Raw genomic sequence first — 72,089 nt, forward strand, 5'->3', positions numbered from 1 at the left:
GAACATCAAGCTCTTGGTACCTTGTCTGTCAGCCACAGTTACCTCTCTTGTCTCATCGGCTCACATGGCTATTTCTGGATAGCCCTTCCCTGAACTCTTCTTTCTGATGATACTGCTCCATTGGTAGTCACACTTCTGTCCTCCCAAAGCCCCTCAAATGGACAAATTCTGTTTGTGCCCAATTTCTTCTTTGAGCTCGAATGCCATCTCACTAGTCAAATGAAAGGAATATTTCCTCACGCGTGTTTCTGTCTGGGTATGGCTGTATCTACACTTGTATCTCTATGTGCGTGTCTATGTGTATGTATGTGTGTGTGTATCTGTGTGTTGTTGCTGATTTACTTTCCTAAAAAGGACAGTTAAAAAAAAAATAAGCATCTATCCACCCTATGGGAAGAAAAGGAGTCCTTGGATATGTGAAGTCCTGAGTGTGTGTGCACTGTTGACAGGACACAGACCTGGGAAAACCTTGCTCCAGCTGAGTGCCAATGTTGATACTGTGTGCTGGAAATGCCACTGTTCTTTCCTCAGCCCCCTCAAGCTGGCAGATATTTAGTGCCTGAAGACAGTACAGAGGATGCTTTCATTGAGATTAGCGAAACCTCCCTCCTTGATCCAGCTGTATACTATAAACCCTGCCTCCTTCCTTAGATTTTTGCAATAACCCCACCTCCCTGGTCAACGGTATATAATACACATGCTGAGTTTCTGGGGTTTTGTGGCTTCTCCATTAGAGAACCCAGTCCACCTGATCCCAGCTTTCCTATGTCCATGTTTCTGAGTATCTGTACTTTCTTTATTCTCTCACTGCCTCTAGTCAGGGTTCCAGGACCCTTGTAGCCATGCAAGGCTATGGCATCACATCAACTAGAGAAGGAACCGGAAGATCAAAGAATTCCATCGAGTTCAGCCTGGCAAATAAAGAGCCTCCTGGGCTCCTCACAGAAACACGGGGTGACTCCCAAGCAGCGGCACTGCTGACGGGTCCCAAATTCAGCCAGATTTTACTCTCTTACGCACTCCCACATTCCTAAGATTATGCTTAACTGGGCAGGACAGGTTGGTAACTAGAATCTCCAGGTGATGGACTGAGTCGTCCTTCTCTCTATCCACAAGGGAATGCCGATAGTGTCGTTTCCATTGTCATGTAGAGGGCTACCTGTTATACATTGCTTATTTTGTTGTCATAACTGCAGACTGCCATTTCCCATAAGTCATTACAACATGGAAATGGCAACACAATATTGAGGCTAGAGAAAACACACACTAAAATAAAGTGTATATGTGTGTGTACACCTTAAGGATGCATGTGTACTTGTGGTGTTCATGTGTGCATGTATGCGTTGTTTGTGCATGTGTATGTGCACTTGCCTGCATGTCTGTGTGTATGCATACGACTCCATTTCCATTTCTTGGAAGTATATATTTTATATTTGATCACAGGTTTGCCCTTTTAGTTTTTCTAGTTCCACGCATAACATCTGTTACTACTAGAAAGCTGGGGGAGGTATGAAGCAATTCCACATGCACGCATTCACTGTTCTGCACTGTCCTGACCTGATGATCCTGGTGTACACTCTCAGGTGCTGCCAGGAAAGTCTATCTGGATTCCAGGAGAGTTGTTTCCGCTAATAGATAATGCAGGGAGAGGAGAAGTGGAGAAACGCACAGATTGCAGATCTATTTTCAATACTGAAACAGAAGGATTTACTAATAGATCAGATCTGGGCAGTGATGAAAAACAAAGCGTTTTGTAGCTAGATCTGGAGTCATGGCATTTACTTAGAGTCTACGCAGAAGCAGGTAAATTCTGCTGCTACTGGTGATGGTTTCTTTTGTTTGGCCGAGAGAAGTAATCAATAATTCCCTTGGAAATAGATTGTGAGATGACCATCTGGACACTCAGATAAAGTGGCAAGAGGCATCTGAACACACAAACTTGAATCACAGGACTGAGTTCGGCATAAAAGTAGGGGTTATTATTCAGCATGTCAAAAAACTTTGTATCATGAATGGTGATGTCTTCATTATGCTCACAGTTCTGTGAATTAGTACTGGATGAAGATACGTGATGATCTCCGATTCCTGATATCTGATAATGCACCTAGAAAGTAACTTGAACGGCTAAGGCAGGGACACCTGGGCCTAGAGGATCCACTTTCAATCCGTCTTCCCATTCCAGGTCTTGTTACTGCAACAAAAGATGAACTGAGCTTGGTAAGCTGACGAGAATACATGTGACCACAACATTTACAACGGTCTCATCTCGTGGGTAGTTGTCTACCCCATTATCACTAATTGCTCCAGGAGTGTTTGAGGTCAAGTGTGATCATGACCTTTGATACAGCCTTCAAAGTCACAGTGTGTCACCATCACTTCTGCTGGATACTATAAACCAGCAAAGTTCAAAGGAGTAGGCATTGATCTGCTTCATATTGACAGAGAAGCAAATAATTGAGGATCATGTTTAAAACTGTCACCTCTCATTCATCTCTCTTTCTCTCTCTCTCTCTCTCTCTCTCTCTCTCTCTCTCTCTCTCTCTCTCACACACACACACACACACACACGTGATGGAGGAAGGTCATTGGCTAATAAAGAAACTGCCTTGGCCCATCTGATAGGGCAGAATTTAGATAGGCGGAGTAAACAGAACAGAATGCTGGGAGGAAGAGGAAGTGAGTTCAGAAATCATGCAGCTCCTCTCAGAGCCAGACGCAATGCAGCCAGCCGCCAGGTCAGACATGCTGAATCTTTCCCGGTAAGCACACCTAGTGGTGCTATGCAGATTATTAGAAATGGGCTAAATTATTATGTGAGAATTAGCCTAGAAGAGGCTAGATATAATGGGCCAGGCAGTGTTTAAAAGAATACAATTTGTGTGTTGTTATTTCGGGGCATAAGCTAGCCAGGTGACCAGGAGCTGTGTGGCAGGAACGCAGCCAGCAGCTTCCACAACACACACAAAAGTAAGTTCTATGAAATCAGATTTTTGTCTCTCTTGTCCACCACATCTCTGTTCATTAGACGCTGTTTTCCAGATAAATAGAACACATTTTCTTTTAATTATTTTTATTTTGTGTGCATTGGTGTTTTTGTCTGCATGTACATCTGTGTGACGGTGTCAGATCTTGAAGATAAAGACAGTTAGTTATGAGGTGCCATGTGGATGCTGGGAATTGAACCCAGGTCCTTTGGAAGAACAGTCAGTGCTCTTAACCAGTGAGCCATCTCTCCAGCCCTAACAGGAGGGTTTAATATTGAAATTGATCCATGTAATATTAGAGATCAAAAGTCTTAGAATGCCCCATGTGCAAGCTGAAGACCAAGAAAGCCATTGGGATAATTCAGTCCAGATCTTAAGGCTGAGAACATGGGGCTTTGGTGTAAATACCACATGTGTACAGTGAGAAGGCCTGAGGACAGTGGGGGTGGGGATGACCATGGCTCCAAGAGCTTAAGAATTTGGGTATCTTAGCTCAAGAAGAGAGCTTTTTGCCCTTCCTTCCCCCTTTTCCTTTTAGAGCTTTCAGTATATTAAATGAGCAGCATTAGTGAGGATAAATGGGTACAGGGATGCTTTTTTGTTTGTTTGTTTTGAATCATTTGATCCATCGCTTCACTGATAAGACATTCCCAGAAACATTCTAATAGACATACCTAAAAAAAAATGTTTTGCCAGGTATCTGGTGTCCCTTAATCTTGTCAAGTTGATATATGAAATTATCTATCATAGGCTGGTACCAGGATAGATGTGTATTTATTAAATGAGGCCCATACAAGGGCTATAAAACCATGAAAAATTATTAGGCGTAAAGTAAGAGAATAAGGTTACAGGGCTCAATTATAAGCTTGCTGGACTCTCTATCATTTAGGGGAGTGGCTCTCAAACTGTGGGTTGTGATCCCTTTAGAGGTCACATATCATTTTTATGTTACAAATCATAACACTAGTGAAATTACAGTTATAAAGTAGCATAGAAATAATTTTATGGTTGGGGGTCACGCAACATAAGGAGCTGTATTAATGGGCCACAACATTAGAAAGGTTGTGAACCACTGATTTAGGGTAGCAAAGGAGAAGGTAACATTATTTTCCTCAGGGTGCCCCTGAGCCCCTTAATCAGGGGAACATGATCACCTAGAACCTACACTTCAACCTCTTAAAGGTGTAGTATGTAAAGCCAGCTTTTTTTGGTCCCAATGGCATCAAGTTCCCTTCCTCCTATGCACAGACCACACCTCAGGGATGTTCTCACACCAGTCCTGAAGACAATTCTTGGGTACTGGGAGACAGTGGATCAATTCGAATAAATGGGTAGTGAAAAGCATGCATAAGTAAAGAAATACCTTTAAAACCAGGTGTGGAGACAGAAAGGCTATAAACTCACCACACGGGCCCAGTATCCCTTAACCACATTTCCCAGGTGCAGAGCACTGTGGGGCCAGGTATTTGAAACCTGGACCTGGCTTCTAGGCTGTTCCAGAGAATTATCAAAGTAGAATTATAGGGCATCATTTTGCTCTGCAGTTTTATTAACTTGACTAAGACAGCAGAACATATCTGATAGAGTAGTTTGTAAGCTTCAATTTGGAACTCATAATATTTACACATATAGTATACAGATAGGCATTTGTATGACTGTCCTGAGCACTCTAACTGTGAGGTACGGCTAAACAGAGTCTGTGCTGGAAGGCACAGAGCATTGCATTCAAAAACCAGAGTATCTGAGACTCATCTCCAATGCTCATAAACCCTTGCTGCAATGGCAATTAAAATTTGCTAAAATTAGATTATGTTGCCATCAGGGGAACTGTGTGAATGCCCTAATGAAGACATGATCTAAACTTCCAGGCTTCTCCTAAATATGAATAACAAAGATCAAGAATTTAGAATGCCTGTCTATTTAATTAGGAATTTTATGAACTGGGAGCCCTCATTTAAGCAGCTGAGCATAAGTATCAGTCCATACGTTTAGGAAGATATATGATTTAAGCTTTAAAATTCAGGAGCAGGAAAATTGAGTCTATGTCGCACAGTGCCACAGTGGAGTTGACCACAGAGGCCTTTTGTTCAAACGAGAGTATAAAACAGCCAGGTTCCCTTCAGTCTAAGTGTTTAGAGAGGGTCCTATTAGAATCACAAATTAAGTGGGTTAAGTCACTTCCACCTAGGAACTGCATTTTATGTATTAGCTCTGAGGTTCTACGCCTACCTCAGTTTTAAATAATTTTTAGAATGGAAATTTCCAAACACACAATGATAGATTTTACAGTGAAGCCCATGTCCTCTTCCGGAAGTTCAGCCTATTATAAACCTTTGCTTCCATTTGCTTTGTTTGGTGGGAACACATAAGGCTTAAATAGAATCTTCCTCTGCACTAGAAGCAATAAGTTTGTATTATGTTTCCACATCCTTTGTCTTGCTACTTGAAGGAGACCCACGGTTCTCTCATCCTAAACGATGGAAATGTGCTCTCTTGATGGATATCTCTAGACAAAAAGCATTCACCCCAGTTATAGGTTTCACAATTCATGTGGGTCTCCTCTGGTCCACCGATGACTGCACAAATGTTTCCACTGTTAACCAGAAAGGAAAGTGCTTGGGGAAGAAATGACGATGGGAATGGTGACATCAATTTAACATACACTTTGGCAGTTAGCACAAAATGGCAGATCAGCAGGAAATGGTCAAATAGCGTTCCCTAACGAGAGACTTCAATTGATTCTGACAGCTTGTTCACAGTCAGGCATGTTGACAAGATAACCTCTAATAATGACCAATGAGAACTGTGTCCTGCCAGCACACAGCAAGATGTCTGCCTAATCAGGCACCAAGGCAGGAGACTGAAAGACTACCTGTCCCTCAGGTAAATGGAAATCTTATGTCAAAACCCAGAACCTAACCAATTCTATTTATTTAGGTTGTAGGAAGCCACTTGGTAGGGATCTGGTGACATTATACCCTACACCCTAATTTCTACCACTGTACCCACAGGGCCACCAAAGGCTTTACCACCACCACCCTTCCAGTCTTCTACCTCTAGAGAAGCCACTTGGCTTTCAGCTAGGTACTAATGCTTTTCTACACTTTCCCTCCTCCTCAGTCTTTGCTGAGGTGTAAGGTGAGGCTCAAGCAGGATGTGGCATCACCTGGCCAACTCAAGAAATAGAGGGAGGTCAGAGGTGGCTTAAATCACCGAGGCAAGAAGGAAAAGTAATAATAGAAGATGTGGGGACACAAAAGGACCTCTGGCTTCCTGAGTAAGGCTGACTTCACTCAGCCTGGGGCAGAGTGTGTGCAGGCAGGAAGGATATTTCTCGGATCTTTTGGCCTCAGGGTTTGTTGGAGGCTGTCAGGGGCAAGACCTGACTCTTCCTGTTGAATGTTGAAGCTCACGTACTTTTTCAGCCTCAACACGTCTTCAGGGCAGTGTTGTTGGAACTTGTCCGAAATTACCTTATTCCTTGCCTCATTTCTTGCCCCTGAATGGGTCAAAGGCCTGACCTGCACTTTAGGCTCCTTTTGGAAGCCCCGAAGGTGAAAAACACCAAGCAAGTCCTGAATAGGTCATTCATAGATCTCTAAGCAAAAGGCTTGGCAAATTCACAAAAAAATCTTACAGGATCTGGGTGCCTGGACAAGAAGACCTAATAGAGCCACTTCTGCTAACCTTCAGAGCAGGGCACTATGCCATACCCCTACCTCCTTGCCCCTAAAAGAGGCCGAGCCTTTTCTTTCATGCTTCCAAGGGCGTCTCAGCTTGGAGGAAACTGTATGCCATGCCATTTGACCTCTTCCCCACTTCCACTTTTCTGCTCCTTTTCACTTTTTCTGATCTACACTTTGCATTAGTATCCTAGAGATATACCTACTCATTTTTTGGAATCTTGCTGAATCAGGGGCCAAAGAAAGTTGCTTCTATGGATGACTTGAATACATGCAACCAGTCATCGTTTCTCTGGAAAAGTGGCATTTCTTTTGAGCTCTGCAGAACAGCTTAGTCCATCTGTACTGTTCCTGGGTATCCTGCCTCAAAAATGAAACATTAAAGAACGAAGAGAAAACTCACTACAAGTGATTGAACAAACAAATCAATCACCCTTAAGCAGCTTTCTTGTACATCTAATTAATTTGCATATTGGAATATTAGCATACCCATTAGAACCTGGTGTAGGGGGGCACACCTTTAATCCTAGCACTCAGGAGGCAGAGGCAGACTGGTCTACATAGTGAGTTCCAGGACAGTAAGAGTTACATAGTGAGATCCTGCCTTCAAATAATAAATAAATAAATAAATAAATAAATAAATAAATAAATAAATAAATAAATAAATAAATAAAACAAGTAGTATCTATGAGAGTAGATGTAGCTTCCTCTGCTTGACTAGACTTTTTTGAGGCATTGTCTTTATAGGGAGACATTTTCTTCCTGTATAGAAAACAAGGGGGAAAAGGAGATAGGAGTTTTAACATTCTACAACTAGGAAGAAGTTCAACCTGGAAGGTGTTCACCTCAGCCCCAGATTTTGTCACCGGTGAATAACGTTTAGAAGTCACTGGCTATGTGGTTCTCATTCACACCAAATGCTATTACCAACCTAAATAACACCTACACCTATGGACTTCTAACCAAGAACAACAGCACTAATTAAACACGAACAAACTTTAACTGTATTATCATTGTTACATTCTGGTGTTGAATATGACCCTAGACCCCTAACCACTGAGCATTCTATGTTGGACACTGTGGGTCAGGTATGAGTGCAAGAAGCCCTAGATAAGTAGCAATCCAAGGCTTCTTGGCAACTAGAGTCCCTAATATTTCTCTTCCCACGCCAACCTTTTATCCACTCCCTCTTAAGGCACCGATTGGGTGGTCTGTTAGACTGAAGTACAATGTCTTTCCAATTCTGACTCTCGAAGCCAGAACTCAGTGTGTCTCTGTCATCCTGCACCTGGATGAAGACCAGGGACCATCTACGGTCTTCAGGAAACAATGCTGTAAATAAAAATGGACAGAAACACAAACACCTATTTGTCTTCACAATGCCTTGCTTTGCTAGGGTCTGGCTTCTTGAATAAGACTGAACGGTGAGGTCAACAGGGCCGCACTTGAAAATGAAGCGGTGACTAGAAAAAACTAATACCTCTAAAGTGTGCATCAACTCCAGGGAAAACAGGGATCTGACTGTGGAAAACTTCACCTGGAGGGCAAGGACCGAGAAGAGTCTCTTCTTAGCCATGTAGAGGAAAACATGCCACACTGGGATTTGGGGAACTGATGCCATGAGTGTGGGGGAAACGTCACCTTTCCCCTCTCAGTTCTTCATGATTACTGAAAATTTTAGTGCTAATAATGTCTGTGTAAGTAATTCTGTGTGGCTATTAGTTCTGGGACCAGAAGGACTATCAAATCCATTGATAGGCTTATGACCTAGGTCAAATGCTGTGTCTCGGTGACTATCCCCATGGCCCAACAGTCAGCCTGTTCTTAATTCACAACCCTGGTCTCTTCTCTCTGAGGTATTCCTCAGTAAGGGGTAAGGTGCTTAATTCCCCACATGCATCTGAATGGCCATGTGACCAGCTCTGACCAGTGGAATGCTGGCTGATGAAGGACAGGTTGTGAGCCACGTTTTGAAATATCAGGCATACTCTTGTTATTGTGTCTCATTTTCTTGTGCCACGAGAATGAGCCCAGTGGACTGCAAGAGGATGAGAAAGAAAGCAGAACTACCTCAGCACGCGCAGGCCCCTCTCAGCTTGCCAGGAGCTTTGGAATTCTGACTACTCCTCTCCGTACCCCATAAATCAAAAACCCTTTCCACCAACTAATGCAAATCTCTGTAGAATGAATTCCTTAGAGGAATCTTCTACCAAAGAGCAGAGAATCTAACCTCAAGGCACAAAAGGGGGAGAGGGATTTACTTTCAGATCTTAGTGCCCCTGGGAAAGAGGTCCTGGCACTGGCTGAGGGCCAGAGGGGATGTAGAAGGATAGAGGCACTCCCAGGCAAGGCAGAGGTGATTGCCAACAACTGTGGGGCCAGGCTGGAAGCACCAGTACCACTAGGACACCAGGGTTTACCTAAAATGTAACCCAGCATTCAAACATTCCCCATACAATTCACATCACTCAGAGTACAGGTCACACTTGCTGCCAACAACCGCTTTGATGCTAAAACTAGTTTTAATCATAAAATATTTGCAGGAGGTACATCCTAAATCACCTAAGACCACCATACAATAAGAAGTTATTTTTAACATTGAAATTAATCGATTTTTTTAAAAAAAAAAACCCTCAAAATGATGGACTTCTGTTGGAAAAATGTCTGAAGAATCCTTTATTGTATCCTCCTCCAGTTTTTACAGCCATCTGAAAAATCCTGCAGTGAAGGCATCTGATGTGCCAGAAACATCCACACCATAATAAATCATTTCTGTATCTCATTAACATGATGAAATTAAAGCTCTTATTAGAAATCTAATTAAAGTATGACAATTGCTCAACAATAAAGGCCTTTGTAGCCTTACAAACTAGATGGCTATTGAGTGTGAGGACGTAAAAGAACAGCACCAAGGCCTTCTCCCCGTCTCCATGGACAGCTTGCTACAGGAATGTGTAAGTTGAAAGTACATATGCTCAGGTGAGGAAGGTTTATAGTTTACTTGGTGACTCCATCTCTGTTCCGCTTAGCATTTATAGGTGCATTTTCTGTTCACCAAGCATTGTCACAAGTGTTTCGGAATATTAATTGTTGTCACCTAACTCTTCTAGAAAGGCATTTTCACCGCTTTCCTGCAGAGACGGGAGGCTCAGAGGTAGAGCAACTTGCTTCAGGTCCCACACAGACTGAACCAAGGTTTAAAAGTAGCTGGCAGGCCAGTCCAGGCTGAGCCATTAGCCAGTACACCGTGTCTACATTTTATTTTAGCTTATTCTTTAAGGAAAGCAAGGGGAGACTCTTGAAGGGTTTCTATAACACAACTACTTAGGTCAGACAAAACTCCCTAAGAATCAAGAGAAAGGCGAGAGGTTTCGCCATCTTTGCTAAGACCCTTTAAGATGGAGTATTTCAAAACTCAACCATACCCTGGGGATCTCCCCTCTCCAACTCTATAATCTGCATCCTTTTAAGCAGTTCTGAGCTGCATTAGTCTCCCAACCCAACGTTCTCTCGGCCTCCAGCCTGATCCAACCTATCCTGCACAGAGCTCAGTGCTTAAAGCACAAATTTGTCTTGCCTGTTATGAAATCCCTTACGTGTCACTGCCTTGTGCTTAAAAAACAGATAAATGAGCATGATACATGGAATACTTGCTTCCTGTTCCTGCTAAGTCAGTATCCTATTCTAAACCCTGCACACAGGATGTGTCTTCATTCTACACGGACCTACACTGGGGCCATACTGGGATGTCTCCATCTATTTGTTCTGGGATTTTCTTCTGGGCTCCACACTATGATCTGCCCATCTATGCCAGCAATCATCCATCTCCCCTCTTAAAGCTGATGTGCACGTTGCTAATGATCTTCCAGAAGCTCTAGCCTTCCTCTCCTACGTTTCAGCTCTGCCGATTTGTATCCACTCTTTCTGGGTCAGTAATACTGTGTGATCTGCAGACAGCAGTACTGACTCATGAGGAAGTCTGTTGGATATAGTTACTAGGCTCCATTTAAGACCTACACCAGAACTTCTGGGCAACAGGGCTCAGTCACTTATGATTGATTCTTCTGTATTTAACATTAAAGCATCCTGGACCTTGGCCACAATCTCCCAAAACTACAGCATGCATCTTCCTGGCCTGCCTCCCTGCACCTCTGACTGCTCGTGATGAAGCAAAGCACCAATAAAAGATGAATGAATGAACGAGCAGTGGGTTAATCCTCTGAATGACTCATTAAACCTTCTGCATCATTCTGGAGTCAGACATTGACCTCCATCCACTACTATCTATAAATATTCTTAGAAATGCAATTTTTCTTTAAGAGTAAAGATCGATGGCAACTTTCAATTTTGAATTTGTTAAGGGTTCATGTAGTTTCAACACTCATGTAGTAAGAGATGCTGAAGTAATTTAAAATTTGGTTTGGAAGGCAGTAAAATGAGAATTCTCTAAGATGTACAGAATGTCTCCAAACACTTTCATGCATTCTACAGGGTAACAGAAGGTAGTACTCTCTACTTCAAGCTTTGAAATATTATTCATGGGCTTTTAAATAGTCATTACCATTCTTCTGATAGGAAAGAAAATGCAAATTGTACAGCCCCGGAGAAGAGGGCCACATACAAAAACACCTCAGATTATTCCATTTCACACAAAACATCTTCATGTTAAAATTAACAAGGTCACTCATATGACTTGTTCTTATTAGCTTTTGTCTGGCATAATCTCTCTTCTATAATAACAAATGAAATAATGGGCATAGAAGAAGCAGTCTATTTAATACAAAACAGCTCCCAATGTAATAAAAACCAAATATGTCCTTCTTTAAGTAACTTTTTATACTGCTATGGCCTTAGTGAAGAAAGACTGCCTCACAGAAACCTTTAACATACAACCACTCTGCCTGTCACCAGCAGCTTACAGGGGCATATAGTGAGTAACTAACCTGCAGACGAACCAAAACGCAGATGTGGCAGCGCTATTCAACTTACCTTGAGGTTAGGGGCTTTTAAGACATTAAGAGTAGAAAATAGTATCTGCTAGCAAAAATGCTTTCCTCTGAACATTTCAGCAGACAGGAAACTAAACCATAATTGTAAGGACAGAACTGCATAATGGCAACCACCTCCACTGCCCTAGGAAAGTATAGAGAAGACAACAGAGGGAGAAAGGTTGATGGGAAGAAAATGTGACTAAACATTCCTCAGAGGCCGGACGATGGCAGCCAGAGTCACATGCTCAGCACGGTGGCATGCTCAGTGGCAGCTATCCATTTCTACAAACATTTTCATCTTGCCCGATGCCGGCAAATTCTCAACTGGGAAACTTCCCACCCACCAATGTTAATGGAACTAAATGCATAAATTCTATTTTGAAAGAAAATTCTCCAGAAGTGGTTTTGTTAGAATATATATTTAAAAAGCAGAGGGTAAAGTTTAGAACAAGAAAAGGAACTGGTCAGTAAGTGGAAGGCACTCACTGTGGTAAGAACGTATCGCCTGGGAATTCTACGGAAGCTTCTTCAAGACTCAACAGACACTTTCAGCACACGTACTTCTTGGGGCTCCCTACATTTTATACCAGTTGGTTTCCACTTCCCAGTTTTCTCTGCAGTTTTGGTCCACAGTCTTCACAGGCAAGCCTGTCAACCAGGAAGGTATAACTTCTGTGAGATGTTAATCTTTGGTTCTAACAAAGGAGTTGGATCATTCCCAACTGTCTTGGGATAATGAAAACAAACATGTGGATTAACTAGAAATAGCAGCAAAGAAGAGATAAAAGCTGAGACCTTGGTGGATTAAAGATCTTTACAATTCAGGTTCTATCTGTCCTTAAGCTGATGAGGATACAGGTGGGGGATTCCAGTTCTCATGCTTAGGAATAATTCCAGAAACCCTTTGAGCCAGTAAACAGTAGCGTCTGAAGCTAGATAGGTGAAGTGGTTCAACAAACATACAGGATTCACAATAAAGTCTAGCAGAAAAGTACTGGAGAGGTGCATAGGAAAAATACGTATGGATGCACAACCAACTATATATTAGTGATTATAAATACATATTTATATTTATATTGTAAGTACATAGGTGTGTTATGTGCAATATGGATGTGCAATATGGTCTTTTGGATAACACCTGATTGTTATCCAAAAGACCAACAAGCAAGAACACTGGGGAACAGAATGGGAAATGAACTGATTATATAACAACTCCACTAAAATTCTTATTTGGCAGTTTATTTCTGGATCCAATTAAGATCTTGGGAAACAGCAATACAGGTCCCACCAGAACCCAGATGCTGTTCAGCACAACACCCGCTTAGCACAGGGAGATAGACATTTAAGCAACTATGGCAACTATAGCCTGGAATGCCAGCCAACCACAAATTCCATAACAGGAATATAAATGCATCCATTCACTCTCTCATTAAGTGAACAGTCAGGCTTCGAACAATGCAACTGATTAACATACTCATTGTTCTCTTATGCTTTTACTTCAAATTTCATGTTCTTTAGGAATGAAAGATACCGAAAACTTCACATATAAGTGCTCCTGTGAAATGATCACTGTAAAATGCAGTGGTACCCAAAGTGACAAATTTTTTACTACTTCAAGGGAGAAACAAAAATGCTACAAAAGCAAATCTATGAACCAGTTTTACTTTATTTGCATTTAACATGATTATACACATTCATGTGTCTAACAAGATCTGCACTGTTACATTAAAAATACAGTACAATAACATTCAACATGAGGTACTTCATATTTATATATTTTCCTTCATAAATAATGCTGTAAGCTGCTAAAGTCAAGCACACTGATGCACAGTAGCCTACAGTGTACTCAATTAGCTGAGCTTATTTAAACACCTTAAAAAAAAAGACAGTTCAGTGCAATAATTACGTAGAAATGAGACCGTTTACTTAAATACTATCTTACGATATGATTAAAGAATGCTGCGTTAGAACTGCTAGCCTAGTTACCCTTATCCCCAGTATGAACAATGATGAAGACTTCCAGGTATGCGGGGAAAAGCATCTACAGCGTTTACTGCTTAATAAAGTTGTGTTTTACACTACAACTGCCAGCCCTGTCAGAACAATGGTTCCTATTTTTACAAACTACAGAGTTCAAAATTACCAAAGAAAACCAAAGCAAGCGCATTATCTTTTATTTTGCTGAAAATGCAGGTAAGAGAACAGGCTCTGAACATAAAATTTCTTAGTTTAGGTCCAGCTTTCCAATCTTACCCACAGTTCTTAGCAGAGGTCAGAAAGTGGGCATGTCCTTTTTTGAAACATAATAATAACTAATATAAAGTCATGTTCTCCCATCCTCAGTGAACTGCACTTGCCACACCATATGGAGGGCAGCTAAGTCACAGTAAGAGTTGGGGTGGATGCTGCCCCTTTAAGGCTATCACACCTAGCCCGACTATCTGACAGGACTCATTAGATTAGTGCTAAACAAAATTCCTTCTCCTCTGGCTTAACAGTAAGTGCCTTCTGGTCAGGCTTACCAATTTGTATGGTAGCTATGAGTTACTGAAACATTTAACCATAATTTTTAAAACAAAAGCCTTTGTAGAAGTAATTTTAATTGACAATGTACCTTTATTTTATTGATGCTTTGCCAAAACTACAACCTGTCATCTCCTTTACTAGGAAACAATTGAGAGATCATTTCGTAAAGTAATCCTTGTCACCAATAACAGCTTTTGGTCACCTATGTCAACAGATGTAAGTAATGGCAAAATGATTAAAACATTTCTCATAATTCATTGCTCTCCTCCACCAGGGAAGCTGGCCAAAGGCCGCAAGCCCATATCTATAGGGAAGAAGTGGCCCAGAAGCCCAGTGAATGGAATCAGTCACTCATTGGGCCTTGCTGGCACCAGCAGGGGGTGGGAGGCATTTCTGACACACCCACCACTAGCTAGGCAGGGAGGAGGCAGTTCCTGAGTTGGCAAGCACTCTTTCATGCGCATATTGCATGCGCAGACAGACACACACACCCCAGGACTAGCCCCTGCTCCAGGGAAGCCAACTTGGGCTTGCAGAGCAGGAGAAGGAGGCGGCCAGGGACCACACTCTGGGTGGCGGGGAGCCATCTCAGGATCACGCTGAGCAGAAAAGCTGCCCAGAGACACATGGATATTTCAGTTTCTCGTGACCACACTGGGCACTACCAGGGTCACAAACAGGCACTAAGCCAACACAAGCCATCATGGAAGGAGAAGTTGTCTGTGAGCTCTTCCCTCTTTGCTTACGCTATCATGGACAAATAAGAGCGGCATGGGATGCTGATGAGGTGAGTACTCGGTATAACCCAGTGTCACTCCGAACCATTTTCAAAAACCCTGCAGGCATACATTGGCACTTTAAGATGGCCAGAGGCCAGGTTCTAGCAGTCCAGAAACTTGCTCATAATCAACAAATAAGATCGTCTATGGTCAAAGATCAGAGAAAGAATGTTCCAATTAAAAAAAAAAAGCATAAAAAGCACTTTATCACACTGACAAGTAGTGCTACCATTACTCCACTATTTGGTCCTCTTCTAACAAGGGAGGGAGCGGGAAGTAACACAAGTCCTATGCAGTAAGACTTAACAAGCAGAGATATAGAGAGAAAGAGAAAGAGAGAGAGAGAGAGAGTGAGAGAGAGCGAGCGCGCGAGTTGGGGGCTGTCAAAAACTACCAGGCAAGAGTGGCTTTTTGAAATTGTGTGTGAGTACATTAAAAAATGGAACTATTCATTGTATAGGACAATTTCAGGCTTCCCTTTTACCCGTTGTAGTATAAATTAGCAGGTTTGCAACTTTTTTTTTTCTGTTGACAACATAATTTTCTAACTCCATCAATTCTCAATGAAGTAGCTGCACTCTAGTATTTTGTCTTCTAAACTGAAAGAACAGAAGTCTGCTTTGCAGTAGAAGTCAAGGCCTAAACAAAAGCCAATTCCTTACACCAAGAGTGGGAACTGCTTAGTATGAAACACAAATGAACTTAACACGTAAAGAATATAAAAGCGAGGCCCAGAAGCAACAAATGTAAAAGAACAGAGTCAATCATGACTACTGGCCTGTTTACTTTCTAAGTTTACTTGTTATAAAGCAAATATTCTTTCAAAATTGTACACTGAGGTTTACCTGTCTTTTGTTTTTGTTTTTATTTATTTTGAGAGGAAGAGAAGGGTTTCGTTGAAAAATAACTTGATGATATTACTTTAGAATACATACTTCCACTCATCAAAGGAAATTCAAGTCAATCCAAACTCTTCTTCAGAGGTACAAAAGTGGAGGTTGGTGGGCACTTGGAGAAGCACATGATTTCCCTAGGCATACAGACGCAACTCTAAGACCACAAAGCCTGAGTAAGAACTTGGCTCTTCTAAGCATATAGTTAAAAGCGGAATGTTGCATTTTAGCCTGTACATAATTAAAAGGTTCAAAGACATTAGAAACTGCCTACTGCTTCATTCATTACAAATCACCTGTGCTGACCACACATCTGGAGACGAGCTAAGCGTCAGGCAAGGAGGCCCATGTGGGTGCCTCATGATGCGCAAGGAAAGGAAGGCTCAGGCATAGAATATGAGTTCGGGGATCTGCCCTCCCTGTACCCCAGTGCCATTGGTGCTGTCAGAGGAGCACTGAAACTGGACAGTCACCTTGCCACACTGAACTTCCGTCATGCCTTCCTGTCCAAAGTAGCTGAGTTCATTGCCATCCAGCACCACGCTGGCTGTGTAGAAGGTGTCTGGCTCAATCTGCACAGGATATTCAAACCACACAGGGAAGGTATTGCTGGATCCGTCTGAGAAGTACTTGCTCAAGTTCTGGCCCAGGACAACGCCCTGCCGTTTGAGTTCAATCTTGGCGCTGTACTCTGCAGAGCCACAGCTGGAGCCATACAGCCCAAAGCCTGCGATGAACACTCTCTTATCAACTGCAAACTGGATGCTGTCACAGCGACCCCGATAGCGCCACTGGTTGCTCCGGTAGGCACATGACTGGAATCGGTGACAACGCTGGGGGACCAGGCCCTTGCGGGCTTTACTCACAAACTGCAGCTCCGGTTTTTTGGATGCAGTGTACCAGAGGAAGATGTCATTGGTCTCGTTGAGAGTTAATACCCCGGACTGCGCAGCACCATTTGCAAAGTCATCCAAGGCCATGGTGGGGATGCGGATCAAGTACAGTGCCTTCCCTAGGACCTTGCGTTTATTTTCAATGCTCAAGGCCAGATCTTGCCGCTGGCATTCTACTTCAGCCCAGTTTAGGGCTGCCTCAAAAACCACTATTTCTTTGGCATTCAGCGTTTCCCTGCGGAGGATACTTTCGAGTGTCTGGAAGTCGATGTCACAGAACCCCTCAGACTTGAGTGCTAACTCGGCTTGAGCATCAATCACCTCCCAGCAACGCTGTGTCAGGTCTGGCTCCTCAAACAGGCAGCTCTGAGACAGGAGCACACAGGCGTTCTTGGCACTCAGGCTGGTCTCCAGGAAATTAACACAGGCTCTGGCAAGGTGAGGAACTATGTACTTTTTGGCAGCATACAGTGTGGCCAGCACTGTGTCCGCAGCCAAGTCAATTTCATCACAATAGATGTATCTGAAAGAAAGCATCCAACGTGTAAGCGGATTTCCACAAAATGAGCAAGTGTGGCAAGGAAGGAAGCCACTGCCTTCAAGCCTGTTCAAGGATACGATTTCATGTGACAGCTACTACAGACATGTTAGAAAAACATCCGAAACACATTCATAAGCTACTAAACTTATATAATCAAAGGGATTAAGTCTGTGTTATCATTCATCCTCTATCTTATACATTTTCTGTATATTTTCAACTAAACAGGAGTTACTGCAATTACCTAAAGGATGCCTATATATCAGATAAGATTATGAAAACACAGCAAAATTCTATTATACTCTATTAAGTTAAAGCATTGCCATTCCCAATCCCACAGTTTAGCACAATATTTATTATATATTGTTGTATATGCATGTGTGTATGTTTGTACACCTCGAAACTCCTGAAGACCAGAGGAGGGCACTGGATCCCCTGGAATTGGAGTTGTAGGCAGTTGTGCGCTATCTGATAGGGTTCTAGAACCTAAACTCTGGTCCTCTGCAATAGCAGTACCCTTAACCTCAGAGCTTTCAAGGTTAAAGTATAATATATCTAGATTCCAACTGTTTTTTGCACATTCAAATAAAAACTTAGTCTTTTGACACTAAGGTCAAAAATTACACTGGAAAGATTTTGGACTTTTCTAAAATATAAAATAAAATCTGATATATAATATTTCTGAAGTCGTTCTAAGTTCAATGAATCATCAAATTCAAACTTCAATACTACCTTTTCAGTTAACTCCACAAAATCTTTTGAGTTCTAACTTTGATCTCATGTGTCCCCCACATATCCTCCTACACTGCTTTCACATGCATCTATTACAAGACACAGCAAAGAGCTTCAATGTGCATTAATTCTGTGATTTGGTGAGCAGTACCCATCTCAAGAGATGAAACACTTCTTGTGGTTTGGGGGATGGTGGCAGTTTCTCACAACAGTGTGTAAAGGTGGAGACCACCCGCTATCTTGTATTACAGGACAAAAAAAAGTAGTCAATAAGAACTCTACCAGTGAACAACACTGAGAAAATTTATCCTTCTAAGTTTTCCACTAAAGCTTAGAATACTTTATCTGATGGGTTTTTGTGATACTTACTTTATTTCATGTTTGTAAAACATACCTAAGTTAGGAAATCAAGAAAAGCTTTTCCAAGAAAAAAATATAAACATACACATAGAAGCCAAAGTTTGCACAGTCACACACAGAAGGGCCTTTAGCTTCCAGGAAACGCTCTTCTCTAAACGGCTAAGCCGGTTACACTGGCAAGACCACTCAACAGCACAGCTGTAGTGCAGCTGCTTTGCCCAGAGGCTAGACTAGGGGAGATCCAGAACACGGGCTGGATTTGCAGTCTCACCCTGGAATTCACAGGAGCTGACAAGCTTTTCCTAAACACACAGCTACTCACGCAGGATGAGGAGGAAACCTCAGATACTGTCTCAACTACAGCACACCAGCAAGACAAAGGGAGCCCACTGCAGTGCTACTCTGACCCTCCACCTGATCCCATGGGTAATTTTTAAAAACTGTACTAGTATGACCTGGGGAAGATGCAACCTTCTGCCATTCTTGCTCATGTTTCCTGGTTGTGCACATGGATACAACACTCTACTTGACTTCAGTGAGGCCAAAAGGTTAACCGGGGTGGCATCCCACTCAACAACAGACTGGCACTGTCACAGAGATCTGAAGTCACAGGCAGGTGAAGAGGTTTCTGGATGACTGTGTCTAATGGACTCTGAAGGCTAAGAAGTGATGGAGCAGTTACTGTTACTGTACCTCACATACTCACTCGCCTTTAATCCCCCTGCTTCCCACTGCGAAAGTTCTAGTCCAATCAGATTTCAAAGCTATAAACAGGACCAAGGAATTAAGTACCTACAGACACTAGAACTGACTGTAACTTATTTTTCAGCAGGCAGTAAATAATAAACACTAGTTGTTTTAACAGTTTGTGAGACTACTGTCAAACTGGTTGGTCCACTAGGCAATTTCTCTTCAAAAACTTTTTTTTAAAAATTTATTCCAGTGAACTTAAATCCCCAGACCAGCAGATAACCTTGAACTCATGTTAGTGTGTGGAAAATACAATTAAAAAGAAAAAGCAACAACAACAACAAAAAACCCAAAAAAAACCTTATAACTATAACTTGCAGTAACTGGGCATAATCATATAGTAAACTACCCTGTTGTCTAGCATCAGACATCGGTAAAGATGGTCCTTAGTACCTGATTAAAATGCAAGAGTTTGCAAAGGACCTATAAAATATGAAACATCTTATGTAAATATGTAACTAGTCTACCTAATCCTTTTTAGACTGCTATATTACTAATTGAAGACTGCTTAAATAAATCTATAGGAAACTACCATTCAAAATTCTCTTCATCACCATAAACATGTCCAATTTTGTGTGTGAAATATGTGTGGGCAAAGATCAGTTAACAAGTTCCACTTCTGGCAGCATGAGACAGCTCAGCAGACATGTGTCTCCCCAGTGCTGCTAACCAAACAAGGTACCTAATTTCTACAATTCTGAAGTGAAGGTGTATTTCTCTAAAGCCTTCTTAACACACATTGCTTTCTAGAGAACACACCTATTAAATAACGCCTTTTCCAGAAAGCTGTGTTTCTTCTAAAATGTCGTTAAAGAGCAGCTCACTACATAAGCTGTTTGCCCCTAGGCTCTAGGCTAAGACAAGACTCTAAATGCCTGCAACACTCCATATGACTTCCGCGGAAAATGAAGAGCAGTTTCCTCCAACCCATTTACTAGGCAAGCAGCACCCTCTCTCTTCAGACTCTTTCCTCACAGAGAACTTCCATCTGACTTTGAAGCCAGCAGGGCACAAACAGCACAAGCGAACTCTTCCCAAACAGACAAACAATGCTTACTTCAGCATGGCGAGGAAAGCAGCAGGTTCGACGTCTGGTATTCGGATTTCATCTTTGTCCTCAGCAAGTTCTCCATAAAACATTGCATGGAACACTGAGCTCCCAACAGCTAAGACATACTGTGGAGAAAAGGAAATCTCATTTCACGCACTAAACTGAAAGCGTTTTCAGCAAGTCAATCCCGAAAACAACTAGCAAATCAGGGGTGGGGGATGTAAAGTCCCTAACCTGCTTCTCTGCAGCAGCCAGGGTACGTGCACCCTGGCAGGGAGCAAAAGATTGCCACACAGGAGGTGATCTCTATTAATATCTCAAAGCCTTGACATTAATAAACCCCCGCACTGTGAAGTAAGTAAAACCAAAGCTTATTTATCTGCTATCTATAGGAACAGTAAACAGCAGACTTTCCAAACCTGTTACAACGCTTCCTATCACTGGAGAGTGAAAAGGGCATGCTCTGTGTGATATATATAACCACATAGAAGGAAACAAAGACAAAATTAAGTGTGGCTAAAGCCCGTGGAAAGGGTCTACTTTCTCTGTAATCCGGTGAAATGTGCACTGCCTGCCATGAGCAAGCTGCCCACACCAAGCTCCGGGCTGTGAGGGTCTCTCTACATAAATCTCAAGACTAAACCGGTAATGCAGCTGTTGCTTACTTTGTGTCCTGGCAACCGCTGAGTCCCACCTGGTGGTCCAACCACAAAATGTACATCTGCCATCAAGTCATTATTGAACATCACCGCATTTCTACAAACAGAGGCAATTCATTAATTCACGGCAGTCTGCATTCTTACCACCTCTTTCCCCAACATGCAAAAAACTTAAAGAAGCTACTCAAACTAAGAACAAAAGTTCAGTGACTTCACAGCAAAAAGAGCAAATAAAGGGTCCAGCCGCACAACTGTCTGAGATCACAGCAGACACATAGGAAGTAACTAAAGTTTCAAAAGTTAGCCAAACTTTCACATGGCTTAGGACAAATGAAGGGTTTCTCTTCTGTGTTCCACGGACACACGCCTGCTGCTTAAATGTTACAGCTTGCAAAAAACATTTTTTTTTTATCTAAGAGGAAAACAGCTGCACTGTTTTGGAAAAGATACAAGGTGGCTTTCCATTACCAGCAAAGGTTCTGGGAAAAGAGGAAACGGGGGATTCGTATTAAAATGCACTACAGGTCATGCACAAGCAGAAACTTCAGCACTGGCAAACTTTGAAAGTAAACACCAGCCGGCACTTACCTTTCTCTGATGGTGGGATAAAGACCCTGCCAGTTGGGGGCTGGGATGAGGTTGTTGTTACAGAGATTGTGCTGGTGGTGCTGCTGGACAGTGGTGCTGCTGGAGCTGGCTGGTTTCTTACGGGGGAATATATCAGCAGCCATCTTCTTCTTCTTCTTAGTCTTCAAGGTAATTATTTCATAACAAACTGGGGGCAACTTGCTGCCGCTGCCACTGCTGCCACCGCCGCTGCCACTGCTGCTGCCGCCGCTGCTGTTTGCTTTCTTTGAACCTTTCTTGGACCTGTTCTTTACCGTCTCTGGAAGCATCAAGAAGAAGGTGAGACATTTCATGTTCTTTTCTTTATCATCTACCATGAGTACAGGATGTCTCTCTTTAGAGCTAGATATCCCAAATTTGTTCGAACATCCAAGCAGAGAGGCTAGCCAGAGCTAAGATGATAAAAGAAACAGACAAGCTGGAATTTTGCTGCTTTTCTCAGCCAGGCAAGGTGACCTTTTCACTATGTTGAAGAGGAACTGGCTTTAAGTTTTATCCAGGACCAGATCTGTTAAATACATTCCCATCATGATTCCTGTTTTTCTTATCTGCTCATAAAAACAGCCGTTTTCTGGATCACCTGAAAAGGCTACGCTGAGCAAAGGCGGCAGGCAGAGCTGTGGCGCTTGCTTTCTGAATTAGGTTAGCGAGATGTGCCGAGCCCAGCGAGTCTGTTTGGCCGGTGAAGTTGTGTGGTGAATGGATCGGAGAGAGGAGAGTAGGTATTACAGCCCTGCAGCCGGAGTCAGACAGTCAGCGCTGCGAGCCAATAGCTGAAGCCACCAATCAGGATTGGACCAAGCCAAACAGTGACACCTATTGTAGCATGCACAGCTCTGATATTAAAGGAACAGCAGTTACATTTTCTGTTCTACTGTATATTTAAATAAGATAAACAGCAAATGAAATACATTTGCAAACAGGAAGGGAGGGGTTTATTTCGCTTTAGTACAGGAACATTTTCACTTCAACCCAAACGAGCAAATCCCATTAACAAAGAACGGGAACACATATGTCTAATCTCCCCTTCTGGCAAAAATCTTCCTCTTAGCAGCATTGACTTGCAACTATTTTGAACAGGATTCTCTAGTCTCTAAAGCTGAAGGGAATCAGTGTACTAATACCAAACCAAACACATTTAAGTACAGTTTTGCTGGCGTGGGGAGGTCTTTTTCCAGTCTTTACGAATGTCATTCATTTAGCTTGCTTTCCAATGTTTTCTAGCTATGCAGTGATCTTTGGACACGAGTCCCAGGTCACAAAAGCCTGTTAATTACGATGAGCTTATACCAGCACGCTTAGCTGAGCTGAATGAAGCACAGGACAAATTCTAGATATGAAAATAGCATTCAAATGAGACAAATCTGGTAATCAGTGTTTAGATACTGTAATTTCCTAAAAATATATCAGAGGGGGCCCTGTTCAGATCTCAAAATCCACTCAACTCTCATGGCTAAACTTAATCTTGTTATACAAATTTTAAATAAATTAATCCACGAGCTCTAACACAGCACCAGCAACAGCACTATTTAAAAGGATCAAAGGCAAAAGGACTCTGCTTTAGATGGGAATCAGGCTCCCCCAGCAGTGGCTAGTAACACAGCACCTACTGGAGCTGCCACACAGCTTACTGATTTATAACGAGAGTCTTTTACTTCTATCCACAGGATGACTCTCATGTGCTCAAAGCACAGAGGCTACTCGCTGCCCCTCCATGAAGTATGCTCCAGGGCCATTCACCTGCACAGTGACTTCTTGGCAACACAAGGGCTAAGCAAATGAGAACCAGCTGTCACCATAACTAACATAGTACATACCAAGAATGGGTCTTTCAATCCCTAGCATCCTTATCCTTAAGTCAGTCAGAAGATCATCCTCTGCGCTGTCATTATTATTAAACTCACAGGCAAATCCACTGCAGGTACAGTGTGTTACCTATCCCTGTTCTAGGTGGAGCCCGAGTAATGCTTATTTATCACAGCTATGGGAATATCAACTGCAGGCTAAGACGCCAAGCATCAGTACCTTACAAACCACCTTCAGCTGTACTTTGAGCATAATGTTAGAGAAATAATAACCTGTTGAAAAAGTATCTAGAAAGGCTGGGGAGATGGTGACTAAAGTACTTGCCAGAAAGAGAGACAGAGACAGAGAGAGAAGGAAAACCAAAGCTACACACGACAGCATGGCCCTGTAACACTAGTGTAACACTAGCTCTAACAATGGGTGAGGGAGTTAAGTGAGGCTCACCTGCAAGCTAGCCTAGCCAATAGGTGAGCTACAGTCTAATGAATAGACTTTCTCAAAAAATAAGGCAAAAAGTGATAAGACACATCTACGTCAACCTCTGGCCTACACACAGTTAAAACCATTCACACTACACACAAATATATCACACAAGCACCTACACCCACTACAGATAAACACAGAAAAATTCACACCCACCACACATGATACTACAAAACACACACCACACAAACACCCACACACACCAAACAACCCACACATTATATACATTCACAATACACACACCACAACACACACACACAAATCTCATACCCACCACACATACACCACACCAGACACACAAACATCCCATACCATACAAACTCAGCACAAATTACACATACACACAGAATCGCTCAGACACACCCACACACATATTCACAGACACACTCACACACTCACGGGGCACCAAGGAAAAGGCACTAGGCAAACAAGTAGCTGCTGCATGAGCTGCCTATCAGGAGAGGTTGAACAGAGGGCCTCTCTACTGGAGGCTCATTTACATCTGCCTTGAAAGCCCTTCTGAGGGGCAGGTCCTTCTGAGCATAAACCCCAAACATATTTCTCACAAACCCAGTATCTAGCCTCTCAGGTCGGAACTAATCAATTAAAATGGAAAGGGAAAAGCAGCCACTTCAAGACAGTCATTATTATTTGTCAATGGGAAAAGACAAAACACAAGAAACAGAAGAACAACACGTGAGGCTTTGAGATCATTATTTGTTTTACATACAGCTAGCTCAACATCCATCCCAAAGAAAGCTTCCAAAACGACGATTTTGACCTCAAGAGAAGAGGAAAGTTCAGTCAGTTGTTTGAGAAAAGGAATTATGTAATGCTTTAGAAAAGAACTCTTTTTAAAAGTAAAGATCCCAGGTATTTGGAAAATCAAGCTTTGTACAAAAGCTTGAAAAATGCAAGTTAAGTGAAAGACGAGTAAGTGCAGACGCACCAGGTGGGCGCTTGCTGCAGCCGGCCTCCCTGTCACTCAGGCTGGGGAGGTGGCTGTAAATGGCGGGCAATGGGAAAGCCACACACAGCTGCCTTTCCGGCTACAGCGACAAGGCAGGCCAAACACTGCAGCTAAACCTGAAATCCCAGGGCCAGAGGCAGAATGCGCCAGGAATCTTTAGGGAATGCAGAATCTCAACTGGATCAAACCAGAATTTTCACAAGGACTTTCCCAGGGTATTCAAGTTTGAGAAAGAATTCACCCAATATCTAAGTTCAACACCCACCACCACAAGTTGCCTTCAATTCAAATGAATGAGCAAACAAGTCAAGATATATTAGTTTGGACAAGAACTTAACCTCTTATATCTTGTTCTGAAGCGCTTCTGTTCTGATTACTGGTGGAATTCTAGGATTCTAGGATCTAGGAGAGCAGTCAGCCAAATCAGAATGCCCAAGATGTGGTGTGGCTCTCTGGAAAACCCACACCAGATTCTCAGAGGTCAACAGCAGCGAAGGTTCAAAAAAGGCAGATGAACCAGCCAAACCTTAACCAATCAACACCTCTACAATTCTGTCTCAGAAAGCTAGAGGTGTACATTGTCAACATCTGCAACCAACATCAGTTCCCTTTCAGCTATGCCACTTAATGACATTGGGGGGTGCGCTCTGAAATAAGTCAGTCTTTAAGGGACTCAGTTTTCTCAGCACAACAGTGAGGTTGTTTGGAAGGGCATTTCTCTCCAGCTGACACTTAATCCAACAGAATCACATCTTATAATCTGACTCTGAACAGAGCACACACATCCGAAGAGATCGAGTACACAGTTCAATCTGACGGTTTCTATTTTATTCTTTGTATTTTGCCGTGGCCTGATACAATCAATCGTATTTGATGACTAGTTTAGGAAACAACTGGTTATTTCGTGAGCCACCTAAAGTCTAACATTCAAGGCTCTCCTCCATCAGGAACCTCGACTAGGGACTATCAGAAGAAAAGGAAGGCAAGACCCCATGTACTCAACAGAGTGCCCATGAAATCCCTCAAATTCCATGCACAACAGGCAGTGTCCAACATTGTTTCTGGAAAGAGAAATAATAAATTTCATCTGTCTTTCTGAGTAACACATGATCCAGAACACCTGGTTCTCAACCTCCGTAAAGCTGCTGCCCTTTAATACAGTTCCTCATGTTGTGGTGACCCCCTAATCTATAAAGTCATTTTGTTGCTACTTTATAATTGTAACCTTGCCACTGTTATGAATTGTAATGTAAATATCTGGGTTTTCTGATGGCCTTAGGTGAGTAATCCCTGTAAAAGGTCATCCAACTCCCAAAGGGGTGGCGCCCCACAGGTTGAAAACTGCTACAGTAAATATGGAAAACAAACAAACCAAGTATTAATTTGAGTATCTTTATTCTCTGCTTTTGTTTCTACTTTATTACATTAAATACAGTCTACCTCCTTTATTTAAACATAAACAGAACTCCGCTACACACTCTCTAGCCCAGACACAGCACCTACTGTTGGGAAGGATCACCTAAAACCTCCTCCCAGTTACCTAGACTGCCTCAGTTTCAGAGCTTTTTAAGACATAATTAATCGGTCTTAATGAAGTAACTGGGCCAAGAAGGTCTTCAGCCTTTAAAGAAACCATTCCCAAAATACACTGCGCAGAGCTTACAGTGTACTAGGTACTGGGCACACAACAGCTCTCTAGTGGCTTTATAATTGTCAGAATTGCAACTTAAGTAGGCAGTTTGGGGAAGGAAATCTTGGAAGTCTGAAAAACAGTCTGAGAGGCCACTCGCCAGACGTATGAGGGGTTTGTGAAGAAAAGTCCACAGTAAAATAGGAGGGTGGCACATGAACTGGGGTGCGGGGAGTAGGGCGACATGTGAATTGGGGTGTGGGGAGTAGGGTGACAGGTGAACTGGGGTGCGGGGAGTAGGGCAAGAGGTGAACTGAGGGGCAGAGAGTAGGGTGACAGGTGAACTGGGGGCGAGGAGTAAGGGGACATGTGAATGGGGGGGGCAGGTCTGCTTGCCATGTTTTGTTTTTCCCATTCAGTCTGGTGTGTCACTCACAACAATCACACCACACATAATCCTCTATTTATATTTCTAATCTACTCTATATAAGTGCAGACAGAGTTCACAAAGACAAAAGCCGTGCAGACACAGGGTCCACACCCCTGCTGGGCCATATCAGGAAAGACGGCTCAAAGGACAGGATCTAGAAAGTCCTCCTATGGAAGGAACAGCCGCGGAGAGGTTGCTGAAATCCAGGAAGCTCTCTGAGTAGATCTAAAGTCAGAAAACCAGCTATTCCTGGTTAACATGGAGTTCTGTGACCGCAACAGCAACGCTGGCAACTCTTGTTTTGCTTGTTCTACTCTAGGCTCCTGTCTAGACTTGTATACGGCTTACCACAAGATACCTAAAAGCCAGGGCAGTGTGATCAACTGAGAGAGCCACAGATCCTAACAGCAAAACAGTTCAACCTGATGAGTTGTGATACACTGCTGTTTGGGTTTTGCTTATTTTTCCTTTCAGCACCAAGCAAATGTTATGCTTGTGATCTGGGAGGTAGAGATAAGTGACAAAATGCTGGCAGTCCCTAAAAATAGCAGCAGCTGCTGGAAAACATGCTACATGCTTGCTAAATGCGGAGATAAATGAAGAGCCAAACACCACACATGCAAAGTGGAAAAGACACGAGCCAGTAACTTTAGGTTGGTTTCTTAGCATCTGAGAGCCTCATTTTCCTCATCTGGCAAGCAGAATAATTAATTTCACACAGTTCAGTCCTCTCACGTTTACTGTGAAGCCAAAATTACATGTTTGTGAAAGCACTTTGATAAATGTTGAAAATGGTCTACAAAGGTAAGTTCACACTATGAGTAGCAATTGGACTCAAGAGGAAGAAACATCACTTATGATGAACTCAACCAAAACACAAAAGCAGTGGCACTCTGCCTTCCCAGCCTTGCACCATCTTCATGCAGCACAGCTGCTGACGCTGCATCTCTCCAGGCACGCTCTGGCCCCACCTGTGGACCACACGAGTGCCAGGTTACTCTGCAGCTTGCTCTGATTCTTCAAGTCTCTGAACTATGTATTTTGAGCAGAGCCACAGCAATGTCAGAATCCCGCACTGTTCCTGCCAAATCTACACCTGGAGCCAACACTGCAGGCCACATGTCTGCAGACTTTAATCAGACGCAAGTGCTGTAGCGCCCCACTGTACCTATGACAAAGCCTGAAGCTGCAAACAGCCATTTAGTCACCTGACAATGCTCACACTAACCACTAGGAACTCTATCACCAAGGGTCAGGATACCTAATACAAGCCTTTGGGAGAAGGGTGCCTCAGCTGTCTAGGAGGGTAAAACAGATGCATGGTTAGTTTAGTAAGCCACCTCCTTTAGAAAGAACTCCAGCTAACCTTAAAATCTGGGTAGGGGAGAGAGCATCCAAAGTTAGAATACACCAATTCTCAGGAAATAAAAGCAATTCTTTTAAAAACCCTATACAGCATTTAACATACCCAATAATTACAGCCCTGAAACATTGTATCGCAGTACATACCTTGCTAGAATACTAAACAACTCATTTAAATCTGAAATTAAATGAAATAATGTTGAAAACGAGTATTTAAGATGTATTATATGATATTCTATAGACAGCTATTTAAGAAACATCAACATATATTATTTTGTAAAGGTTAAGAAATTTTGATAGAAAGGTAATCTATCACCAAGGTTTACATACTCTAAATAATCTTTAGAGTATGTAAATATCTAGATGTCTAGAATTTAAAAAAAAAATCTACTTATTGGCTGAAGAAATGGCTTAGTGGCTAAGAGCACTTGGTAGTCTAGTCCTCTTGAAGAGGACTAGAATTTGGTTCCCAGCACCCACTCTGAGTGGTTCCAGGGGATCTGATGTCCCTTTCTGGCCATTTATAGGCACCTACAAAGATATGCATATATATAAACATATAGAGATATCTGCACATAAGTAAAACATTTATATATGGCAGAAATAATTATTACCAGACAGAGTTTCCTTTTTATTTATTTATTTATTTATTTATTTACTACAATAAAATTAAGTGTAAATACGTGTGCAATGTTTCACTAAGTTCTCCCACAAACATACATACACTTTAATCTGGATTCTAATGATTAAAGACAGCATCTAGTGATTATAACCACTAAGTCTTTTTTCTTGTGCTATACATTTTATAATTCATGGTACCCTGAAGTCAGTGAAATAATGAAACATTTATACAACGCAACAGAACTATATGCCCTTAATCAGACCAGATGAGGACTTAGAATGCTGGCTGACCTACATTAGAACAATTGTACTTTCATCATGCAGGCATTTGATAAAGTATAAAATCACAATTCTCAGCTGAGACTGCTACTATGACAACCACTGATATGGTGGAAAACGTAGATGGAATCCTGAGGTAAGAACTTCCATTGCCAGGCATGGAAAAGAAGTCAGTAGAAACTAACCACTCACTGGGTAACAACTGCTAGAGATAGTTATCAACTGAAGATTAACAATTGTATAAAGTAAAAGCTGGGGGTGAAATGAGTCCTTGAAAGATGCTGCATATATTCAAAGAAACAGACTCTGTATTAAGAGGTTAAAAGGAAGAAACATTATTATAATGACCACACACCCCTCCCCTATACGACTCTTACTATGTACTTGAAAACAATTTATCCAAAGAAATTTTAGGGCCTGAGATCTCTTTAATTAAAAAAAGAAGAAAATGAGCATATCACCAAGACGATTGTTTACTCTGACGGATTTAATCTCCACCGTGTGTTAGGAGAATCGCCACGAACATCACAATCAGATCACTTCATGAGGGACGCCCATGTCACTCACGAACTAGAGAACGTGTCACTGCACTGGGAGAGACACCCTGCTCCAGTGAGCAGGTGAATTCTGCTCTGAATGCTCTCAGAATACAGACGATTCCTGAACCACTTGATAGTTATTTTGTGCCAGCCGTGATTAATATAGGGATTCCAAATCTGTCACAAACTCTACTCAGTAAAACACGAAAATCCTAAAAACAACGCAACCCAAATGTGTGCTGTTCCCCTACTCAAGGCACAGAAACAGGCGGCACTCTATCCCATCAATTTACCCTCTCCCATCACAGAAGCACTGATAAAACATTATCTTACACTTTACACTGTTTGAAGCAACACCAGGAAGACCTTCGAAATTTTATTTTTTAGCAAACCACATAGAAAGAACTAGTTAAAATCCCATGTTTGCATTACCACGTTACACACATTCACATGGTGTCAATTTACTAGTTCTTAATGATATGTCTTCCTTTATTTTTATAATATACATGATCTGAATAAAATATTATTTCTGGTAAATAATAATAATACAAAAGGATAGATTGGTTACTCGGGGAAAGAGAACTAGAAAACAATAGTAACTGAAATAAAAATGCACCTTCACTGGTTTTTGTTGTTGTTGTTTTTTAATAAACTGGGTTCTGTGATAGGGTTCCGGCTTGCCTCAAATTCAGAGAAATCCCCTTTCCTCAGTTTTCCGGGTACTAGGATCTGAGGCTGGCAGTCCTGCACATGCTTCTAACACACCATATCTCTGAAATACACATGTTCAAATGAAATAAAAAAGATGTAAGCATTACCAAAAGAAGCCTATCATCGATGGGGTACTGTAGAAACTAATTTCCAGTAAAAGCTCAAAGTAAAATCTCTTCCAAGTTCAAATTAAAAGTGATTTATGCTACTTTTAATTAATTTTAAGATCTCTGTGTGGACGCGTGTGTGCGCACACGCATGTTTCTGTATTAAGTTTCTGTGTACCTCATACATGCAGGTATCCACAGATACCAGAAGGTGGCACTGGATCTTCTGGAACTAAAGTTAATGTAAGTTGCCATATGGTTGCAGGGAACTGAGCCCAGGCCTTCCGCGAAAGCAAAGAGCACACCTAATCACTAAGGCATCTGCCCTGCCCTGATGACCTTTTGATTAACTTTAAAGAGTGCAGTTCCACAGGTGTGTTGCTAAAGACACACCCGGAAGGTACAGGGTACTGTAAACATCCATGTAACCTTACCAAGGTCAACACCAGGGAACATTCAGAAAGCCTCCAATTGCCAAGGGAAATAAGGCACACTGGTGATGCACCCTCCGCTGCCCCCACCTCACTTGCTGTTGTGAAGTGAATGGACGCTGAGAAGTTTCTATACTTAATTTGATTTCCTATATTACAACCAGAAAATAAGGTATTTGGAACAAAAGCATAATTCTAATGATATACTCAGTGAGTTTTGTTTTTTGTGATAAGGATACTAGTTAAGTAGGTCAGTGCTTCTACTACACAGAGCTAAAGATAAAATAACCTAATTGCTCTTAAAATACGTCTCACTTGCTGAGCTGTGGTGGCACGCACCTTTAATCCCAGCATTAAGGAAGCAGAGGCAGGCAGATCTCTGTGAGTTTAGGGTCAGCCTGGTCTACAGAGTAAGTGAGTTCCAGGACAGGAATCAAAGGAGAAACACTGTCTCAAAAAAAAAAAGGGGGGGGGGTCCTCACTTCCCAAAGTCGAGAATCTGAAGAATCTGTTCTTAAGTCTGGGTTTTCCCAATCTACATCACACAACCCTCAGGCAGAAGCATGTGTTATGGCCCTTACCTGCCACTGAAGTTAAGATACATCTTCAAAGGGGAACTCTTAATTTTTCCTAACAACACACTGAGAGACATTTTACCATACTTTACAGCTGTATGGGCTAATAGGAGATCATGCCAGTGTAGAGACAACTGGGATCAGACCAAAGCCAAGCCTAGGCTCAAGACAGAACAAAATTTCTATCTAACTCAGCGAACTCTCTTTGCTCAGGCAGCTGTGGGCAAGTCACGGAACTACTAAGGATTCACTATTTGCTTATACTAATAGCCTCTAGTAAAACTTAAAATAACATCAACAATGGACAAAAAAAGAGATGTTTATTAATTGGCAGGTAGCCAAATCTCAGTCGCACTGGGATGGTCTTCACAAAGACTATCAGAACACAGTGAAGATGGACTCGCCTGCACACCAGGAGCACACAGCAAGCACCCACCCAAGCCGTACGACCTCCAGTGTGTTCTGGATCCCTCACCCCAGTCTGACTCACTCACTGTAGCTCTGGTGACTTGTTCTTTTCTTTCTTCACAGTACAAATGACGCTGCTGCGTCCTGCCATTGTCATAGCCCTAGTTTTCTGTAAACAGATCAGAGGCTCACCCCATGCTTCACCCTGCAGTTCGGAGGATACCTCAAGTTCAGGTCTCCTTGGCAGCTCCACTCTCCATATCCAACTGTACTACCCTGCTTATGTCACCAAATTAAAAAAGCCATTCTCTAGGGCTGCATCTCACAGCTCTATCTAGAGCTAACAGGTCACACCCACACACCTGGCATTCTCTGCTTACATAAGAGCAAAGTTCAGGCCCAACGTGTCCAAGTCCAATTAGCACTCTATATTAAATTTGTGCAGTGCAACTGATCTTGTGGTAAAATGGCCTGAGACTGCGGTCTAAGTGTTTCCAACTGTCTCTTGCAAGCTTAAACTAGGCACAGCGATAAAGAACACAGAGAGCTATTAAATGTATCCTGAGGCTCTCCCAGACATGTCCAAGCACAACTGCAGCTTATAATACTATATCAGCTTGTAGCTAATGCAACTGAAAATAACAGCGCTCAACCTAAAGCAAGCCCCTGCATGCACTTAAAGTAAGACTCTGGTTTATTGGAAGTCTAATATTTAACGCAATGCAGACATTCAAGGAGAAGCGTGGGCTAACCGGGATCACTTACAGGGACAAACTGCTTTCAACCAAACCCGATTCATGGTCAAGCATATTTATTTATAGCACAGTAGAGAATTTTAGTGATTTAATGAACTGGAAAAGATGATAAATTCTGTAATTCACATGAAAGGAGGGAAGCAGTCATATGAATAGTCCAAAACAATGATAATTAAGAAGACTTTTTGTGGCTCTGAAATGTGTTTCATCTGTATTTAACACTGAATGGATGAATTTTCACTACATTAGACACACCCAATCTTCAAACAAATCTTCAAACAAAGCAATAAAATAGGCTTGTGTGAATAGGGCAGTTCAAAAACTCATGCCTCCGCAGCGGCAAACAACCACCCTCACAAGGTCTCATGCAGAAAAGTACAGTGCTGACTGTCTGGTCTTGCTCTGGGCACTTGTGTCAAGCAGTCGGGTATATGGAAGGAGGGGGAAGAAGGCGGCCATGTAGCTCAGTCCAGTCTACACATTCCCTCCCAATACTGGAGGAATATGAACTTTATTCTGGCAAAACCAACCAACAAACAAAATGCTACTTGAATTTTCCAACAGAGTTTCCTGGCTATGAAAATATACTTCTGAGAGGTGCTAGACGGTAAATATATTCCATATGCACCTGTTTTATTAAAACACCTGTCTTAAAGAATTTGAACTGCACTGCTTAGGGAAGTGTCGCAAGTGGGCACCAGCAACAGAGAGAGTCCCAGAGCAACATCTGGCAGCAGTGATGCAGAACTGAAAGTCTCCACAGGAGAGCTATCTATCACAGACAGAAAGAACAGGGAACTCCAAAGGAGAGGACTGGCCCGCAGCCTGACTCTTCCTTTTCACTATCACGCGAAGCCTGTGGAAGGTCACCCTAGGGTACCCTAAAATGCAGAAGGGAAGACATACTGAATGAGGACATAGTAAATCACTTTACCTTCTGCATTCTTCCCAGTCACACCAAACAGGGGGTATCTGGGCATTTGGTAAACAGCCTGGGTGAATGAAGATTAGCACAACTCTATATTCCTTAGCGATCATCGAAGCAGTATTTCATGGGGAAATGTGAGAGAAGACACAGTAAATGGTTCATTTAATAAATCCAACACTTGAGTACACACTTTCTAAAGCCCGCACAAGGTGCTTCTGATGAACCTGAAAGAGAACGGTCACCTTGAGTGAAGCATCTTGAAACTTGTGCAAGTCAAACCTGCAGGCATTTGCAAGTCATTGTTACTGGAGAGTGAGCAAGGCGTGCTTATCAAGACTCTGGGAGACAATTTCTCAAAAGAAATAAACCTGTCATTTCAAGAAAAAACTGACAATATTTATTGCTGATGGTAAAATTCAAGCCTCTGGGCAAAAATCAAATTTTGGAAACTATGATTCTGACACCAAGAATCTGAAAACTTCTCAGCACTCAACGCTGCTACAACGAAAGCAGCTGTCGTATTATACGATCTCTTGAAACTACAGAATGAAAAGTGCCAGCATCTGAAAGATCTACATAAGCCAGTGAACCGCTGTTTTCTAACCACAATGCTGATTTAAAAAGGGATGTCTATCAACGAAACCACATACTGATAAAAGATCCACCCAAAGGACAAGAAGATCTAATAGCATAGCATGACAGAGGTACAGAAGTTTACCAACACTTTTTGGAACTCTACATGGCAATTTAAAAAAATAAATAAAAACCAACAACGACCCTTTCACATAGTCAGGTATATCCTGCCCGGTGAGGACATGCCAGAGCCACTTGCTCAGGACTAAGGTAAGCTGTGGGGAGATTTTCATGATACGTGATACTTCAGGGATACATGAATGGATCCCACAGAAACACTTACTGAATGGTAAGTAGTAAATTAACTGGAACTTTGGTTCAAATAAAGGAGATATAAACATTAATAATTATCCATGGATGTCATCTGGAGAGAATGGGGGGGGATGCCTTGACTGTACACTCTTCTCTCCATCACTGGCTACATTCAGAACAGTCCACTTTCCAAAAGACACTCTCCAGCTTCAGGCACACAAGGGGCTTATGGCCCTAAGCTATCAGAGTGGGTGAGTGAAAGAGTGCACACATCCCTGTCTACAGAGACAGGACAGGAATGGGGAAGGGCCCTGTATGAGATCCGGCCAGCTGCCAGCAGCTCCCTGAAGTCTGAACCCTCCTCATTAAAAGGTGCTTCTAGGAGCCTTGTTAGCATTTCTAATGCTGAGTAATATTTGGGGAGAGTTGTCCACTATATTCCCAGTTAAGAACTTAACGGATTTCCAGGCCATTTGGGCATGTAGATCATCCCAAGTCACATTAAACATATTTTGACTTTAAACTGCTTATATTTTACACTAACAAACATGAAAAATAGGTAGTAGTTGGCATCAAAAGTTTTTCTTTATGCAGAGATTTAAAATATAATAGCATCCAAGGGCTAAAGTTAGTCCTCCACTAATGAGTGGGAACATGACTTATAAAACCTAAAAAAAAAAGAACTAGACACAGAGAAATGAAGTGGCAATTCAAAACAAACAAAATAATAAAATAAGTAGATTAAAAAAATCGTAATGTCAAAAATTTGCACAGGGCTGGAAAGAGTGCTCAGTAGCAAAGTGCTAGATAACAAGCAGGAGACCCCATGTTCAACCCCTTCCCAGCACAAAAACAAACAAACAAATAAATAAATGAATAAATAAAACCTTTCACAAGAGCAGCAATTCCCTGCAAGACACCCTGAACAAAGTGCAGACCTGGCACAAGGAGTATTCTCCAACTGGACTACCATTAATGAACCTACAGGAAACATGATTCATATCACAAAGATCTTTCCTTTCAGTTTCGGTCAATAGTGCTGATGATTCAGAATTTAATATAAAATGAGCTGTAACCTGTTAAGTTTTCTTAATAGGAAAATGTAGATCAAGCCAGTTTCAACGAATAGGCAAAGTCATCGGAACAATGCTGCTCCAGCATACTGTTTCTGTGCATAAAAATCACAGCTAAAATATTCACGCTATCTAATTGAATATGCAGATTACTCTTTCCCATAAAATCCATAGGGAAAAAAATTAAGCCTTAATACATATAAGAAATTAAATACATATTGAGAAAAAAATAAGGAATAGAAAAATTCTTTAACTTTGAATTTACATAACAGCTACTGGGCTCATGTATGTCTCAAGGGCATCACATCATGATTTAAAATCTGTATGACATTTAATTTAGTGTGCGTGTGTGTGTGTGTGGTTTCACAGTACGAATGTGAAGGTCAGAGGACACTCTCTTGTCATATAAAAAGGAAAGAGAGAGTTTTTAAGACATTCTTGTATTTGAAGAACCCAGATTGAGGCTACAATCTAAGCAAACTAACATAGTGGCTACAGTGACGAAAGCAAGGAGGACAGCAACAGCTTCTTCTCCGGGAAACTGGATGAGGGGTGTGCATTATATTACAGGCGGAGGGAAAGCACAGCACACAGACTTAACATGGGAATGTGTCTACTGTGTTCAAGGGTCAGCAAAGAAGGATGAACAGCTGGAGTGGAGAGTATGAGGGGAGAAATGGGAGAACGGGTCAGAGTTACTGGGAACTGAATTGTGGGAGCAATGTCAATCACAAAGAATCTGGCCTATGTGACACACAGGGCTCTGGAGAATTTTAAGCCTGGTTGACTGAAATTTGCAAAAGATCACTTTGGGGTGGAGGATGTGGATCAGTGGCAGAGCAGTTTCCTAGCATGTGCAAAGCCCTGGGTACAACCTTCAGCACTAAAAGGAAAAGTGGAGGAGGCAAGGACAGGAGAGGGCAGAAGAAATCATTCTGGGAGTTATGTTGATAAAGACAAGTCAACGAAAGAGGACTAGGTTTAATCTTGGAAGGCCACAGCAACAGTACCAGAAGAGCCCTGTGCATGTGTGTGACAGCTGTGTAGCTTGGTCTATTCATAAGGCTCCTAGCAGTGAGATCCCCTGGCACTTAGCTGGCTTCTGGGAAACCGTCACCCATGCTGGATTACCTCACCCAGTCCTGATGCAGGGGAAGGAGGTTGGTGCTACCTCAACCTGATGTGCCCATGGGAGGCCTGTCCCTTCTGAATGAAGATGGAGTAGGTGTGGATGGGGAGGGGGGCACATGGGAGGTGGAAGGGACAGGACGAGAGAAGGGAGGGAAAACTGTGGTCAGTATATAAAATAAATAAAAAAGTGCTAGTTAAATAAAATTAAACAACAAAAAAAAGAGTTGACAGGAAAGAGAAAAGATGCTGACAAGAGAGGTGAAAAAAGGAGCTACATTCTGGTCTTGGCTGAAGGCAGAACATACTCTTGAAGTCAGTAGCAATAGATACACCAGACTAGAGTAGGAGAGAAAACTCAAGATAACATTAATGGTTTTAGAATGAACAGATCCAGAAAGGAAGTGGGATGCAGACAGACCAGGTTTACAGAGAAAGATGTTTCAAGGTTGGACTCGCTACGACTGTCTTATTTAAGGCAATTAAGAAAAAAAAGTATGTGGGGCTGTCTGAGCAGGTAACAGCATACATTTGGAAATTGCAGAGGTGCATTGTAATGTATTAAAGTATTGTGAATATTTGCATTGAGGTTGGTAGGAAGTGAGCCTTGACTCATTCCAAATAACAGGTTAGTAAAAAACTAGCATACATTAAAATATCTGAATGAGAAAACCAAAAGACCAAAGGTATAAGAGGAAATGAAGATGTGGAGAATCAACAAGAATCAAATGCGGAAGTGACTCTAGATAGATAGCCAATTATTTCAAAAGCTGTCCATAGATAAGGTAAGAATTTAGTAACCCAGAATACTTTCTAGCAAATAGCCTCCAATGACTAACTCATATACCACATCAAAGAAAACATGATTGTGATTGAATATGTTATATATCAGTATTCTGGTGAATATAACTTTCTAAAGAATTATCCCCAGAGACAAACTTGATTCAGACTGTCAACTGAGACTCAAATCAGTTGGCTACTTTAGGAAAGACCAATGACAAGTGATAGATGCTAATGGCCATTTGCTAACATTCAAATATCATCCTCTAAAATATTTGAAGGGATAAATTTTCCTTGACCTGACATGGGACCATGATAAACCAAAATTGTACTCCTCTTTTGTCTAACAAAATGAAGCACAAGTTCGTACAGTAAGACTGTTATTGACAATGCTTCAGAAGCATTTTATATGATTGCGACTTGCCATAAAGTCAAAATATAAAATGCAATTACTACAAGGAAGTAAATATGTGTCATTATCTGCAAATGCTTGTGTAAGTGGGAAACCAAAGACAAAAGGCTGCATTGCTCTAAAGAGTAAGAGGCAGTCATAAAACAAATACACAAAAGCACCGTCCCTCAGACTGGCAAGTTAATTTGATAAACAAAGAACAAAGCAACAAAAACATAAATCCCTAGGAAGAACCCCAGCAGAAGAAGTCAGTGACTTGCTCAAGAAAGTGAGCTGCTGAGCCTGGCGGGAGGTCTGAAGAACAATTCCTCTGTCCCTACAGGAACACTGACCACCCTTCAAGACAGTATTTGGAAAGACAGCAGCTTGCCAAATGCGCAGTGTCTTCTAGCTCTAAAGATGAATGTTCACAGTCTTTAATATCCAATCACAGCCTTTCCACATATCCCACTGAAATAACAGTAGAGAGATCTTTCTACAAGGCACAGAGATTTACAGACCTAAAATGGCTGCACCAGAGACCAAAAGGAAATCAACACAGGGGGAGGCACATGGAGATGAGCAACCGTCTTAGCCAACCTGAGAGGGCCCAGCAGTGAGAGACATCAAGAAGCGCTGTGATGCACAAAGAGGACAAGGCTGAGAAGAAACCCCGAACCCCCAGATGCCCTCTGCACCTTCTCACTGTCTGACGCTGACCCTTCCAGAACCCCACAAGACTGAAGCAATGCTCTTAGACAAGTACATTAAAAATGTAAGCTTAAGTAACTGCACAAAGAGAATGAGGAAAGCCGGGCAAATTCCTCCATGAACCCTGGACCGGCCTCCGGGGGAGAACACTGAAAGAGCACCCCGGGCAGTCCAAGGAGAAAACACCCACAGCAGAGTCAGTGAATCCACAGTGAATCCACAGGACAAAACCAACAGTACACACTGGTTACTGCCAGGTCTCTGGGACAAGTCTCACTCAGTACTCTGGCAACTCCTCTTACTTCTCGCCCTGCCCTCACTCCAAACCTCTCCAGCCCAGGGACTAGGCTTCTCTCCCCCCCCACCTCCGATCCCTGTATTACCTTGGCCATTTTGGCCACAGGGGATTCCCACGTGCTTTCCTGGTTCGTTCTCCCTCCCTCCCTCCCTCCCTCCCTGGTGCTCTCCCTCTAAAGGACAATAAACCTTCTCCTCAGCCACACCTGGGAGCAGGCACGTCCTCACTGTCATTCAGTTACCACATGCGAGACAGACTAGAGGGCTGGCATAGGAGGCCACTTATATTACAAGTTCGGGAGACATTTGAAACTTTGTGCATATTAATTTAAATCTAGTATCTTTATCTGAAAGAACAGATAAATAGAAGGATTTCTTGAATCATGTGATTTGATCTACCATATTTCTACGTATTCTAAATCAAAGACTTTACATTATTAACATTTGGGATTGGTATGTAGACGAGGAAAGGCTAATATTCAAACCTTCAACATTTTTGAAGATTTATGTCACCCCTGGACATGTGAAACATAACTGTTTATAAGGAAAAAACATACAGGGCAAAAAACATGGAAACATAAAATTGTGATAATAATGTGCTGTACATTATAATAAGTAGTAAAATGGGTTAATTATTTTAATGGAAGTATTTTGTTATCAGAAAAACACCGTAACATAAATGACCGTGAATAATGAAGTGACCCTTCTGAGAGGGCCCACATTTACACTTCCAAATAGGTCTCTGAGCATCTCTCCTCGTAAACCCTGCTCTTAACAGCTATATGCAATTTTTAATAAATCCCAACTCTGCTTCAAAATACCCAAAACCAAAACAAAAATAATTTAAAAAATATATATTTGAAACAATCTCACAATATTTTTTAAATAAAACATGTCTATAACTCGCTTTTGAAAAAAAAAATCACCATTTAAAAGCAGGAATGGAACTAGCGTCGACAACTCCCAAAGCAATAAATTACTAATTTCAATGTTAAAACTAAGTGAATCTTTACAGAAAACCTGGGAGGATTAAACACTGGAGTGCTGGAACACTTGACCACAAAGTGGGTAAGGGAGGAACAGGTCAGCACAAAAACAAGCTAACAAGTTTCAGGAACCATAAAAGAGTTCACCTGCTTCTTGAGCTGTAAATCTAGCTGAAGGAAATCACAGACGCTAAGACTTGCACACAGGGCATTGACCTGGGCTGGGCCAGTTTCTTAGGGCTGCGCTGAGCCCATATCCTCTGCCACTCTGCTGGCCTTCTTCTATCTGGTTCATTCCTTATCCCAAGAAAGGAGATTTAAACATTAAGTAATTAAGGCCACCTAGCAAGGACAATCTAGGCTTTGCAGCCTGAGAACCTAACAGCATATTCTCAAAGCTGAAAATGGAATTTAGTATTTAAAAACAAACAAAAACTCAAAATAAATAAAACTCAAGCAAATGGGCATATCCGTCATAAAAATTTTATTTTCAAATAAGAGGAGACATTTGAGATATTAAAACTAAATAAAAAGTTTTATTTAAAAGTGCTTAAGCCAGGAATGATGGCACATGCCTATAATCCCAGTACTCAAGAAGCTGAGGCAGGAGGATGCTTGGAATACACAATGTGTTCCAGGCAAGCCTGGGCTATGTAGTGAGGCCATTTCCACAGACAAACAGAAACATTCACAAGTCAACCTTGTCTCAACAGGACAGCCAACTGGAAGGGAAAGCAATTAACAGCCGATGACTGCCAGGGGAATGTGAATACGATCTTACTTTCCTTATATTTGTTGCAGTATCTCCAAAAGTCGGACATAAAGGTAAGTGCTGTTCGCTTTAAGATGATTAAAAAGCCCTGGAAGAAATTCTCAGCTATGGTAGCAACTAACTTCCCAAAAGCATCTATCAATGACAGCACATGAATACCTGTGCTCAAAGATCTTTTACTGGACTACTGGAATAAGGTAGTAGTTCTTCAGTGTGTGGTGGAAAAAAAAATGCGATGGTTTTAAAAAAAATCCTACTTCAGCACCATGAGGTTTCCAGGTCCAGATTACAGAGTCCCATCACCATTCCCTCTCACAGTTGAGCGGCCAATTTGCAGAATTTGGTTGATGGCAAGTTAACAGAAAGTGAATTAGCACACAGAAACAAAAGAGAGGATGCCCAAGACATGTTCAGAATCAACACAACCCCAGTGACACACAGGGTCCACCACACTCATTACATACAAAGAAGCTCGAAAGCTTTCAAGACACCAAGTCTGAAATGCACACGCAACGTATTTCTGTCCTGCTGTTATCAAGTGGTTTTTCATTGACTCTGCATGCTGGAGAAGGAAGGAGTTCCGTGCCTCTCCCTCTGTCACTTTTAAAGGATAACATTACACAAGTGCTTTGAGATTTTTGAAGTTCCTCTAGGGAAACACCTAGGAATGAAACAACTTCAAACGCTGACAGCGCCATTTTTTTTCTCACATGTTGACTTCTATTTCTTTTTATTTCTCGTTTCCTTTTTGCTTTGCATGGCTGTGGGATATTTCAGGTTTATAAACTGCTGAACATAAAAATGTCTTAGTGCTTTAAAAAACACCGTCCACAATTCTCAAGTTTGTGTGTGTGGAAGGAAGGATGTCAGGAACATGGAACTTTGCTAAACAAATCAAAGTGTGGACAGATGAGATGAGTATTTGGAAAATGCATAAGGACTGGTGGACTCAGGGAGGAAAATGTAGCCCTGAGAAGTACCCTTCCATGCCAACCTGTAATTATCCTAGAAAGGAAGCCTAGAAGAGAAATCTTCCTCCTTTCCCTCACTGAGGTCTATGAATCAAAAACTTCTTCAGAGGAATCCCTTTTAGACCCAATGGTAAGAAGTCCCGCCCACTTCCCCTGGAGGACCCATTGCTATGGGAACCGACGGTAACCCTTTAGAGTCAACACCAGAAGCCTAAGGGATAATCTCCCAGAGACTGAGTTACATTAAACATCGTGCCCAACATCGGGTTTGGGAGGAACGATTAAAATGAGATAACCACGCGGCTGTAACAAGGGACCGAACGGGTGCACCAGTAGTTCCAACAGAAATTCTAAACACCACAGTCAAATATTCTAGCTCAAGTTTGACCATTAGGGAAACTTTTCTCCCTTGCTGGTGGGAAACAAAACACAGTTGTGCGTTCCGAACAAGGAAGAATAAACTAGAGTTTTCAGCCCAGCAATTACAAACCGAATGCTACTACTTTGTAAAACTAGTCTTGACTTTCTCTTACTCATCGAGTCTCTGAACTCTACTATTCTCAGAACTGCAAGTGGATTTTTTTTTTTTACAAATAAATGCCTGGTGCATGAATTAGTCCAGGCTGCAATGTGAGCACGGTTAGTTTTAAAACTTGCCAGCCAATCTGCCGCACAAACAAGTTTGGGAACTATCCTAGGGCAGGATTTAGAGGTGGCGGGAGTATTTCAAAAAGAAAAAGCCTAATTATATCCACTGGCCTTCTTTAAAAATATAAAGAACTAGCCAGCCTTCTGCACCAGCACATGGGACAATAGACAGCTTGACACACAGACTAGGCAGCACTTCCTAACAATACTTTCTTTGAGATAAAGGCAGTAAGAATCTTTTCTTCCCAAGACAGCAAACAATCAAGCCAGCAAACTTCAACATCTATGTGAGAGCCAACGGGCCCTGCAAAGCACTCGGAACTTGAGAGGACCTACAGCACCAGCAACAGGACCCCTCCAGGACGCACCTGCGGGAAGCAGGGCGAAAAGGCAAGGCGCGGGTCCCCAGAATCCCAAGCCCGGGACCCGTCGGCCACGCCCCAATAAGTTTCTTGGGGGAAGTTTGCTCGGGCCCCTCGGTGCTCTCGGTCGGCTCAGGTCGGACTCGGCCCTGCACTGTGCAGGTAGCCGCCACCCTGTCCCGGACCTCCGCCCCCACCGAGGTCGTTTGGCCCACGGCGTCGGCTCGGTCGCGGCCCGGCTCGCCCCGCCCTCGGTGGAGTCGCCTCGGCCGCCCCGACCTTGGCCATTGGCCCTGCACCCCACCCATAGCCCCGGGAGCTCGCACCCCGCGCCCGCCGCCGCCCGCGCCCCCAGCTCGGCCACTCCCGCCTCCGGGCGCGAGCCCCAGCCTGGGCCCACGCCGCGCACGCGCGCAACCGCCGCCACTCTCCCGCACTCACCGTCCGCGGTCTGCGTGGCTTCGGACGCTACCGCCGCTCGCGGCTCCCACCAGGTGCCCGCTCCGCAGGCCCGGCCGGGGCACTCTAGGATCCGGAGCCCGGCGGGCTAGGCGGGCACCCGCACGCAGGGCACGCTCCCCGGGACCGTGAACGCACGCCCGAGCGCCAGGAGGGGCCGGGAGGCGCTCCCGGAGGCTGCCCTGGATACGGGGCATGCGCAGAGCCCTCCCTTTCCCAAGGCCCGTGAGGAGTGGGCGGGGATTCTGGACGGCGGGGTTTGAAGACTGAAGAGCAACTCCAGGACTAGGTTACTCACCGTGAGACCCCCAGAAACTGCGGTTTCCTTCTCTAGTTCATTCATTACATCAGATAGTGAATATTTATTGAGCATCTATGTTGCAGACTACAGAGCAGTCTTTCGGAGGAGTAGACATTTTGCCTTTGATTTTGGAACTCCCTTTTGAGGGATGAGAGGAATGTATAAATAAGGGATCCTTCTGCATTGGAAAGAGCAAACATTAATTACACTCTAATGACAGAGGGAAGGAGAATGGCTGGAGTGCTAAGGAAAGCTTAGTTGAGAAATGGAGAAACAGGCAGAGCTGAAGGCAGAAAGAACACAAACTAGCCTATTGGGGAAGATAACCACGAGGGCATGGCTTTGGAGGATTCTGCATGCTACCCTAACTGATGTTTAGAGCGGAGCTGGAAATGTAGTTGAAACTCATCTGGAAATAATCCTTAGTGCTTTCCCCAAGATTGCAACTCTATTTAGTGAATAAATGGTAAGTGCTTAAAATGGGAGGAAGAGGAATCCTGGGTTGGCCTTTTGAGGTACAACGTCTGAAATGTTTAGCTATCTAGGTAAGAAGTAGTGGAGTCTGTGTTCAAGAATATTAAGACAGAGTTTGGGGTGAGCCAACTCCCGAAGGATACTGGTCAGAGAGGTCCCTGTGACCCACAAAGCAGTTCAGACTATTACAGATGCTGTTGCTTTCTCACTGGGGACACTATTGCTGAAGAAATCACACCTGCTTTGGTGTAAAACATCAAGCTGTGCAATATCAGAAGATGCTGTGTAGGCTGGGGGGGGGGGGGAGACACGGGATGACTCTTATAAACAGTCTTAGTTGAGTACCGTGCTTGCTGCATTACTAACTGCCCAGGGAAGCTGAGCTCACTGGTGCAATAGTGGCAATTCTGTTATGGGTATAACCAATCTATTTTTTTTTTTTCAGGCTTGCTTCACAGGAAGAAATCTTCATCTGGTACTATTGACTTGGACAGAAAGCTGTGGCTAGAAGGTCCTGGGCCCTAGTGGGATATCTACAGCTGTCATTTTTTTACTACCTGGAAATGATGTTCCTGTCAAGTTGCTTTCTACATATTTTTTCTTTATGTCCATAGATAAGTGCTGTTGTCGGCTTTGGTCAAAAGGGCTCATTTTGTTCAGTGAGTAGCAATGACTGCAGCGATTCGTCTGTATAAAGTACTGAAAATAACTGTTGAAACAGGAGCTCTAACTAGAACATCGATATCATCCCCTACAGGGCTTAGGGAACATTGTGAAGAAAACCAGAAAGAATAAAAGAGGAAGAGGAAGGAGTAAATTATTGTGGAACCCTTCCTTTGGTGTGTGACATGGTCTCACATTCTTGAACTGTTAATTGCTATGATTACCACCCTAAGGCCTGCTCAAGATTGGGGCCATCATCTTTCTGCCACAGAGCATAAAAGGGTTCAACAGGACTTACTCCTCCTTTAGGTTACGAATGCAGTTATGGTTGCTAGAAGATAAAGAGACCTTTCCTTTAGCAATAGTCACCAGTACCAGGTTCCAGTGAATAGTCCCTCATACTCATGTGAACAACTCTAAACTTCAGAGATCACAAGGAAAAAGGAAAAGAGAAAACAAAAGGGACATGCAATAAAAGATAAGAAAGAAAGGAAGGGTGCATCAATGTGAGCATTTATCCAAGATGGGGTTTTGGCTGCAAATATGATCAAAATGCATTATGTATGTATATGAAAAAGCCATGCCTATTATTATACATAATCAATATAGGATTTAAAAATTAATAGAAAGAATTTAAAGAATGAATATAGAAATTCCAGAGTTTTTTAAGAGAAAGAATGTCTCCCAGCTTTGCTCAAAACACATTAGATAGAATGCACATACCCCATAACAAAAAATCTGCTAGTACCCACTAATGACTCTGATTCTTACCATGTCCATCTGTGATATGGAATCATAATATTTACCTGAACAGTGATTAGTTTTATGGTGGACTTTCTTGGCATAATTTCTAGATTGTGGGTTTTATTCTAGATGGTTCAGTTAAGGTATGTTTGAGATGTCACTAGAACATCTGTAGCTCTGAGAAAAGCACTTTGCACGGTTTGTGAGTCTCATCCAATCATCTGAAAATTTCAAAAAAAAAAATCTGAACAAAACGAATGCCATCAGTCTGACTCGGGCAGCTCTTCCTAGGTTCTCCAGTCTTCCATGCTGATACCCCAACACTGCTTAGTATCTCTTTCTCTCTCTCTGTCTCTCACTCTCTCCTCTTTCTCTATATCATACTTAAGTATATGTATGTGTGTGTTTATGTACATTATTTAACATGCACACATATATGCTGCTTAGTAACAACAACAAATTAAGTAAAAACACAACTTTCGAAGTTGAGTCATTCATAAATATGTTTCACACCATGATGGAGGAAGGTCATTGGCTAATAAAGAAACTGCCTTGGCCCATCTGATAGGGCAGAATTTAGATAGGTGGAGTAAACAGAATAGAATGCTGGGAGGAAGAGGAAGTGAGCTCAGACTCGACAGCTCTGCTCTCTGGAGCAGACGCCATGCTGTCCTCTCCAGAGCAGACGTGATGAAGCTCTGACCCAGGATGGACGTAAGGTAGAATCTTCCTGGTAAGCACATCTTGGGGTGCTACATACATGAACAGAAATGGGCCAAGCAGTGTTTAAAAGAATACAGTTTGTGTGTCGTTATTTTGGGGCATAAGCTAGCCAGGCAACCATGAGCCGGGCTGTGGGAAGAGGCCCGCAGCCCCTACTACAAATGGCGCCCACGTGGATAACTGCATCCACAGAAAGCCTGAGAAAGCTTGGGAAAGAATAGAGTAAAGCGTGTTTTCTTGGTAGCAGCAATTTCTTGGGTCTGCTCTGCTTGCTAGAAGCAAGCAAGCGCTCTCATCTAAGAGAGGCTTCCTGACTCAGCTTTAGCTGCAAAATCCTGCAACTCATTAAGTGGTCCTGCCACGAAACACTGAAATGTTATTGATAGAAGCTGACTGCATGCTTGTTTGTTTTCAGCCGTAGCAGGAAAAAAGTTGTGCTGTTTTAAAATGCTGGCGTTCTGGTCTGTCCTGCCAGGGCAAACTCTGACTCTGTGGCAGGAGGTCAGCTACAAAGAGAGCATTTGAGTGTTGTAGCTTGTTTGCTGGCAAGGACCTTGAAACGCCAGAGTTGTGGTGATAAACATGGCTACAGCCGGTACCTCCGCCATGAGGCTGGAAAGCTAAGGAATGGGCTAGATCTAGCCGGCAAAGCCACGGCTTTAATCCTAGCCATATTGCTCAGTAATTTAAAGGCTCATGTGGTCAGAAAAAGAGAGAGATACAGTAAAGAGAGATTCAAAGACAAAGAAAACTTTAAATGATTTACAGTGTGTTTAAAAATATATACAGCTGAAAATTAAAGTTCTTAAAAGTAAAATAAGGAAGAAAGAGAGTAGTTGGGTGTGGTAGTACACACCTTTAATCCCAACACTTGGGAGGCAAGAGGGAAATTTACCTCTGTGACTTCAAGGTGTGGTAGCACACGCCTTTAATCCCAATGCCTGGAAGGCAGAGACAGAAGGATCTCTGAGAGTTCAAGGACAGTCTGGTCTACAGAGTTATTCCAGGACAAATATATACAGAGAATATAAAACAAAAGTAAAGTAAACAAAATAGAGTTAAAATAAAGCTGCACAAAGATGGAAAATACACAGAGAATCTTGATACTGTATGCTATTATGCTCTCTTTGAATTGTTTGAATGCTGAGGAAGGAGGAACAGATGCTAAAAGATATTTGTTTATAAATGATGCTGAACTAATCCAAGATAGATATTTTCAAAATACCTTGACTTTAAAATTTGAATCTAAGGACATGATGCTTTGGAAAGGAGTTTCTTCTTTTGTTTTCACAGAGGATGAGACCCTGTCGATTTTTTCTATTCCAATATGGTATGATAGACCACGCCCTCCTGAAAGGTTGCTGTGAACACCCTTAAAAAATTGCTTCGCTCAACTGCCAACTGAGATGAACCTAGCAGACAGGTTATCCCATAAAAGACCCGAATAACAGCGCCCCCATTCAGCAGGAAGCAGTTTGGAGAGAAAAAAGCTACGCCCATGTTCCCATATATTGTTTATTAATGTTCTTTTTACATTTAAAGGGGAAGATGATATAGATGTGAATAATTTGCATTGATATGAATCTTGGTTTACTGATATTAATTTAAGGTCAATTTTATTATATGTTTATGTATTTCTGACCTTGATTAAGGTATTGTGATTGTGTAGTTCACTTAAAAATGTAATGTATATAGGTTGTTAATGGATAATTATCAATAATAGTCAAGTTTGTAGTCATGTTAGATTTTCTAGATGTGCATGCATATATTTCAGATAGGCATTCATCATATCTTTCAAAGGCTAGAGAATATGGTATTTTAAATGTTTTAATAACTTAGGGTTTTTCATGACAATGAGACACTCTGCTCCTGGCAGCACCAATCTACTTCAAGAAGAAGATGGGCATCGAAGAGGATCCTTATGGAGTTTGATAGCCATTTGGGCAAGAAACTGCTCTTGCCTGGACTATTTTATAAACTGGACACAAAGAACCCGCAGAGAGAGGACTGCTGAACTTGCCTAAAGGTGAGATGATCTTTCGGGGTTCCTGATTCATGAAGGAGTCTGCGAGACATTCTGCAGGACACAGCAGATAGTGACTGAACTGACTTTGAAATTTCCTGCTTCATGGAAATGTATGCTGGAAACTATGGGCCTTTAGGCCGAAGATGGATGCCCCAACGGTACAGAGAAACTTTGGGTGACTGTCAAGGCAGCGAGATGTCTCTGTCATTTCTAGAGTTTAGAAGTTGCTTATTTCTTGTTTGCTTAGGTAATATTATATCCTTCTGGAGTCTTTGGTAGAGTTGAAGAATAGATAGTTATAGTTTTCTTTAGTTATGATAAAGATAAAATAGATGTAAATATTGTAACTGTAATTCTTACTTGATAACTGTTTTGCTATATGTAATTTTGCTATGTTAGAGCCTTTCCTTTTTGTTTAAACAGAAAAAGGGGAAATGATGGAGGAAGGTCATTGGCTAATAAAGAAACTGCCTTGGCCCATCTGATAGGGCAGAATTTAGATAGGTGGAGTAAACAGAATAGAATGCTGGGAGGAAGAGGAAGTGAGCTCAGACTCGACAGCTCTGCTCTCTGGAGCAGACGCCATGCTGTCCTCTCCAGAGCAGACGTGATGAAGCTCTGACCCAGGATGGACGTAGGGTAGAATCTTCCTGGTAAGCACATCTTGGGGTGCTACATACATGAACAGAAATGGGCCAAGCAGTGTTTAAAAGAATACAGTTTGTGTGTCGTTATTTTGGGGCATAAGCTAGCCAGGCAACCATGAGCCGGGCTGTGGGAAGAGGCCCGCAGCCCCTACTACAACACCACCAAATCAAAAGTAGATAGAGTTCTTTAAATGCAAGATCACATCTTTTGGAAAACAGGGATGGAAACGATGGCCAAATCCTAGTAAACTAACAAAACTGTGTTGTAATGTTACATGTTGTCTCAGTTAGGGTTTATTGCTGTGAAGATACATCATAACTGTGGAAGCTCTTATAAAGGAAAGCATTTAACTGAGGGTGGTCTCGTATAATTTCAGTCCATTATTATCATGGCAAGGAGCATGGTGTCCTGTAGACAGACATGATGCTGGAGAAGGAGCTGCTATATGTTGGTATGCAGGCAAGAGGAAGTAGACTGAGACACAGGATGTAACTTGAGCATATATGAGACCTCAAAGCCTGCTTTCATAGTAGCACACTTCTTCCAACAAGATCACTCCAACAAGGCCACACCTCCTGATATTGCCACTCCTTTTGGGAACCGTTTTCTTTCAAACTAACACATATATATTATAATGAATGTAACCTTGAAACAACCAAGCCCATATTTGTTCCTTGGCCCTTGTTTCCTTGATTTCTTATGTCTGTAAAACTTACCCTCTCTGTTTAACTCATAGGAGCAACTTTCTGTTTCATAGACTGGGTACATCTTGGTCCATGGACCACTAACAAGAGTCAATAGAATCTTGTACATTCACTTGAAGTTTTGTGCTTTGACTTATATATGTCATTTTTATTTATATATAAAATATTCATCATATTGGTTCTGTTTCTTGGGACAACTCTGGGTAATACATCTTGTAACTTTATGAAGAATATACTGTAACTTCTCAATTGAAAAACCAAACATAATCTTTAACTTGCTACCTCTTAAAAATATCCAATTCAAGTATGAAAAAAAATTCAGTACATAATAGAAACTGGATAAAGGGCAAATACTATCACCTGTGAGTGAACACCAAAGGCAACATAAAAGAGGGAAGGGTGATATTTGCACTGTGAAAGCACTTTTCTCAGTCTACTGGGTAATAATGTAAAAACAAAATTTATGGAGTAAAAGGAAAAAATTGATGTCTGTCGCTACAACATAGAAAATGTGACAAGTGTATATATTTTAGTTGTTTATAAATGAATGTCCTAAATAGAAACTAATTAGGAATAGATACTAGGTATATGCTAAAACACCAAACTTACAAAGGCAGGTATACAAGACCACTTCTGCACATTTTATTCCCATTTCTGTTCTGGTTCTGTTCATTGCTGCCAGGATGGGAGAAATCTAGGAGCTTACTTCTGACAAAATTCCAAACCTCCCAAAGTGGCTGCATGCTGCAGCATTCAGTCTGTATTAGCGTTTTTTATTGATTTCTTTCTGGAGAGTCCAATAGCTAAGGGGCGTATGCAAAAGTGGTTAAAATATTCCATTTATTCTACAAATATCACAATATGTTATTCTAGACAATGCCTCTATCTTGAGGGAATTTATTAAATCGTCCAAGAAATAGATTCCTGACTATAATTTAGAAGAATGTTACAGGTACCTTAAGAGGAAATGAATGATTTGGCCAATTATACTTCATCAGATAGTTAATGCCAGAGGCTTTCTTTCCTCATGGTGATCTCACCATGGTTCCTAACTTTCCATTTTGGTTTGGTAAGAGCCAATGAGGTATGACAGAACTTTTAAATATGTTTCATTTGAGGTTAGTAACTATTAGATAACTTAACATTCTCGCTCCACTAATTCTTGGTTTCTCAGATGACAGGACTCTGGAAGGTTAGGGATGTCGAAAGTACAGTTCATTTAGCTCCTTCTTAGCTTCTCTTGTTGTCTTGGTTATTTTATTTAAAAGAGAATTGAAATTAAAGTATAAAATAATAATTCTCCTGGCATAGTAGAAGTTTGTAACAAATTTACATAAAAAAGTACCATAACAAAATTTTTGGTTTGCACTGCTAAGGAGAGAAGGAATTAGAAGCTATTGCTATGTGGAACATGATGAGTGCTGTTTTAATTCTGTGACCAGCTCCAGTATATGAAGTACTCCACTAACAAAACAAATGGTTAGGGGGAAATACATAGCATTTTAGTCATCTTTAAATCATCAGGATGTTTGATTATGATAATTTGTGAATATCTTCATTTTGTGAGCTTATCACAGGAACTGGAAAATAATCTGGGAAATATATCCAAGAAACAGAAGAATTTTAATACAATTGATGGGAATGGCCTCAAACCTTAGATGAAAATGTTCATTTGATAAATATTAGTGGTGATAATAGAAGCTGTGAAATAATATTTAATACATATATAAATAATATATATTCAATTATATGGAAGATAGATAGATAGATAGACAGACAGACAGACAGACAGATGATAGAGACATTATGTCCTAAGCCAGAGTTGTTCAAAGATTTTGAACGTTGGAATGTCAGTTTACAATGTTAGACAATGTGCTAGCTGTCTATGAATGCATCATTTTTCCATGCAACCTTCCTTTATTTTAATCAATCATTACTACCCGGATTACAATAATACATTATCTAGGTCCAAATTACAGTAAAATGTTGTCTTTTTACTTAGCAGACAAGGGCACTGTATATTTTCTTCGTGTGAGAATATTTGATCTTGAAATAATTAAAATTTAACAAAAGGGCCAACAAACATGGTAGTAATTATTAATTACAAATTGAGTCTTCCTCTTTTCTGTTAAGATTTATCCCATTGATAAATAAACGTGATGGAAAAAGTATTTTAACAAGATGAAACCAGGCTTGGTGACACATACCTATAATCCCACCACTTGGGAGGCTGAGATAAAAGGATCCAGACTTGAAGTCAAGACTCGACTACATAGCAGAATCCCCAACTCAGAAAGATGAAAAACAAAATCCCCCAGAAGCAAAACAAACAAAACAACTCAAAGCAACTGTGTGACTTTTGCACATATTAATTATTTCTGTATCTCAAATCCCACTTAAACTTTGTGTGATGGGTTGAATAAAAATGACCACCAGAGACTTATAGGGAGTAGCATTATTGGAGGTGTGGTCTTGTTGAAGAAGGTGTGGCCTCGTTGGAAGAAGTGTGTCATAGGGACAGGGTTTTGAGGTTTCAGAAGCTCAAGTCAGGACCGGTGTCACCCTCTCTCCTTCTTGTCGGCAGATCCACAGTATAGAGCTCTCAGCTCCTTCTCCAGCACCTTGTCTGCCTGCAGGCTATCATGATGACAATGAATTAAATCTCCAAACTGTAAGGCAGCCCCAGTTAAATGCTGTCCTTTGTGAGAGTTGCCATGGTGTCTCTTCCCAGCAATAGAAACTTGAACCAAGACACTTTGTATCTGTGTCATATTTAAAATATTAAACTTAGGGTAATCATGAAAATTAAATGCTTGTAAATTATTTGCATGAGAAGTAATAAAAGGGAAAAGTCATATCTTGAGCTACTTGTTCCTTTAAAAAATGAACCTCTCGCTGGGCGGTGGTGGCGCACGCCTTTAATCCCAGCACTCGGGAGGCAGAGGCAGGCGGATCTCTGTGAGTTCGAGACCAGCCTGGTCTACAAGAGCTAGTTCCAGGATAGGCTCCAAAACCACAGAGAAACCCTGTCTCGAAAAACCAAAAAAAAAAAAAAAAAAAAAAAAAAAAAAAAAAAATTAACCTCTCGGGGAAAATCACACTGTTTTCTTGACTGTGAGCACACACTTTATTGAGTCAGGTTCCCTAAGATCACAAATATTAGAATACTTATTTCCTTGGCTATTTTTATTTAGTAGGATGGCAGTCTAGATCAGAACTGCTTAACTAAAAAGAAAATTTCTATATATCACTTTAAAAATGAAAAAGGACCAACTCTTTTTAAAAATATTTATTTATTTAGTTAGTTAGTTATTTGTTTGTTTGTTTGTTTGATGCAGGACCTCACTTTCTGTCTTACACTCGCCTGGAACTTGTTACATAGCCCAGAGCTGGCTTCTTCCTACTTGGGTACCCAAGTAACGGGATCACAGGCTTGCACCACCAGACTAGATCAATACAGCAAAGAATAATTTTGATACTGTTTTGCATGTACTATATCAAAATATCCTTTCAAAGGTAATGAATGAAAACTATTTTAATAACTTTTACTTATTATGCCTTTGAAATCTGGTATGTTCCTTTCATTGATGGCTCAGTTAAATTCAGATTAGCTATATTGCGAATGCCTCGTAGTTACTTGTGGCTATCATATCTCACCACAGGGATCCAGCTTAAGTTTTTTGTTCCCATTCTTGGCAGCATATTGCCATTAGCTGAAAATTTTTCTTATGTCTGTGTCATAATCTCATAATTGTGGATATCTAGTCTGGATATCACCTAGACATTTAGATTTTTATAAACTCTTCATGTGATTCTAATATATGAAAAAAAATTGAGATAAATCTCGTTTATATGCACTTTGAAATCAATTTAAAATTTTAAATTGGTATGAAATGAATAGTAGTTTTTCTTAAGTTTGCTTATATTTTTTCAAATTTATGGGTTCATAAAATTATGCTTAAATATACTAAGAACATAGTATATCTAATATTCTTTGTAAATGAACATCATTATTATATCTTAAGAATACTTGCTAATAAAAGTCTGACGCTCCGTTAATGTCATATGTAACCTGGCCTATTCTAGGTTGCAATTTAATCCTAGAACTTGATGTAAACTGCTGAACAGTGCCGCTTTCTGTAGGTGATCTGGCCAGAAGGAAAATCTTTCTCTACCACATTTATTCTTAATGTTATTTTACTTAGTATTTAATTATTGAGAGAGGGTCCTGCTATGTAACCCAGGCTGTACTCTTAACTCCTGTGTTCAAGTGATGCTTCTGCCTCAGCCTCTCAAATAACTGGGATAACAGCTATATGTCATTGGGCATGACCAATAAGAGGTACGAGTTTGTAATACTGTATCGTTTACCAAGGAGGTGGTTTTTTTCCCCATATCTTCACAAAGTCAAAACTCTTCTGTTTTAAATCAATCACTGTCAACATAGCAGGCAAGTTAAGCCATGATACCAAGTCTAAGAACAAAGAGTTTATTCATACAAAAATGAGAATTGTCATCAAGAAGAAAACAATAATTCTCATTGTCTAGAAAAAGTGCTTCCAAAATGGCTCCAAAGGCTCTCAAAGTTTATAGATTAATAAAATAGAAGAAGAAGGACAACCTCCAGCAAAACCCTTAGTATTGCAGCATTGGTCAGCAAGAACAGCACAGGACATCCTTGGTCATTTATGCTCCACATTCCAGGGTAGAAATGTAACAAACAGGAAAAGACTTCTACATGGAAGCTTTTTATTATCTTACAGCATCACAGAGTTCACAGACACACACTCTGGTAGGTCAGGATGATCTGAATGACCATGACCGCATGCTTCACATTTATCCCAAGGCTAAAGAATTTGTGATCTCATTGTTATACCATTTGAAGCTTTTCCTCAACTTTTATTAACTTCCTGGTCTGTTGGTCTGTTGGGTGATTCTGCTCCTAGGAAGGCTCCCACTAACTCCTGGATTTTTTCAAGCAACTTTTCTTGGATAGTGGGTTGCTAGAGGCTAGGAATTCTATAAAAGCCTTAAATAAGACTACTCAGCTCTGCTCCAGGTGGTCTTAAAATCCAATCTCAGGACCTAGAGCTGACAATAAGAGACTGCCTAAGACAAAAGCACAAGCCCCTTTTAAAGATGTTGCGTGAAGTTGTCACAGTATCTGTGTAAAGCTAGTCACATGGGTGAGACCCACATTACGATGAGACACTTTGGAAAGGTTGTGAATTCAGGTATCAGTGCATCAGGCTACACGTAGAGCATATATGAACAGTGTATATTTAATTAGTCCTGTCATGTTTTATTAAGTTCCTTTTCATTATTCTCTTTCTGTGATGTTTCTATAATTATTGCAATGTCCATTTTTAAAATTAATCTCCGCTTCAAATTTTATTATATCTTTTTAAAAAAGGATTTTTGTTTATATTTCAGTCAGTTTTACAATTTAAAACGCCTTTAATCCCAGCACTCGGGAGGCAGAGGCAGGTGGATCTCTGGGAGTTTGAGACCAGCCTGGTCTACAGAGCTAGTTCCAGAACAGGATCAAAAGCCACAGAGAAACCCTGTCTCGAAAAACCAAAAAAAAAAAAAAAGAAAAGAAAAAAAAAACAAACTCTTAAAATGATTTTTTTTGATAACTAATAAAAAACGAATATAATTTTTTATCAGCAAACCATAAAGGATGCAATAGAATGTGAAGGTTTCATAAGTTTTCTTGATTCCATAAAAGGCTGCAAATACCACATCTTTTGTCAGAATTTTTATTCTGATTTCAAAATAATTATATAAGCAAGTGTTTGTTTTCATGTGATATTGACCAACATACCCTTTCTCTCTGCTTGCTGATCCTTAGAACCTTTTTTTCTCTGCACTCCTTCGCGATTGATAGCTTGGTCCATTATGTAAAACTGTTCTTGCTTGTGTATTGAGGCAAATATATAGATTCAAGCTCTACAATAAAAGGCATTGTATTTTGCCAGTTGACAATATGACAAAGATTTTGTTTAAGACTGAAAACAAGTATGTTTTCTTCTCTAAGATAACTTATTTGGTACCACTCAAGTTTCAGACTATTATAGAATATTGTAATTGTTTTGTTAATACATTAAACCTTATACCAGTAAATTATATACTCCATACAGATTTGAATTGCCATGGAACATTTTTTGCCAATATGAATAAATAACAAAAAATGACTTATAAAATGCCATAGGATGTGCTATGCTGTCTTCCCTTTGAAAAGGTTTACCGCTCTGTGCATGCTCATGATAAAGAAAAGACTCAATCTTCTTGTGTGTAGCTGGAGAAGGCATTCTTCCCCATCGGATAACTTGAACTAGACTCCCTGTGGTTTCTATTCTTCTACGGTTACCTTTCTAGAATCTTACCTGACAGGAAAACAGCATCCACCACTAGACCTCTTTGCTTTGGTTTTCTTCAGAAACAAATAGAATTCAAATGAAAGTGGTGTGTTAGGCAATGGTTCATGGGAAAGCTGGTGGGAATTGAAACAATGAAGGAGAAGCGCCAAGTAGGCTGCAGGCAGCTGGAAATGCAGAATGCTGAGGACTCTGAGAGCTGGCATAGAGCACACACACACACACACACACACACACACACACACACACACACCCCAATGAAGGGCCAGGAATTCATAGATCATTACTGACTACCTTCTGCTGAACAAGTCACAAGTGAGTAGAATTATTAATAAGTAGTTCTCATCTATCAGTGATTTGAGGTGTTCTCAGTGAAACTATTTCCCTGGCACCTCCCTTCAGTTCCTGTTCATGAGCTTAACAAGGGTCTGTGGCTAGGAAAAAGTCAATGAAAGTCAATAGCCCGTAACTGTAGTTTAATGTCCTTGCACTTGAATGAGCAGAGCAGTGTCAGGATGTCCAGGGTACATGGAGATACAGAAACATCACACAGTCCCTTCAGAAGCATATCTGAAATGATCTTCATTCTCCTGAGGGATTATCACCATTCTCATGTTAACTTTTACTGCCTTCTCTGCTTCTTTCAGAATTCAAAATCCTTCTTGCAGGCATGTTCTAATGATGCATACAGCAGATAGCAACTCTCACGCCAACATGACAGCAAGCCCAACTAACTGCGCACTCTATGAAAGATGCTTTTCATTCAGGCTCTTCCCAAAAAAGTCTAGAAGCTGTTTAATGAAGGTAGAGATGTCTCAAAAGAGTCCTGAAGGCAAAATTGCCAGCAGTTCTCTAATGATCTACCTCAGCAGGAAAATTTACACTGTTTCACTTCCTTTCTTCCTCCAAGTTGAAATTTGATTCTAGCTGAAGGCAACTGAGTTTAGGTGGTCACAGATGATCTAGTCACAGACTAGAACCTCCGAGACTGAATCACAACAAACATTTCTTCTAGGGAGTTGATTGTCATAGGTGTCTGTTTTAAGGGCACAGGGCTGACTAGCATATTGCTAACCATATTCTAATAAACAGGGTATTGGTCTTCACCCCTCAATTATAATTATATATCCCCAAAGTTAGACAGAGATCCTAGAGAAAACTGTGATACAAAAAAACTATATTAATGGGAAAAGAGGATTCTCCAGGTCCGGCATCTCAATTTCCTCTGCTAATTTCCTCTATACTTCCAACTCAATCTAACAAGCAAAGTTTCCGTTGATTTCTAAAGGTGATTCTAAGCAAGTTAGCAGGCACAACAAGGAAGCTCATTAAGATTTTTGAAACTTTACTCCATCGAAGAAGGGAGTGGTGGCCTGACCTTTTCAACTGTTTCCAGATGCTGAGCACTGGATTGAAATGCAGAATGGGAACAACCAACTGTTACAGATTATCCGTGCTATGGCAAAAGGACCGGCTTTCTTTTGACATCGTGAGTCATGGAGGATAGAAAGATACTGACACTCAGTGTTTAATTTCTAAAAATGTGGTTGAATGAATCAAATTATGTATCATTTGATGCTATTAAATGTGAGTTCCCGCACTGCATGTAGACCTTCGCCTGTGAAATTAAATGTGCCATTTGCAAGCTATCATGCAATTTCCTGTTTTCTGAAACAAAAGCAGCAATCTGGGTACATTAAAGGCCGTTATATAATTGACAAACCTGCTTTTATAAAACTTGATCTAAAGCACTTAAATGACTCTCATTTGCACAGGGAAACTCATTAAAAGTGCAAAATCATTTAAAAACTAGGATGAGAACCAAACTTGTTTTTGCTCCCCTGGAATCCTTCCAAGTGTACATTCTTATAGTTTACAAGGTTCCTTTCTCTTGGCTCAATTGCCACACTTGATTTCTTAACTCAGTCAAATCAGGAGAGAAAAGAGATGTCTGTGTCTCCATTTTTAAATATAACTGAAGGAGAATTTTCTAGTTCAGCAACTGCAAGGCAGCTACGTTTTCGTCCCATCACAATACTTTGACTTACAGCTTGGTTTCAATTTTTAAATCAGTTATTGAGGAGTCACATATGGAAAGACTGACACAAATCACCAGCATAAAACTCAGTGAATCTTCACAAACTAAAGACGTCTGGGAGACTGGTGATCAGGACAAGCAACAGTGTAAGACCACTACCCCCCACCAAGCCTTGAAACCGCTGTCCATTTCCATAAGAGAACCAAGGCTCTCCCTGCTCACAGTGTGGATTCACTTGGACTTAATTTGAATTATATATAAAGGAACTCTTTTTGCCCCTTTTTGCTCTGTTAATTTGTGAGCAAAATTGTATATTTTATTTTATCATTCTATACTATTTCAATCTGGTATTTAAAAACAACCATCAATTTGATTATTGATGGACAGTTTATTTCTATTTTTTCAATTATAAATATTGATGCTATGAACCCCTTTATACACAGTGAACATAAATATGTATTTCTGTTGAGTTTATATCTAGGAGTAAAGGTGCTTGGTGAAAGATATCCTCTGCCTTAGTTGATTTTCTCCAGTATTCTTTGGGAAATTTACAGTCCTAAAGCATTGTCAGAGAGTTATTATTACTTAGTGTTATCTATTCTTTGAATTATCTGTCATTTCATCATGGTCAGTCCGTGATGTATGAAATTATTTAATTAGTGTTATTCTGTTTTAATTTTAACAATTGGAAGCTAAGTCTCTTAGTATCATTAGCTTGTAAGTTAAACAGTGATTTTAAAAAAAATCTCTTGTTTCTCTGTTTGTGGCCCCGCCTACGTAAATGCAGGAACTTCCATCTGTCTTATTTAAGCCACCTGTTTATTTCATATTATCGGTGAGGAATACTGATGCCTTGAGATGATCTCTGTTTACTTCAGTAGAATTTGAAGCCCGTGAAGCAGAGGAGCAATTGATTATAGCAGAGTAATGAGGGCGAAGCCCACTGATTCAATGTTATGTTCACACTAAAAGAGTTTCGACCGATATACCACAGTCCTGACTAAGTGCGAGGCCACTGAGGAATACTGCATGGGTTCAACCTGACATAACCACAGCCATCTCAAATCATCACTGCCATGATTGCTCCTGAGTAACCCTAGGCACTTTTCCCTACATAGTTTGCCAACACACTGCAAGTAAACAAAACAATTAGAGAGGTGTGTGGAGCTTTATGACCATAGCTTGGTGCTAGGAATGTGACTTGCCCTGGCACCAGCTTGAGATAAGTCGGGTACATTTTAGTGTCGATCAAGTATCTTTTTTGTCCTGTCCACTTTATAATGCCCCCAATATTCTGATACTTTGACACTTTATAGCAAGATTCCCATTAAATTACATTAAATGCAACCCTGTAGCTTTTTATCTCTTTCTTCAGCTTCACAGCACCAAGGGGCCATTCTCATGAACTGGGACCAGCTTACTCTGGTACAAACATTGTATTTTCATTTCACGAGAGCTATGTACATGCTGTTATAATTTTTGTTATTTAATATGTAAAATATTATACCTTCCTCTATTCGTTTTCCCAAACCCTGATTTTGTTGCCTAAATTGCCTCCAATTCTATATTTTTAGTTCATGCCTCTGGCCTTGTGACCTTTCTAGGGGTGGCTAATCATCTGTAATTGTTTCTGACTTCTCTATCCGTCTCTTCTCTCTTGCCATTTCTGACCCAGAAACTTCCATCTAACCTCCCTTGAGTAGTTTCTTTCATCTGTACATAATGAACATTATGATGAACATTTCTGTACTCTCAGTGGGTAACAGTTATTATGATGGGCAATCCCCAGAAAATAGATGGAAGCGAGAACAATTTCGGTTGATATGTTCAACTTTTGGTGCTTAATGGGTGTGTTTAATGTGTAATACACCTCTTCAGTATAGCCAGTATCTACTGCAAAGTGGAATTCAGCAATACTTTGCTCAGGGGAGGTGCTTAGTCCTACTGCAACTTGATATGCCATGGTTTGTTGATATCCATGGCATGCCTCCCCTGTTCTGAGTAGAAACATAAAGAAGAGTGGATTAGAGGGGGCATGCAGAGGGGAAGGGGAGAAGGACTGGGAAGAGAGGAGGGAGGGAAAACTGCGATCAGGCTGTAAAATAAATTAATTAAAAAAGAGAATACTTTGCTCATTATCTTCTTTCTATCAAGCTTTGATTTTGCACACTGGTAGATTATTGAAATAACACTCTATAACACTTTTCAGATTCAGTGGCTTAAGAACATAAGCATATGGTCATCTCACAAGTCTGAGGATTGGGAATTTAGTCAGGCCTAAGTTGGACAAGTTTTCCAGTCTTGGTTGGGATTTTCCTACATGTTTCCTCGCTGTCTACAAAACCTTAGCTGGAATGACAGAAATGGCTAGTATATATTCTAAGTGCTTCTTTCTCCTGTTTCTGGGGCAGCAGTCTAGCCTAGACAAGTCTTTCTGTGGCAATGGTAAAGACAAGGGGACAAGTGTGAGCAGGTCCTGCTGTATGAGACCTTGCCTTACTCTCAGTGTCTTGGACCCTCTTACATCCCATTAACCAAGACAAGTCATGTGGCTAGTGACACAGACTGGGAGGTGCAGCAAAGTGTATGGCTAGAGGCGTGGAATGGGCAAGGGTAAGAGACAGGGTGTTTTTGAGCTCTATCATGACAGGTCATCTCAGGCAAGTTACCTAATCCTCCCAAACCTCAGTTCTGTTGTCAATAATTAAGAGATGATTATAACCCAGGAGACTCTCCCAAATGTTTATAATGTTTTAAAATTTGATGTAAGTATTATAAAATCATAGGTGCTTCAAAAGTGGTTAAGTGATAACTATGTGAGATGACATTATCGTTTTTATTATTATGTTTACCTGGTTGGTTTTAAGCAAAATGCTGAGGTGAGTGAGCCTGGCTTTCAGTGCCTCTGGCCTCACAGGTTGCTTCAAGTCTTACTAGGCTGCCTATTACAGTAGCTCATTATAGTACGGTACCCATATTTAGGAAGCATGTAATCAGTGACTGAGCGAATGAATTAATTTGTCAAGGAAATGGCTATTTGACTCTCATCTTATCTTGCGTTCAACCTGAATAAACTATGACATACCTTCACAAAGTTTCCTCCGCCTGTTGTGACCAAGTTGCAGAGACGCAGATAAAAACAGAGTGGCAGAGAAATTCACAGTTTAGAGGTAAATAAATACAAGATGAAATGTTTCCACATCAAAGTCAACATACACCGGCAGTCGAAGTGGGATGACACCCTAACCTTTCACAGGAGGCTTTAGAGGAAACAGTCTGAGGGTGGGAGATAAGTGAGAGCTGCTTAAACATGCTAGCGTTTGTGAGAGGGATAGTCCAGACTGAGGCAGTAGACTATGTAAAGAAACTGAGACCTGTCGTATTCAGTCACTGCTTATTAATGCTGGGATATATAATAGCGTCATAAGTGTGAGAGGAAATGACTTTGGAGAGGTCGGAAGGTGAACACAACGATTTGAATGAGTGAGTGGAATGCTCAAAGTTTGAGTGTCGGGAAGACCAGAGTAGGGAGAATAGACTGACATTGGCCGAGGTCAGTGGTAGACAAGAGTTTGGGTATTGCAAAAGTTTAAGCAAGAGGTGGTGTGTCATTTATCCTGAGGACTAAGGAGGAAAGGGTAAATATGACAGCCACTCATTGATATTCATAGGACTTTGTGATAAGCTTGATGGATGAAAGAGGTATGCCCACCCACATTGAGAACATAAACAGAGTATCCAATTTATCACCACGCAAGTCAATCAAGAGATGATTATTGCCGGGCGGTGGTGGCCCACGCCTTTAATCCCAGCACTCGGGAGGCAGAGGCAGGCGGATCTCTGTGAGTTCGAGGCCAGCCTGGACTACAAGAGCTAGTTCCAGGACAGGCTCGAAAGCTACGGAGAAACCCTGTCTCGAAAAATCAAAAAAAAAAAAAAAAAAAAAAAAAAAAAAAAAAAAAGAGAGATAATTATTCTCTAAGAGGATACTTTGGGCAGACCAAGACAAGATGATAAAAGCACAGTGGTCTGGTAATTAGCAAACAAGTAGTTGAACTAAGTCACCAATTTAGAATAAAAGCCTCTGTCAAGGAATGAATACACAATTAGATAATTGAGAAGGGGTAACTGAACTTGTTAATAAGCTTTCTTGTCATGAACCTGGGAGATAATATTCTAAGTCCATATTGTTCTTGTCTTCATTAATTGTCATAATAGAGTCTATTTCCTCAATAGGAAAGAAGCCCAGTTCTCTTTCTAATCTTTATAAAATGAATGAGACTCAAAAATTAGAGTTCTTCTAGAATTTTCTTACGAAATGCCTGGGCCAGCATTGAATAAATAACTGTCTTTGCTTACAGATGGTTGTCTCCCTGTTCTAGCTTGTTTTCTGTTGTTGTGAGAAAACACTGAACAAAGGAAACTTACTGAAGAAAGAGTTCATCTCTTCTCACACTTCCAGGTAACAGTTCATCACGGAAGGAAGTTGGAGTAGGAACTGAAGCAGAGACCATAAAGGATTTCTGCTTACACACTTGCTCCTGGTCTCATGTTCAGCTGCCTTTCTTCTATCTCCGAGGATAACCTGCCCCAGTGTGGTACCACCACAATACACTGGGTCTTCCCACATCCATCAATAATTAAGAAAAAAAAAATGCCACACAGACATACCTATACGCTAATTTGACGGTGACATTTATTTAACTGAGGTTTTCTCGTTCTTTTCACATGACTGTAGCTTGTGTTCCCTTGACAAAACTAGCCAGCACACACCCAGTGGCTCTTCCATCAAGATTATAGGGCTATATACTTCACTCTTGGCAGCTGTTTGTGGGGAAGCATGAGGTAAGAACTCAGATGCCCATTCTTAATTTTATACAGGACCATTCCTCAGAGAAGTGACAAAGGCAGGGAGTCTGGAAATCCTCACGGTCTTACCAACAGTGTTCAGCAGATGGGACTGCTTGTTTTACTTTTCCTAACAACTTAGGTTGGATGCTATAGAAGCAGACACTATGATGATTAATCTTGTACCAGTGACAAACAGGTGAGTTCTTCTTAGGAGACAACAAAGCAAGTGGAGAGGAGAATGAGCCACTGCTTTAGTGGTTTGCTCTAACACTGCTAACACAAAATAAAGAACGGCAGCAACTGATGAGAGGAAGGATTTATTTTGGCTTAGGACTTTCAGTTTATCATGAGGAAGTTGTAAGCAGTCATTTCGTGGTGGCTCTGCTGGCATTAGTGGCATACACGGAACTCACCTGTGATACCAGGAAGAACTTCCAAAGGCTTCCAGGGACCCGACTTTGCCAGCCAATTCCCAAATGATATGGGCTCTACAGCCTTTGAAGTAGCACCAAAAACTGAAAATAGAATAGCCTATGTGTATGTATGGGATGGGGTGAGGGTGACAGTAGAATTCAGATAAAACAATAACATTCTGCCTCTGTATGTAAGAACATAGACAGAGTATAGCCAGACCTTATTTAATTTTTTTAACTTAAATTTTTTTTTAGAATTCTAAATGTTAAGTACTGTCTTTCCACCATTTTAAGCCCACTCCCAAGTCCTCCATGTCTCTTCTCCACTCCCTGTCAAATTCATGACCTCTTGTTCTATAATTATTATTGTTACACATGGGGGTGGAGCATTGTGAAATTTCCTCTATCAGTGTTGGAATGCTGATTGGTGTGGTGATCATGTGGGTCTTATTTAAGCAACCACATTGTTGCTATTTCATGTATGTAATTTGCCTGTGCTATATAGAAGACACTGTCTCCAAACAGGCTGCTCTGTCCTGTGGCTCTTACCATCTTTCTGCCAGCCTTTTCCACCATGTTCCCTGAGCCTTATATACAGGGGTTGCTTTGTAGATGTACCAATTACAGGTGGATGTCCCACAATCACTTAGTCTCTGTGTTTTGCCCAGTTGTGGATCTTGATAGTAATCCCTATCTGCAGCAAAATAAAGATTATTATTATTATTATCACTATTATTATCATTATTATTATTTTGGTGAGGGATGAGAGCTACACCTACCTATGGGTTTAGAATACAGTTAGGAACAATACTGCTTTAGGATCATGGCAGTGGCAGGTTCTCCTCTAAGGTCTGTGAAATCTATAGCTATGGGTAGTTAGCTAGATTTGCAGGCTCAGGTATGGATTCCCTCCTACTGAGTGGAACTTAAGTTCAATTAGACAACTCTTCAGTGCCCTAAATATAAAAGTGGCACTGTTGCACCTTTGGGGGAAGTCTTGCCAAACAGATCACTGCTATGATTCATAAACTTTACAGCTAGATATGATTACTGATAGCTTTTCTCCCTTTGAAACATTAGCCAGATTATCTGTCAGAGAGCAGCACGAATTATTGCTGGAGGTTTCTGTCCCATCCGGTCCCACAGCTATTCAGTCCCAAAGAAATACACAGAGGCCTACATTAATTATAAACTGGTTGGCCTATTAACTCAGGCTTTCTTATTAACTAATTCTTACATCTTACATTAACCCATAATTCTTGTCTGTGTTAGCCATGTGACTTGGTACCTTTTTCAGTGAGGCATTATCATCTTCTTCCTCTGCATCTGGCTGATGACTACAGACTGAGCCTTTCATCTTCCCAGAATTCTCTTATTCTGGTCACCCTGCCTATAATCCTGCCTGGCTACTGGCTAATCAGTGTTTTACAAGTGACAAATCCTTACAGGGTGTAAGACCATTGTACCACAGTACTCCCCTCCTTTTCTTTTCAAAACAAAACTCTGAATCTAATCTCCTTTGTTTAGCTTTCTTCCTGACCATTATCCATAACAACAAAGAAAAACATACATAATCCATATTTTGGGAATTGTGTATAGTTTTTAAAGCTACTTCCTGCTGATTGGGGTGCTGATAATCTTGTGGGGACCTAAAGAAAATTTAGGATTACCATCAAGTCCTGACTGGAATATTCTGTGAGGCTTGATCATCTCAGCCAGTAGTTGAGGCTGTTCTTGATGTAGAACTCAGAGAAAACTCCAACAGAGGTCTTCTGAAATGTATCATCTGGGCCATCCACTCCTACTGGAGATTTTTCAGGTGACTTTCCTTGGTCAAACTTGATTTTTCTTAATCCAGACTGAATCCACAGCCTCTCATTTTCTGTGAAAACAAAAGCAAAACTTCTTCTCCAAAGTAACATATCTTTTGACTTAAATTTTGAAGTCAAGGCATTTTTAAAATATATATGTTGTATTAATCCAGCAGCATTTATAATCAAATGTCCTTTAGCAGCTATTGCTTCTTCCTCAGCAGTCAAACAATTTAAAGACAACACAATAGCATACAGTGTCCAGACTTTTGTGGATTTTCTATCTTTACATGGCTTTATTTTAATTCTAGAGAAGCTAAATAAGAAGGTGAAACATATAAGCATCCTCCTGAATATTAACCTTCATCAGGCGATGAAAAAAAACAGAGACAGAGACCAACATTGGAGCACTGGACTGAAGTCTCACGATCCAAAGGAGGAGCAGGAGAGAGAGCACGAGCAAGGAACTCAGGACCGCGAGGGGTGCACCCACACTCTGAGGCAATGGGGATGTTCTATCGGGAACTCACCAAGGCCAGCTGGCCGGGGTCTGAAAAAGCATGGGACAAAACCGGTCTCGCTGAGCATAACGGACAATGAGGACTACTGAGAACTGAAGAACAATGGCAATGGGTTCTTGATCCTATTGCACGTAAAGGCTTTGTGGGAGCCTAGGTAGTTTGGATGCTCACCTTAATAGACCTGGATGGAGGTGGGTGGTCCTTGGACCTCCCACAGGGCAGGGAAACCTGCTTGCTCTTTGGGCTGAGGAGGGAGGAAGACTTGATTGGGGGAGGGGGGGAATGGGAGGTGGTGGCGGGTAAGAGGCAGAAATCTTTAATAATTAAATAAATTAATTAATTAATAAAAAAAACTCTATTTTTTTAATTTTAATTTTTAATTTTTGGCTTTTGGAGATAGGGTTTCTCTGTGTTTCTTTGGTTATCCTGGAGCTCACTCTGTAGATGAGGCTGACTTGGAACTCACAGAGATCTGTTTGCCTCTGCCTCCCAAGTACTGGGATTAAAGGTGTGTGCTACCACACCCAACTACTCTCTTTTTCTTTTCTTTTCTTTAAGGACTTTATCCTTTTTCTTTTTTCTCCCAAGCCTACATGTTTTTTTTCCCAATCTGAATCTATCTTTACTATATATCTCTCTTTTTCTGACCACATGAGCTTTGCTAAGCGATGTGGCTAGGATTAAAGCTGTGGCTTTGACAGCTAGATCCACTGCATTCCTTGGCTTTCTGAGTGTCTAGCTTTATGAGAGATGTACTGGTGGGAGTCATGTTTATTGCCACAACTCTATGGAATTTCAAAGTCCCTGCCACCACCAACAAGCATGTCTAACCTCACATGAAAACTCATGAAAAATGTATTCACTGTCTGAATTTCTATTGGCGTTTTTGTCTTCCACACTCTGATCATTGTCATCCAACAAGTTCTGATGACAGCATTCTAGGGCTTGTAGTCTACCTCTTCAAAGTCTTCTACATTCTTCCTGAAAACCTGGAAAGGCTTAATAGCAATGTGAGAAAGCTTGACCATAGCAATGGCCCCACTCTTGATGTCAATTTGCCATGCTTGACTTGTTTCTGCTTGTAATAAGTTCTACTAGTGGTATTTGTACAACAAATGTTATGACATTGAATTCTTAGTGTGTGTGTGTGTGTGTATAAATGCAGGAATTACTTATGCTGTCTTTATTTCATTAAAACAAAATAGAAGAAGAGGAAACCGAAGGATGAAAGAGGATCCCGGGAAATCATGGCATGGCTCTAACATTATCTTACATGTTTGGAGTGCTCAGTGTCCCATCTTAGCAAGATAAAGTGAATAGTTTGAGGCCAATGATTCTCCTAACACTGTGATGCATAAAAATAAATAACATAAATATATTTTTGGTATTGGGTATTGAATCCAAATCTTGATGCATTCATTCTGAGATAGTGTCTTTATCACTAAACTATATATACAGGCCCTAGCTATGTATGTTTTTTATATAAAAAATTCATTTTTTAGAAATTCCATGGATACCTTTTGAGTTGAAAGGCATAAATGGCACAACTTTATTTACTTTTATTCACTTATTTTAAGCATATAGTTTAAGATTTTACTTAGTGATAAATCAGTTCCTAGGCCAGAACTTTATAATTAGAGGTGAGGTGCAGAACCCTTCTAGAAATATTGAGAGTGACTTCAGATAAATTACATATTTTCTTAGAGAAAAGTGAACTGATACTTGTGTGGTTGACAAAAGGACTAAATTCTTAAATTTAAACTGCTTTAAATTCTTAAGGCAGTTTCTGCCAAGACCATGTCTGTTGAAGTGTTTCTTTTAGAACTATGGAAAACTCTGTGGAAATCAACACCACCTCTAAATCATGATTTTATTCAGAATGGTTCAACATTACATCATCTTTGGGCAGGTAGTCAGAAATTAGGTAGAAAAATGCTAAAGAGAAAAATTTCATTTCCTGAAATATGTCCAAAGATCACAATAAACTTATTTGCTGTCCCTTTGAAGTATAATTGATGTATTAATCAGGTTATATAATGAGCTTTCATTTCTTTCACTGCGTAATATAAAATTTAAGGAAATTCAAGATTGATTTATTTTCTTAAGCACAGGGTAGACAGGCAGTAACAAATGAGGAGATGAAGAGTCTGTGATGTCTGCCTTTTGTAAAGGGAACAATTACTGTTCTGTTCCTTTCTGCAGCTGCCTTCTAGGAATGGAAAGGCTAAGTTTATCAGACCTTCTGAAGACCTGGAGAAATTGAAAATGTGAGACTCTCTCGGTATCAAAATTTTCTCAAATTACTAAATTAAAAACTGTGACACCCAAATCTCACAAACAGCAAGATGCCATTCCAAAAATAAAGTTAACTATGAAGTTCTTACTCAAAATTGAAGGTACTATTGACTTAAAGTTATGACTTTTAACTCTGACTTTGAAATAAGTTTGATTTACTGTTTATCTTAACTTATGTTAAGTTTGTTTATACACTTTTCTCCCCAGCACCCATTCTCAGTTATGATGCGTATTTACTACAAGTCCCACACCTCAGTAAATATTTGTCAGTCCCTGCTCTGTCTTCTGGGGTTTCAATACTGGAGGCACAGTTAGCACAGAGTTTACTATGACCATCTGAACATCTATGGTAAAACAGAGAGAGGACATCTATGGCAAAACAGAGAGAGGACATCTATGGCAAAACAGAGACAGAATCTTGAGCCTCTGCCCCACATCTGCTGTAGTCCCTGCTTTCTATTCCTTAAGACCCCATATTGTTTCTATAAAGCATTATCTCGAAACTATATATCCTTAATTTTGCCATGGTCTCATACTGCACCAATATAAATTCAGTTCAGTTCAATAACTCAATTAAAAATGCATTACATTATAATTATTACATTATTACATTAACAAAAAGTTACATGCAAAAAATGTTTACTTCTGATGTTCATTCTGAGCACTGAGGTCTCTTTAGTCACAGGAAAAAAGAGTAAATTGATAGAACTTTTGGAAGTCCAACTCTTCATGAATACATTCAATCATATGTACCAAGTTTAACAGTATACATACATAGCCCGTGATTCTACAATTCAGTTCCGAAGACTCTTATTGCAACAAAACAACTGAAATATTGAAGGGGGCTGCAGCTTGAATGAATGTCAGCATAGCCATAATGAAATAGTTTTCACTCACTAAATATCAATCAAGGTGTAATTATGTTTGTGGCATGAAAGTAATGCATCAAATATGCATTAGAAGGAAAGATTATGTTCTCATTATGGTTCTATTTTTTGTTAAAATGTCTAGATGGATATGAATGTGACAGGAAATGAAAAAGAGGGAGGAAAGAGATTAAAAGATGAGAGGGAGAGGGGCAAACACCATGTGATGGTAGTCTTTTCGTGACGTTTAGAATGGGACTAAAGATGACCTTGCAAGCTGTTTCTTAATAGCAAAATGAATGCCTTTTAGTATCCTCTGATATTAAATCACTTAAAGCACTGGGGATCAGATGGCTTCATTTTTGAATAAAAGTATCAGTGAGAGCACTTTGACTGGTGTGCTATCCTTCTCATGGTTGTACCTTGAAGCAAACGGTTTTGCTATGTCTCGACAAACTGTCAAACTCCCTTCAAAATGTAGATTGGCTTCTGACACAATACCCTTTGTATTTTCAATACCAGAAAACATCTTTGAAAGTTTCCTTAACAGAAAGATTTCTATTGGCCTCACTTCCCGTTGGACATTTTCACCCTCTCATCCTAGAATTTCTCCTTTTCCCCAGCGTCTGAATTCCCCACACTCCTGTGCAAGGGCAGTCACTTCCTCATTCCTGCAGTGGGTGGGCTCTTTCTTCCTTGACTTAATTTACATTCTCTTTGAATCTCACTTCGAAAGAACCTGCTCACCAACGGGTGGTGCACACCTTTAATTCCAGCAAACGCAGGCAGATCTTTGTGAGTTCGAGGCCAGCCTGGTCTACAAAGTGAGTTCCAGGACAACCAGGACTATTTCACAGAGAAACCCTGTCTCAAAAGAAACAGAAAAAAGGAAGGAGAGAAAGAGGGCGATGGGGAGGCAGAAAGAGAGAGGAGGTAAGAAAACGTGTTCACTCCATCTTCATCTTTCTTCAGAAATGTTACTTTTTCCCCTTTGTGATTTTTGCAAAATGCAGTATGGGTCATCAGTAGGATTTAACGTAGCAACACCATCATCAGGTTCATGGTGTGTGTGTGAACTGAGTAACAAATAGGCGGTGACTCACTGCTGGGCCATCGATCTCCACACACCTGTGTATTATTAGCAAAGATGGGCAAAGGAGCTAAGGCAATTTCTTTTAATTTACATAATTGCAGTTAATAGCGCTTGGGAACTAAAAATTGAATCACCTTGTTTGGGAACAAAGGCTAACTAAACTCTGTATCTAAATTTTTTGCCTATAACATTCACCAACTCAAATAAACTAAGCATAAAAAGAATGGAAGAATATTGCTAAAATCAACTAGTAAATGGCTATCTTTGGAGAGTTGCAGTTATGCTTTTAAGGTTTTCATTATGTATGTTCTGAACTTCCCTACAATTAATGTTTATTGCTTTGTAAGAAATGAGAACTATTGAGAAAACATGGTACCTACATTTCTATCATTCTTTGCGATTTGTTTTTATTTATTTTATTTTGATATGGTGCTGGAGAATTAACCCAGGGCTTTCAACATGCTAAGCAAGCATTTTATTTGAATTTTTTACTACTGCTAAATTTAATTAGATTTTGGTGTAAATCAATAAATTTAATTTGATTCAGATAACTTGGGGATTCTTTAGCTAAGAAGAGGTTTTCTTTTAGTTATTCTTTGAAATTCCCTCCCTCTAAAATCAGTTTTTATTTGAACAAGTAACCTTGATTAAATTACTTTCAGGAAAATGCCACATTATAATATTTGTCTTTATCCCAAGAACATTGATTGATGTGTTTATTTTTCTCTTATGCTTGTCTATTTTGTGCTGGACAGTGATATTTTATAGTGGTTTCCAACAAAATCTTTCATATTTCATATATATTTAGAGTTAGGAATATCTCACATGGACATTACGTGCTATGTCTCTGAAACAGGGAAGCTATTCATTCTTTATACTTAATAATATAATCACTGTGAACTCTTGTTAGTGGAACATATGATGGGTCACTTGCAGGTTTTTGTTTCTGCTCTACATTGATTTCTCCTCTTCTCTTCCTCCCGTTTCCCACTGTCTTACATGACTGTATTTTTCTCTCCTTACTGTGCTATTCATACAATCATCCATACACCCTACTAAAAATAACACAGTATATTCTCTCCACCTGTCGTCCAATTTCTCTTCTTCCCTTTATGACTAAGTTAGTGAAAGTCATGATCTTTCCTTGCTGGCTCCTTCTCCCCATGCAGCCCAGGGGTGGCATAGCTTGCCCGACTTCTGAAGGCCGCCTCTTCAGAGTAAGGGAAACTTACTTTCTGAAGTAGGGGAAACTTCAGAAAGTCTCACCATTAAGTGTGAGTCACCACGAAACTGGTCACAAATAAAACTGGTGTTGAGTGCTTCATCTGCATCAGGCAAAAGCTGCCTATGTGGTTGGGCTCCAGCAAAAGTCCTGAGTACTAAGGCGCTCATGAACTTGGCAGGATTTCTCATAACCTCTTGTGGCATATTGAATATGTGCTGTGTGAACCCAAATGGAAAGGCTTGGAAATGTTCACTGGGTTTGCCTTACACCTCTCCTTTTGTACGTTGTCATGCAATTAATTCAGCTGTGTATCCATTTATCACAGTTAAGTCACAGCTGTGTGTTCAACTCAAGAAGTCCTTAAAGCCTCTCAGACAAGAACTGACCAAGAGGTGGGCATGGGTACCACGTTGCAATCTTCACTTCCAAATCTCTTTTGATGGTCTCTATTAAGGTTTTTATTCTACTGTTCCCCTGGAACCCACCCTTGCCAAGGAACCCAGTGGATCCTTTGATGTCATTTCCCAGTCCTCATTTTGTTCTGCTGTCAATGGCTTATGAGTCGGATTATCGCGTTTTTTCTTCCAAATTGCTTCCTTCCTTGGTCTCTAGGACAATACACTTTCCTGGAATTTCTCCTACATTATTGACGCATTTTCCATCTTCTTTCCTGGATGTTGTCTCATTCCTTAGCTTTACAGTATAAATAATTTACATAATAATTTGCTGGCATTGTGTGTGTGTGTGTGTTGGGGATGGGGAATATCTAAATCTGATGGCTGAAAAGAAAAAGGAGAAGAAGAGTTGAAGACAGTACAAGAGACAAGAGGAAATAGTTTTCTCTCATATAGCTTTACCATGGAGGGTAACAAAACTAAGATGCATTCTAAAGCAATAAAAAATAGAGCCGGTAAAGTATTTTCAAGGTACCGTAAACGACGACTGAATGATTTGAATGCAGAAGAGAGTGATCCATTGGTAGGAAGTAGAAGACAGGTGGATACAGGGGGCAGAGTAAAGGTTGTGGGCACCTGTTGAGCAAGTAGAGGTCTCATGTTAGCCTAGAGACAGAAGAAGCATCGTCTGTAACTAAGAGAAGATAAACCAGTAGGTATGAGGCCATTTGCTTAGAGACTTGTTGGTGTAGTGGGCATGGAAAGAATGCTCCAGGGTGCTTTGATTTTCACATCAGCTTTGAACTGAAGTGCAATGAAAGGCATTTGGAAATCTGAAGAACAAGAAGCCGGTGGACGTGGTTTCTATTGACCTTGTACATAGTTCTCATGAACCTCTTCATTCTCTGATAGAGTTCCTTCCAGGCTTGATGGTAGAGGAATCTGCTCTGTAGT

At 40.9% G+C, this 72,089-nt stretch overlaps 1 protein-coding gene across 2 annotated transcripts; it reads right to left on the bottom strand.

Moving 5' to 3' along the window:
• Positions 1-13,303: 13,303 nt before the first annotated feature.
• On the bottom strand, positions 13,304-43,095 carry Btbd3 (BTB domain containing 3). 2 transcript variants are annotated; one of them, XM_057780680.1, is made up of 5 exons: positions 42,947-43,095; positions 21,428-21,725; positions 20,846-20,936; positions 20,187-20,305; positions 13,304-17,272 (listed from the first exon to the last, which is right to left on the bottom strand). In XM_057780680.1, the coding sequence occupies exons 2-5, from the start codon at positions 21,568-21,570 to the stop codon at positions 16,240-16,242; spliced, it is 1,386 nt and encodes a 461-aa protein (XP_057636663.1). In that variant the 5' UTR covers positions 21,571-21,725; positions 42,947-43,095; the 3' UTR covers positions 13,304-16,239. The 2 variants fall into 2 exon arrangements, with proteins under 2 accessions (XP_057636663.1, XP_057636662.1); XM_057780679.1 differs by lacking the exon at positions 42,947-43,095 and having other exon boundaries at positions 21,428-22,194.
• Between the last annotated feature and the right edge of the window lie 28,994 nt (positions 43,096-72,089).

The sequence above is a fragment of the Chionomys nivalis genome, chromosome 9 (genome assembly GCF_950005125.1).
Source record: "Chionomys nivalis chromosome 9, mChiNiv1.1, whole genome shotgun sequence".
Lineage (NCBI taxonomy): Eukaryota > Metazoa > Chordata > Mammalia > Rodentia > Cricetidae > Chionomys > Chionomys nivalis.

Excerpts from the sequence above, each read along its gene's own strand:
- Btbd3 (XM_057780679.1), bottom strand. The coding sequence starts at position 21,783 with ATGGTAGATGATAAAGAAAAGAACATGAAATGTCTCACCTTCTTCTTG. Across the intron at positions 20,937-21,427 it reads TATCCCACCATCAGAGAAAG|AAATGCGGTGATGTTCAATA; the intron begins GTAAGTGCCGGC and ends CTCTGTTTGTAG. Across the intron at positions 20,306-20,845 it reads AGCGGTTGCCAGGACACAAA|TATGTCTTAGCTGTTGGGAG; the intron begins GTAAGCAACAGC and ends TTTTCTCCACAG.